General features: G+C 39.4%; 1 protein-coding gene across 1 annotated transcript; it reads left to right on the top strand.

The window, feature by feature from the left end:
• The first annotated feature begins 34,754 nt into the window (after window positions 1–34,754).
• On the top strand, window positions 34,755–70,096 carry MMP2 (matrix metallopeptidase 2). The gene is made up of 13 exons (XM_042821792.1): window positions 34,755–35,087; window positions 39,260–39,486; window positions 41,438–41,586; window positions 43,732–43,860; window positions 45,389–45,562; window positions 51,660–51,833; window positions 53,656–53,829; window positions 54,963–55,118; window positions 56,809–56,962; window positions 62,177–62,313; window positions 64,142–64,301; window positions 67,915–68,024; window positions 69,278–70,096. Exons 1-13 carry the CDS (start codon window positions 34,944–34,946, stop codon window positions 69,379–69,381), a joined length of 1,992 nt encoding a protein of 663 aa, XP_042677726.1. The 5' UTR covers window positions 34,755–34,943; the 3' UTR covers window positions 69,382–70,096.
• Window positions 70,097–72,089: the final 1,993 nt, after the last annotated feature.

Below are 72,089 nucleotides of genomic sequence, written 5' to 3'. Positions count from 1 at the left end.
TGCAAGCTCCTCAGATCATTTTTTTACTGCAGTCAAGGAGGTAGACTGAGAAACTGCATAACCCAATCAGAAATCCCTTAGAGCGGGCACTGCAATATGGACAATGCAGTTATCCATTTCAACTGATTTCAGACACGGCAGAAAAGAGAAGAGAATTTCACCGGGCAGAAGCAAAAAAAAAAAAAAAAACCAAACCAACAAAACAGCCCTTGGTACAGCAGCACACGCTGCTTGGTGCCTCCCCTCCCAGCGCACAGCTGCCTTCACCCACACACCAAGGGCTGCCCGTGGGGCACCACATGTGAGGCTGCAAGGCTCTGGAGTAGAACCGCATGTGAAGCTGCTTCTGCAACGCAAGGGTTTGCAGAAATGTTTTCCTTCAGTTCCAATGCATTCAATATGGGCTTGACATCCTGACATTTCATGCTGTAATGAATCTAGACACCCAAAGCTGAGCCTTTGAGAGAAGAGCTCAGCCCAGAGTCACGCAAAGCAGGAACTCACGTAATGTTTTCTGTTAGACAACGAGGTACGCCCAACAGGTATCACTAGCTCACTGTTCAGACAGCATGCTGCACGTGGTTCTCAGAGAACTCTGAACTCAGTTGGCCAGATTCAGCAGACTTGGAGCCACAGCAAAAACGAAGAGCTGAACACACAGCTTAATCACCAAATACTCTCCTCAATGCTGTTACCATCTAATTGCTCAACAGCCACTACAGAAACTAAAAATAAAGAGAGTGCTTCAGGAACATTTCTGAAAGGGCCATTTGTGTTTGAAACAAAACCACTGCTATCATGGAAAATTTGAAGAAACGAGATTTTGTTCTTACCAGCCCACGACAAAGCCAGCCTGAGGACACCTCCCATCCACTGCCTCCTGTGAGCACTGGGCACCTCCAGACTCTTACAGCCCCAGGACAGTGCAGAGAGCCTTCTACTGACACAACATATCCAGCAATAGCTTTGATCAGACCTGCCCCATTCCCTCTTCCCACAAACCCATATAAAACCAGATCAGCAGCAATAATCAGCCCCCATCCTTGCAGAGCATGTGAAAAGACAAAGATCTTCATAAAACCATGAACAACAAAAAATGTAGGCCAGATAGACTGAACATTTTTTTTCATGAAATATTTTGTTTCAACACTTTCTTACTAATCTGAATTTCCAACTCAAAAGTTACTGTAAACCCAGAAAAAAAAAAACCAGGGAAATACTGGGTGTAGGTAGAAGGTTGGACTAGGTGATCTTGGAGGCCTTCTCCAACCTCGATGATTCTATTCTACAATTCTATCCATTCATTCCAATTTTATTTTTTCTCCAGAAATTACTAAGGTGAAGCACACTGCATTATGAGGTCTGAGATTCCTTCTGTTCCCAGAATCTTTATTAAAAAGACAACAAAACTGTGCTGAGCCAGAGTTCTCTGTCCCACTGCACCACGTGTGATGTGTTGTCAAAACGAAGGCCATCTTCTCCGTCTGCTTGTCCCTCTTTCTGCACAAGGCCAGGTACGCTACAGTGTACCTGCTTCTGATTGAAAGATCTTTTCAGGTGAGGTAGAACAGAGATTGAGCTTACAAAGATGTAAGTAGTATTCATTTGATGAAGCTTTTCCTTTTCTGAGGATAAATTTTATGATATCTACATTTCCTTAGCTATATCTTTCAAAGGCAAGTGCTGGAAAGAGTAGTGCACAGTGTGTGGGACAAGTAGCAGCATGCTGGCTAAAATTTGGTCATTGCTTTTCCTGAAGAGGAATAAAATCCTTTACACAATCAAGTTTCAACCACAACGTTTGACTCGTTACCCAGACTGGCTCTAAGATACTCTCCACTGTGGTAACAGAAATACTTTACAACGTTTGTCATTTTAGTAGCAGGCACAGAAACTTTGTTTGAGCTTCTTCCAAACTGAATTCAAGACAAAAATTTACTCTGATATTAAACCAATCACTTATGTTTGTTTTTTTGGCTTTTTTTTAAACTAAAAGATACACTGAATGTTCAATGCTACTTCTCTAGGAAAGATGCAGACATCACAATTAAGATAAGGCAGCATAATTTCAGAAATTACAGTAACTGCTTCATTTGAAAAGCATCTGATAATCCCTAGAAGACAGACACCATTTTATATTGCAGCAAATCATAGAGAGCAACAATGGTTATAGAGCCTTGTTAAATGTAAATTAAGCCTAACCTTTGTTTAAGGAAGAAAAAAAAAGCCTGAGTTTCTTCCATAATTTCTACTTTTATATGCTAAAATAGGTCAGTATTGGTATCTGTATTTCAACAGGTTCACTAACCTAAGTGAAATACACGACCGCATTACGTTCATTCTTATCTGTCTGCATATCAACAATAGCAAATCACCACATCGCATCAGGAAGCCCAGCTATCATCATAAATTGGCTGATATAGTTAAGATGTTTTTCTACCACTGTCTCATACAAAATCCCATTCCAAAGGGAGAATCTGTTCACCATACTGGTAAACAGGATACCGTACAGGTATACAGGATGCTGGTGTCTGAGATCTCACCATTCCCACAGTCAACATTTGGAGGAAACAATTTATGAATTTCTATTGATCTATTTGAATTCCCTCAGGTTCCTGGCAAACAAGCAGTGATATGTCAGTTAGTGCAGGTGATTTGCACTTCCAATATGTGCGCGCATTCGGCCACTAGATGGTGCAATGAAATAAAAATAAGGGCTTAAAACTCCACTGCTCAGTGTTTCATGGCATGGAAAAGCTGTTGTACTAATTTCAGCTGATAAACATCATAAATATTGCATAATTATGCATTCCCATACTGTAATTACTGAGTTATTTTCAAAGTCCTGCAGCTGAAATAAGCGCAATTCTAATACTCCTTCAGCATGGATACTACAAAGGCTTCTTTTGCCTGCACTGAGGATCCCACACAGTGAGCATTTGTGGCCGAAGTTTTCTGTATGAAAAGGCAGTTCTCTAACAGCAGACATACCAGAAGTTCTTAAGGCACTGTGTTACCACGATGAGCAGCACACCAGAGAGTTTCCATCACTGAAGCCTGGCACGCGTACTGCCTGCCCCTCTCATGTATGACAACATTCAAGCATGGCTCAAGGCAGAACACCAGCAATGAGAGAAACGTCAATAGCTCTGTTACCAGCACATAGCTCACACTGCACAACATTTCTTTATCTGCCTCTCTGAACAGAAAATCAGCCACCGTACACAGCAATATATCTGGATGTGTCTTTGGCTTTGTAAAGTATCCCAGCCATCATCAGTTTTTACCGTGCTAACAACTAGTAAGTGAGAAAACCAGGCTCTTCAATGAAAAGTGAGAATACACTTTATTTTACTGCTCAGAATGTTTTCTTATCTGTCCGCTCATCAGTTAGAAGCACAGGACCCACATAAGCAACCACTTGAACGCCACACCTCGGAGAAGTTATTTAAAAGGCAGTACAAACTTGAGAAGGGATAACTGGAGGCCTTTTTCTAGCAATATTGTCCACAGTGAGAAATCCAACTCTTCCCACATGATCCATTCAATGTACTGGTGACATTTCTTTACAAAATACCTTCACTATATTGCTCTGAAGCCATATTTCTCTTAAGCTGATGGAGTAATGAGATCTGCTCTCAGAACTGGTCTTGTAACTATGACCCATAAAAATATGCTCTGGTTTTATGCTTTCCAGGGGCACGACTCCCAACAGCAGCGTGTGGCTTTACAAGAGGCTGGGAGCCATTCTCCTCTAAGCATAGTGCCACACTGCAGTACCTGCCCCACTCTGACACCAAGCTTCATGTGCAGAACGATGTGCTATCTTTCTAAACCACACCAGCTGAGCAAGTGACAGATGCAACTCTCACTTCCAAACTCCTCCCTTGATTCAGAATACACGCATGAGAAGTGAAGCTTTAGCACCTCTAGTTGCTAAGTTTTTCTTTGGATTGGATCTAATCATACAAATTACTTTAACTGCACCTTTTCAGATTATTTCCTTCTATTCTCAAAATTCACTGGAAAAATACCCAGTAAATATCCTGACATATCCGTGCTACAATGCAGCAGGGCAAGAGACCTCAGTCATTCTCAGAGAGCAACCAAGCTTTGCAGCCGATTTTAAGATACTTCAACCAAAATGCTGTGTGTCACTAGAGGGCACTCAAACCAAGCTGTCCTTCCAGATTAATACAATTCATAAATATGGAGGGTTATACTAGGCGTAGAAAATAGTTGCTTTGGTACCCAGTAAACATGTACTGCATATCTAATATAATTTTTCTCTCATAGGACAAATGACAGTTTTTACTTAAAAGTTTTGTATATTTGGAGATTCAGTCTGTGTCCATAGTATTTTCTTGCAAGTCTAGAAGAGGCTGAGGTAGTAGTAAACAATTTAAAATAATTTTCAGGAAAGCAAAAACCAAACCTTTCTAATCACTGTTACCTAAGAGACCTGGTCTTACCTACAGTAGATAGGCAATGCTTTGCCCTACCCAGGGGCTGTCACAGTCAAAAGCTAAAACATGGGGAAAGCAAAGATTCCTTTCAGAGTCTGGTTGACATTCGACTTTTTAATACATAAACAAGCAGTTTATTAGTAAGATGGTGTAGACAGATTACCTGCCAGTCCTGTAGAAGTGGGAGTGACCTGCTCCCTGTGGCTTAGTAACATAAACAGTAGTAGTTGCCCAGTGGGCTGAAAACATTAAGTAGGCTGGCTCTTACTTCTTAAGGAGAATTTTAAAAAAAGGAAGAAAACGTTTTTTTCCTGAAACTTATTGTCAGAAAGTAGCTTTGGAATTTCAACTTGAGTAAAATGGAGAACACTGCATGATACACTTACATAAAACTCTAGTACAAGCACAGTTGAGAAGCTAGCAAACAGTACTGTTATCTAACGGCTTTCTCTTTATATTGTAGGAGAAACCACCACATTTTCTAAGATCTATACACAGAACTGGGAAGTGTTCAGTTACTACTGCTTCTCAATACTGCAAATTTTGACATGACACCTTCACAAAAACACGGGGCTGAAAAGGAAACCACTGAAATTGCAGTGACAATTTTTCTGAAGTGAATTACGGTGCCCTCGGGTGTCTGTGAAGTGGGTTATTTTGAAGAGGTGCCTTACCTTGGAGAAGCAGATTTGTTTCTCAACAGCAGATCTCTCAAATGCCGGTGCTGATCAAAATGTAGGTATACAGCAAAACTTGCACGTGACCTGGGAACATGCTGCGTCTTTTCAGGCCTTATCCAGAGAATCCTGTTCCCTGGAAAGAAGAACACAAAGCTTTTAGATATAAGAGGCGAAGCACATATGGCAGTTTTATCCATAGAAATATTTTATATGCACATCTAAATGGTTATTAACATTTACTAAATCAGTTTAATTTTAAAAAGCTCAATCAACACGAGTACAACTACAAAGCATTTGGCAAAGCACAAACTGTATTTCGAGAAGTTATTTGCATTTTAATAATCTGGAACGATAGGAATTTTATCTTGTTGTACTGTTCAACCTCAATGAATTCCAAAATTTGACTGGGGGCCAGTCGGTGAAGCTGACCAACACCAGCAAAACTGAGCTGAGCAAATGAATTATCTGAAAAAGAATAGTTAATTGAAACTGAAAATTAATTCAAATATTCATGGCTCAGTTTATTTGGCTCGCCATTTTGAAGGAAACCTGCTCATTTAATTGCCAACGTAAAATTTGATTGTCACTATCAAAACACTATCAGAATATTTTTTCTAAACTACGTGAGGCTCCTTTTTCAGCTGGTGTTGTTTTCAAGGCAATTAAAGGTTAATATTTCCAAAATGCATGAAAAACGCATTGTGAATGCTTACACCTGGAAACAACTTACAAGATGTAAACCTTTACTGCTCTCAAAACCCTGTAATTTTAGATGGCCATTTGTGAATCTTGTTTACCAGCAAGGGCATCATAACATACCCCACTTTTTCTATTTCAGCTACAGAGGAGGCAAGCGCTCTCACATCACCAAACAATGAACTTGTGGTATGAAGCAAGCTAAGGGAGGTGGCTTGCCAGGACTAACATGGACACAAAGGGCATTGCTTCAGCTTCATCACATGCAGATTTTACCACAGACACCATAACAACAGCACTGTGCAACCTTAAAGAGATTGGAACAGCCTTGCAGAAATCTTTACAACAGTAGAAGACAGTTAGGGCTGGGGGAAAAAAAAAAAAAAAAAAAAAAAAAAAAATCACTGCACACACCAGTTTCTTGGCCAAAGGCCACAAACAAGACAATTGTTAAGCACGGAGAAAATAATAGTTCTAGGAAAGACCCAAGCCAGTCTCTGCTCAGTTTAGGTCTGTCCAGCTCTGAAACATGAGTAACAAATAGCAGGAATTAGAAGACTTCTATCATCTTCATGAGCACAGCATTTTACAAAGGTTTCCTGGGCAGCACTAGTTCTCTTCCTTTATTCTCTTTGCTTCTGCAATTACATACCCATGCAGAGTCTTATTCTATCCTGCAACCCAAAACAGTGTGATAATAGCTAACTGCAGCATGTTTACAGACCCTAATTAAGACAACTGCAATGCAATTGCAATGTGTCATCCTGGAATTGTTGACTACCACAAGATGGAAGGTACTCACAAAGACTGAGTCCAACTCCCAGCTTCACAAAACACCACTCAAAAATGAAACTATTTTTGAGAGCACTGTCCTAACACTTCTTGAACTCTGGCAGCCCAGAGCCACGACCACTGCCCTGGGGAGCCTTTCCATGCCCACCACCCCCTGGTGCAGAATCATTTCCCACTCAGCTCTACTAATCGGTTCTACTGTGCCCAAGTTTCTTCTTATTTTCCTAAATTTAGAGGAACATCGTATCAGATACTATATAAAACTATGTGATCAGTTTACCAGACAGACCTCACTCTGTGCAAAGCACTACCTTTAAGCTTAAAAATAGCACTTCAAAGGGGGAAATTAAGATCAGGAAGAAACTTCCATCCTGCAGTTCAGTGGAACGCAGCGTGTGAATTCTGAAGCAAGCTGGACATCCACCTAGGTCTCCTGGACTACCAGATCCCTTTACAAGCCTGCTATGGAACACGTTTTCTATGCACATACAGATGGCAACACTCCATCAGGATGAATTTCTGGATAGAAAATTCCCCATAGCCCATTGAGAGCAGCATTCAGGCCAAACAACTTCCTCCGTCTCGGGTTATTTTGATTTCTACCTATTTCAGCATTTTCTGCATAAAGATCTTATGCGTTCTGTTCCCCCAACTCCATTTAAGAGCCAAATTCCAATTTATTTCAACAAGATCTCTCAAAAGAAAATGCAATTTACCCAAATTAGAAGCAGCAGAAACAATCCTAAAAATATCCCTTAAAGATCCCCAAATATTTTCTTCTCTTCTGAAGGTCATACAATAAAACTAGAGCAATAGCTTATAAATTACTCTCTAAAGGCTGACTATAGCTGTCAGTTTGAGACCGTGTATTCTGGGGTTTGTGAACTCCTACAGCACATGCAAAGAAGGAAATGGATTAATTAACAAGAAGTGAAACTTGTGCAATTAACCTTTGATGAAATGCTGAAGAAGCTCAATTTCGTGATGCTGTCTGAGGAATTGCTGCACTTGACACGTGCACACATCAAATTTTATTCCTTAAGTTGAATGATATTAATATTGAGTTTTACAAATGTCGGAAAGATAAAGCTATGCCATGCTTTGATGTATCTCTTTGTTATAATAAATTCCCCGGATTCATTTAGATAACCTTGATTTCTTTCATCTATTAAAAGGGCAAAACATCATCCCCAATTCCATCCCTCACAGCACATCACAGTGTTACATGATGTCATTTCAGTTGAGAATCCTCAGAAAGCCAAAAATTTTAGTAAAAAAAAAATAAATCAGAATGCCCTGCCCAATTGACCTGCTCCTTCGTGGCAGGATTTAATTAGACAACGCTCCTCCAGAAGAGGAACTCAGTAAGTATTTTAGAGAAGAGTTTTCTCCCTTTTCTTTGTAACGTCTGGACAAGTGTACTTGAGAATGGATAGGAACCCACATCCTGCTTGCTTTATTTCATTCAGGATAAAGCAGATTTTGTCAAATTGCAATGAAGCTTTCAACACAGCTCAGTTAATTAAGTCTAAAGCATAAACCTAAGAAAGAGGAAGGTAAGACCAGTCCTAACATTCTCCTTGTGTTTATAAGCAGCTTTTGGACTTTTTCCCACAGTACCCAGTAACTTAATGGGAGCCCTCCAACAGCTCTTTTAGGGGTGACAAGTGCCAGCCAGCACCAACCCATGACACAGCAAAATGTCTCAACACATCTGCCCAAACACATAAGCCATGAGTGCTCTTTGGGCACAAGCTCTGCCCCATGCTAACAGAGCCACATGGAGTTACTGACTACCACAGTAAGCACACAGGAAGAAAAGATTTTGCTGCTACCTGACCTCACTGATATCTCACATAGAGGTGATGTGAAGAATGTGAAACACTCAAACCCTAAGTCTGTTAAGAGGTGAAATATCACAGACATTTTTGAGACAGGCAAATGTTTATACACTCTTACACCAAAATACATTGGATCACATTCATACTTGAGATCAAAAGTTCTCTTAGAACTCTGCTGGTCTTCTAGTCAAGCTGTTCTCTTTTTGCATGTGCTTATTGGTGAAGTCTAAAGAATGGCCAAGGAAGAACAGTCATCCACAGGGAAGCTTCCCTGTCATTCTGGGACTGCTCCATCCTGCTGCCACCCAGCCATACACAGGAGTATCCATCTCAGTGAGCCCACTCATTACAGCCACCTGCTAATTGCAGAAGTGATCAAACACCACTTCAAATGCAACATCCAAACCAGGACGTATGTAAGATTCATGGACACCTCCATCAGCTGTAGCCAACTGGCAGCCTGAAAGCCATGAGAGCTCATACTGAGCTAATACAGTCCCAGTGCAGTACCACATCACCATCACTGGGACTGGGGATGAACTGGAGTTACCAAGCTCTCTCATAATCAGCCTTTGTTTTCCATGCTCGTTCTGTGTCAGAGTGTTTGTGAAATGTTACCACAGAATTTACTGCGGGTATCTGACCTTGGAAAGGGCATTTTAAAGTGTTTATGATGTGTTAAATAACACCGTACAGACCTCACAAGCCATAGTTTTGCTGTGCTATGCTAGAAGGGAACTCCAAGTCAAACAGCAAAGCAAAAGAAGCAAAAGCTTCTTCCTCTCCCACCTGCCTGCAATTCTTATTAAGAGGCTTGTGAAGCAGAAAGCAACCATCATGACAAGAACAAGGGAGAAACTGCAGCATTTCAACATTTCCAATATGGTGGGGGTTATTTTTTTTTTTTTTTTTTACTTTTAAACTGAGACCAAATATGCACTGAGGCTCTTTGCTTTTAAAACAAAATAAACACACACAAAGGCTCTTTGAAGGTCTCAGGAAAAGACCCAAACAGCAAACAACTTAGAGTCATAAATATTTACTGAAACAACTCTGTGGCTCTATAATATCCTTAAGCCTGGAATTTGAAAGCACTGGTTCCAGTAGCAAGCGTATCTACTGAGCTTTTTCTTGCCTAACAGCATCCTGTTTTGAGGTTCCCAGCTTGTACCAAAAAGTACCTTCAGTTTAAAATTACCTCATACCTGCTTTTACATTGTTTAGTTTTGTTGTTTTTTTTTTTTTTGTTTTTTTTTTAAATGGAAGTTACCACAACTGCCCCAAGCAGCAAGGGAACACTCAGGTACACATCCCCTTACATTTTTATTTTCATCGCAACTTCTTGACATTATCATGCCAAAGCTTTTCCTCTGCACCGTAATAAAATATTTAAGGATGGCCAGTGTTTCAAGTCAAGGAAGAGAAGTGCTTACAATAATCCTGGAGAAGAACTAAATGCCTGTAACCCATGATAGCTTTACAGCAGAAAAAGCTGCATCTGACTTGAGTTGTCCGAAAGACAGAAACGACACAACTCCAGAAGCCTAAAGACAGGCCTAAATCACACAGTTCAGAATGATGCTAAACACAGGTTTCCGTGTCTGTTATGGGACCCCAAACTGCCAGGCACTGACCTATAGCTCAGAGAGAAAAGAGCTGTGGTTGTACTGGCCAATTACTGAAAATATACAAGTATCCTAAGACAACTCAATTTCTCTGTCTCTTTCACGTGTGAACAGTGAAGAAAAAGTGCCATTTAATTTCCTTCACACTTTCTTTTGTTGCTCTTGATAATACTAATTTTTAAACGCTTTCTCAGCTTTGACGAGGTGCATTACATTGCATTCCAATTTTGGCAAGCATGCTGCAATCTACTGAGCTAGACATCTGTCACACAGCGCTTAAAGCAGATCACAACAGGACATTCCTTCCCAATGAAATGCAGTCTTATGCCTCTCACCCCAAAAGGCAGAGTGTGACAGCAGCTGGGTAGCACCCAGAGCTGCTCCACAGGCTTTGCCACAGCTGCCACTCACACTGACCCAACACCAGGTGACATCCCCATGGCCTGAACTCACCAGGGTTTACATTTCTGCTGAACTGTTTGGGTCAAATAAATGCAGTTCCTCCATTCTCATTGCGTATGTGAGCAACCATATAACCTAGATATAACTGTGAGGAAATATTCACACATTCCTAATAGACATGGCTGCTTGTCAAATTAGTATTTTTTCACCTTTTTATTTTGTTTTGAATACAGATTTGCCTTTTTAAAAATAAATTTACAAGACTTGTCACTGCACATCATGGCTACAAACTCATCTAACGTCAAATCAATAGTAAGGTACTCTGTAATGTGCAGGTCAGTGTGGCCTCACACAGAAAAAAGACTAACAAAAAATGGTAAGGCACAATACACACGACAGAAATCTCACATAAATCTCACAGCATAATAGCTAGAACAACAACTGTCATTCACTTCAGCAACAGCAATATAAGATGATAAAGAAAATCACAATGGGCTTGTATCAAATGCATCAATGGACTAACTGCTTAACTTCCCAAACTGTACTGACACTCATCTATAGCCCAAAAAGCTACAGAATCGCTTAAAACAAATAGAAAAGTATTGAAGAAGAGCTGGGATTTTTTTGTTTTTTTTTTTATTTTTCCCCCTTCTCAGGTGAAAAAATGAGTTACAGCATTATTAAATTGTCTTGTTTAGCTTGGAGAAGGCTCTGGGGAGACCTCATTATGGTTTTTCCAATACTTGAATGGAGGGGGAACGGCTGTTTATGAGGGTGGATAGTGATAGGACAAGGGGGAATGGCTTGAAACTGAGACAGGGGAGGTTTAGGTTGGATATTAGGAGGAAGTTTTTCACACAGAGGGTGGTGAGGCACTGGCACAGGTTGCCCAAGGAGGCTGTGGATGCCCCATCCCTGCAGGCATTCAAGGCCAGGCTGGATGTGGCTCTGGGCAGCCTGGGCTGCTGGTTGGTGACCCTGCACATAGCAGGGGGTTGAAACCAGATGAGCATTGTGCTCCTTTTCAAGCCAGGCTGTTCTATGATTCTATGATTCTCATGTGGTTCCACTGGATTTCTGATGAACACTTTCAGAAAATTAATGCAGGGTTTTGATATATTTATGCTTCTGAGCACAACCATTGTGTTCAAAGAATTGCATCATAACCTATTTCTAGCATGCAAATGAGTACTGGTGTATGCTAGAGAATGTATGTTTTTCTAATTGAAATCAAATGTCCACACAACAAAGCAACAAATAACAGACAGTAGGAAAGGTGATCATCAGCAGTTAGTGAATTTGACGTTAAGGTATAATTCCTCTCCCTATGCTGGAATGTATCAGATTTGTTAGGTGTAAGACACAGGTGACCACACGCACATAGTTCCTATTGAGACCTGAGTGATCGCATAGCACCAAATAAATCAAGTAAAAACAACAATGAAACCTATCTATTGATTGACTCCATTGCTATAATGCTGGATCACTTACTGCTTTGAAAGACACCCCACCCCCCCCCCCAACAAAAATTTCTTCAGGCTCAGTAAACTCAGTTCGCAACTATCAGCTTTCATTGCTCGGAAAACTCCAATTGCCAAATTCTCTCCCTCTCCATCAACCTACTTTCATAACTTCTAATTTAAGGGAAAGCCATTTTAAATGGTAGATGAGCTGTGCATCACCTTCCAGTGCTCCTAATGCATTTTGCATCCACTATAAAGTCACACACAAAATACTCTTCAATTCATTCAGATAAACGAAGCAATGTTCTACCCTCGCATAGAAGTCTGCTCCCCAAATTGAGCAAGATTATCACTTATACACTGTAAACAGCAAGGGTAGAAGTAACACAGCTTCCAAGAAAGTTCCCAAGGCCAGAAGTACTCAAAGAACTTTGTTTTACAAACAAAGCCAACACCAAAACATTTTTTTCAGCACTATAAGGTAGATGCACATTTACTGACAGTGGAGTAGGTGAAGCCACCTTCATGCATGTCTCCCACTACAAGGTTATAAAAAAAGAAAAAAAAAAAAACCAACACCTGAAAATACAGTCAGAAATTCTCTCAGCTTTGCTCACCCAGCAACATCCATTTCACTTTGAGAATTTATGTACTTCATACCATTAAGAAACCCACATTAAATTTATGCTTCTCAAAATCCTGCAGTAATTTATTACAGGTTTCTCTCAACAGAAATGCAATCCCAGAAAGCAAAGCAGGTTCCTAAAGACCCAATGGGCTGAAGGCAAAGGATAAACTAAGGCTGGTAACAGTAGGGAAAAACGTTAATCACACTTCAGTGGCATTTACGTTGCCCACGTAACCAACCTAATTAAAGGTAACCCAAATAAACTCATGAAAAGGCAACAGGACCAGTCTCAGATATGTGCAATGAGAAGGCGTTACAAAAAAGGATGTTCACCTGTAGCTGAAGAGCTAGGCTCACAGGAAGACTCCACAAAGAAGGAATCTCTAGCAGGAGATCCTTCCCCAGTGGCAGTCAGCCATTAAGTGAGGTCTAGGAGAGGTGCAGCCAGGCTCCATCCCTTCAAGTCACACAGCTGAATTGCCTTCACCTGTGCTCCCAGGGCTGACCGGGTCCTTTCCCCAGGTGCTCCATCAGTGGTTCAGGCCGTGACTCAACAGTTCCTATACAACTCTATTGAAGAAACGAATGATAATTGCTATTCAAAACACATGGGTTTAGAATCAGCTGCTTTGACTAAAGTCTGAATTTAGCACTAAGACTGATTACACCAATCCTTGATGGAAGATACAATTTTTAAACAGTAAAAAAAAAACCAACACTTGAGACATAATATTTTGTTGGGAAACATTCCATTCCACACATTTGTTTTCTTTTCAGATACTGAGAAGCCCAGCTAGTGTCTGCAGAACCTCCAGGGTCTCCTGGCAGAAGTGCAGTCTGTGATAATCATCAGCCCACACTCAACTGTATTTACAAAAAGAAAAAAGAAAGATTGCAAGATTTCAATTTTCAAAATCACCATATCAGAATTTTTTCTTATTTCCTGAGGTTTGTTTCAGGTCGCCCAATGATCTGCTACCTGCCTCTTGTCTCACAGTTTTGTGTGAGACCTGCTAGGTAAAAGAAAGATGCAAGATACCGACAAACCCAGCAACCCACAAACAAGTGCTTCTTTTTGAAAGAGTGACAATTGCTACCAGTTCCCTAAAGTCACTAACATGGCTTAAGAGTCAACAACCCTAAATTAGTTACTGTACGCATTAATTTATGTCCTTTATCCATCAGATGTATTACATCTCGTTTAAAGAAATATGTATTTATTTCATTTCTGTATCTGTGGCACTTGTTTGAAACTGGAATTTTAACTGGTATAAACTAGGCACTGCCATTAATGAAGGCATGCTAGATGGCTTCAATTTCATAATGGTTTTGATTAAACAATCCCAAATATAAAGAAAGCACTTTGCCAAAAGATTTTCTAACTGAAAAACTAGTTTCTATTTAAAACCAGAGATGAAGATTACTTCTGGTTAAAATGAAATTTTACTTCAGAGATGTACAGAAGTTTTTTGTTCCCTAATGGGAGAAACTTAGAGGAAAACCACTCTGAAAAGTTCTACATTAATCATGTCTTTGAAATACATAGGAAAAGTCACACTAAAAATAGCTATTATTGAGTTAAACTCCATAGCAGGCTTTTTTTTCTTTTTTTTTTTTTCCAACAAAGACTCCAAGGCACCACTACAGCATTCATGAGAACGAGCTCCACCCAAGAGAAAGCAATCTTTCTGGAGTAAAGGAAATCTTAGCTCTGGTAAGCTTATTATCTGCTAAAACTACCCCTTAGATTTTCGGCTGCTTCAAATGTAGGTAGCTCAAGTCATTTCAATCTCCTTTCGCTTTAACGGAGCTCATTTCGAGCTATGTCAAATGAGGCCATCGCTGTCTATGTCCTTACTCATGAAGACCTAGTGCGACAGATCATTTAGGGAACGATGCTCTTGTCTCATCAGTTTTGAGTCAGCACTGCACCGCTGTAAGTCAGAACCTATCAGCTGCCATAGGGATGCTCAGGATCTGAAATCATGTGTGCAGTTCAGTTCTTGGTCATGTTTGGTTTATGAGCTGTCTTAGCTTTCTATGATAGACGTGACTCCAAAAGTGTTTGGGTTGCTTTATCAAACAGCTCTGCTGTCCTTTCTGTGGAAAACAGATCTAATGTTTCCTTAAGATACTTGAATAATATCTAAAACATCTAGATGGACTTAACAACTATTTGAAAACTATAGTAATAAAGCTATCAGAGAAGGCATTTTGTTACATTTTGATGAATAAGAGTCATCCAAGGCTCAGCAATAAATTCTGCCTACAATTACCCTGATGTAAATGGAGGAGTGAGGATGATTGTATGATATGACTAAAAGCTAGCCTTGATCTCATCAGATGTAACTGAGAATGTAATTTAGCCTAAAGCTACAAAATGTCCAAGTTAAAAAAAAAATAACTTTAGCCTCAGAAGCAGTCTGCACTGCACAGACAAATGCAATAACATGTAGATTTGGCAAACAGTGTACTGTTAGAGAGGGAAATGTCCCAGAGCAGCCCACAACAACAAACTGTCGCTGTTCAGGCTAATAAGAACAAGCACTTAGCAAAGTTGATGTGGAGTACTGGAGTGATCTTTACATGGTAGCAAGTGACTGCAGCGACAGAGGCGTTTATGAAATTTGGAACAGCACACAGAACAAGGGGACCGCCGTCCTCCCACTGTGAGTGCCTTAGGCTGTACACAGAAGCATCAGGCTTTAATCTCCTCTGCGTTGCTCAGAACTGAGACCATCAACAGTATTAGATAAAGAGGCATTTTCATATTTATGTATGTTTTGGATGGCATAGAAATGTATGTCATTATTTGAAGCCTTAGAAATCAGATGTACTGGGGGTTTGTGCATGTGTCACCAAGCATTAAAGAAAAGGATTGCACCTAGTTTACTAAAAGCTATGCGAGGCAGTTATAAAACAATTCATCATCATCTGTTTCTGGTGACTGCTTTTTTTCCTTTTGATGTTGCAGCCCAGACGGTACCCGACAGCTGAATACCTACTGGGATCATTCTGCTCCTTACCAGAGCTTGTTTGCTTGCTTTACTCCTGCAGTTATTTATAAGCTGCAAGGCAAGCCTTTGTTTCATTCATTTCTTGCCCGGTTGATGCAAAATGCCCCTCTCCTTCTAATGTACTATTAGATCTAACCTCTCATGCCTGCTTCCAATTTACTGACTGATAGAACAGAAAATGATCTCAATCTGAAAAGATGAGAGTGGTGGATTTCTGCTAAGTTTGAGAAACTGAATCTCCCTCCAAAGCAATGTCACTCCCAATGAATTCACCAGGATATATGCAAAAATGTTCCTAAGCTCATGCCAAGAGACATTTCCAGTTTCCCAATCCTTGTATTCACACCCCTTCTTGGGCCTAAAGTTAAGTTTAGTGGGTGCCTTTAGCTTAACAATATAAGAAAGGCTATGATAGTTCAAAGAAAAAAAGCCCATTTATCTCTATTGTGATTCTCTCTTGTGGTCAAAAATACATGTTTAGAAAATAATAGACGACATGAGAAATGTATAGACTGATTTTTCCTTGTATAAAACGTACAAGCTTCTTAAAGACAGAGCTTCAGGGGCTGCCTGAAGAATAAATACCTATAGAATGCATTTAGACTACTTTGATAGCAACTGATTGATCTGTTTTATATGAATTCAATAAGTTCAGTACTGGAGTTATGATCATATCTGGCATTATTCATCTTGGCTTTATGTATGCTAATTAACATAAACATTCCTTACCTTATCTGTGGGCTGTGAACACCAACCACAGAGGTTGTATTTCACTGCTCAGTGCAACTGAATGATATACATTTAGCCAGCTCACCTTGACAGCCTGATATAACCATAATCTTGCTCATAAGGGCTAGTGCATAAGAACTGCAGTATGAGCTTTCATCATCACATACACTCCTAATGAGTGACTCTAGCACCTGAGAAAACAGCCTACTTGGTAGTCCTCTACAGGCATCACTTTTGCATTTTTTTCCCATAGTTCAGTGAAGCATTATTTGCATACTCACCAGAATACAATCAAAGGAAACAGAATTTTCAATGCAGTCTTTGGGTCACAAGAGAGCTTGCAAAGCTGAGGGGCTGTACTAAGCCACTAGCTGCTCTCTAAATGTGTTCCCTTTGCCATGCACAGCCTACATACGAGACTGTCGTAAGTACTTTTGCTGCCAGTGTAAGTGGAATACAGGTCTTGTTTGTTTTGGACTCAATGGGAGTTTTTAACAAGGAGAAAAAGTTGCAATTTCCTTCTTTTACCCCACTCAGTTGTGTCACCATCTAATGTATGTTTGTTTACCCAGTCTGATAGCACTACCATGGTTCCTTTCTCCTGACACTTCAGCAAAGAACCTTTTCAGAAGAAAACCAGACTCAGATACCTCCTAAGAGTGAAAGCATTCATGTTTTTCCCTTAGAGTTCCAGCTGATGTGCGGTACACAAGAGTTGGCAGAAGAGGTGGTGGATGCCTGAAAGTGACCCGGATTGGGCTGTAACAAACTGTGAGAGATGGTAGCATCTGTCACTTCAGACATTTGTGACTCCTTCATTAATTGCTGTCTGCAGAGTAACAACTAAGTTGCACTGCTCAATATGGAGGACACAAAGTAGATCACAACGCCAAATCTTTAGAATGACTTTTTTTCTTTTTTTAATAAATGATCCTTGAATAAATAAATACAAAATTCAAAATACATATTAACAGTAACTTCAGCAAATTTTGGTAAGAGAATGAAGAAATTTGCTTTTACCATTTTTACTTGCCAACTAACTTCACCCATGTGTTGGAAGTATTTAGATGAACTTAGCATTCTTGAATGATTTGGGCTCCATATTCTTATAAATATTTATACTCAGTATGAGTCCAAGACAGCGTCTCCATCTAAAAATAGTGCTCTGATTTGTGGTTTTGCAAACATGAGATGAGAAGTCAGAGCATTACAAACTACATACAGTAAGTGTATGTAGTTGTTATGCTCATTAAAAAACTTTAAGTGGAAAACTTTTCATTACCCTGGGATACAAGAGAAGCAGGGCAGACACCCCCCTGGATACTAGTAGCAAGCAATCTTTGCCAAGATCATGTAATCCCTGTTTGCTTGGACTGTCAGGGACCTGCTTCAAGCCCTGAAGCTAGAGCCTGGCTACACAAAGCTGGGGCAGATGCAGTGCCATTTCCTGACTAAATCCCTGTAAAGTTATTCAGTGGGTTTCAGGAAAGCTGATGGGGGAATTCTGGTCTGAACTTGTTAGAGTTTGAAAAATGCTATGGAAAAAGCTCTAAGCAGGACATTCTGAGTCCCATTCTTTCAAGTCTTCATTATTTGCAAAGCAATTTGCTTGGCTGTAGATGGAGGATTAGTGTCTGAGCTTTCAGTGTCACCGCTCCAGATATTCTATCTACAAGAGCTTCTAGAAGCAGAAGTATAAACAAAAACTTCAACATCTGATAATTGCTATCTGTCTGATATTCTACAACTGTCTTCATTAGAACAGACATTTTGTTTTCATTCTACTGGTGCCTGGTTTAATTTTAAAGCACATCATTTCAATATACATCTCCTCTCCCATGCATCTAGACTTTCTCTTTTGCTCCTCCAAACACCTTCATGATCACCCAGTGATCCCAGTATGATTCTGCTCTACAGAACAAGGGGCACCATGAGCCTTTATATTTCTCTAAAGCGTAGCAGGAAGAACTCCTGCAGTAGTGTTTACTCAGCTGTGAAACAGGCTTCCAAAGGAAGTAGCAGAATTGCTAACACCTGAGTCACTTTTATCACAGGGTGATTCAAAGTATTGCAGAATGCATGTTCTCTACTAGCAGGGGCACAGCTGATCTTGTACAGTCAAAAACACTTTGTGAAACCTGTAACCCCAAGCTCGCTTACCTGGAGAATGCAAAATAAGGTACAAATCAATTAAAAAAAAGGTTGTGCATCAATTTTTCTTAGTGGGTAACAAATATTTTGTCAAGCTTTTGAGTCTTGCTCTTTTCCAACTTGCATTGCATGGAAATGCATTCAGTTTAATGTTTTCTCTCTTAATAGGTGCATAGCTAGCAGAAAGTGACACTCCGTAGAACACATACTTACAGAATGTCTTAGAATAATGAAGTGATTAGAATTTAACACTAAATTTAATCCCCCAACTTACACTCCCTTTAAGTGCCTAGTTAAAAGCTTATTACTCATGGTAAACTATTCTCTCCTATTTCTCATTTTCAATATCTACTCATTGCATAGGCACAGGCATGCATCTAGAGCAAACTTGACATCTACAATGAAAGTACTCGTAGTCCTAGTGCACATGTTAACTATAGTGCTTCTGCTGTATCAAAAGTATAATTCTTGGCCTGGAGCAGAAGCAGAGAGAAAAGATGGCAAATAAGGAACCAGATGGCTCCGTAAGGCCCCTTGGCAATGCATTTCCCAAGGTCTCACTCTTTGCTGCACATACGTGACAGAGCAGTGTGCATTTACTGACTGGTCAACCCATAGAATATGATCCGATTTGCATTACTGGATTGCATTACCATACAATATTTTAATGACCAAAATCTTTTTTTTTTTTTTAATGCATTTCATAAGTGCAAAAACTTTAGATGATGCCTGATTTTTCCAGTCTGAATCTTCAGAGTGAGAAACATCACCCACACTTGCAGAACCAATTCAGGCTCCAAATAGTTAACCTCTTCCAATAGGGGAAAAAAAAAAAAAGAAAAAAAAAAAAAACCCACAAAAAAAGAAAAACAAAAAACAACCCTTTGGGCTTCCTCACTACAGCAGAAACTGAAAACAGAAGTGCCAGAGTACCACAATAAAGGCTGATCTTACTGTATTTTTTAACTGACTAAAGGAGACGGGAAAAAAAAAATAATCAAGGAACCCTGTGAAAGATAATGAAAGACAAGTACTTGAAAACTGAATTGTGATGTGGCCACCAGAAATACCACTCTCAGAAGCAAAATTACTTGAAAGTGCATCCCCAGAGAATAGACTGGCAAGCCCTGGCTCAGCGGCTCTGCTCTTTTTTTGAGCTAGATTATGCAAGAATCTTCTGCGAGAGCCAGGAAGGAGAAAAGCAGCAGTGGCTTTTGTCAAGCAGCAAGCTATCATGAAAATCTAGGAATTGCCATATTAGATTAGGCTATGCCCCCTATCAAGTTCCTCTTAGCAGTCATCAACACCAGATGCTCCAGAGGAAGCCGGGACAGCTCTGGTATATCGTATTCCCCAGCAGACATTCCCCTCCTGTTTTCTGTAGTCAGCATTTGGATAAAGCACTGAAGCATCAGGGAAGGACTGCTTCCCTCAGTACTCAAAAGAGCTCAGAGGAAATGCATATAACTTGGCCCCTGGCTGGTAGGTCTCTGGATCCTTTCAGAGTAATTCAGGGTTAGCTCTAGTCCAAAGAACGTTTCATTTGTAAATGTTTTTCATAAAGCCAGGGAAACCACCCACATTTTGCTGGGACAGTAGGGTTTGTGTTTCTGAGCTTTTGAAGGATCTCATTCCAGTGAGGTGCTTGTCTTGCAAAAAATGGGCACACACTAGCATCCTTTTAAATGTTGTAACAAGCAGTAAGGGATATCTTGCATGGCAAGCTAATACATTTTTTATAAAAAGGAGCTAAGTTTTTGCTACAGAAACACACAACAGTAGCCCTAGCTCAAATGTTTATGCAGGATGAGTACACAGCCCACTTCTTTCCCTATTACCTTTTGAGAGACAGCAAGACAGCCTCAGGCAGACCACTGTCTCCTTGGGAACGTCACTGGGGAGCTGTACCACTTCAGACTTCTTCAAAATAAGAAAACATTTCAAAACCAACCACAATCTTTAATTACTGGCAATTAGAAATTCCTGTTTTGTGTGTTTACAGCTCAAAAATGTTAATGTGTGCCAGTTGTGTCAAAAAGTTTGATTAAGCTTTTTAAATTGAGCTAGAAAAACTTAAAACACTCCAACAACTCTGTGATCAGAGTATCTTGGGGGCCTTTCCAAAGTGACTTGTGGAAGTCAGAATCCCTTTAATAGTCTCTTCGCTGTTCCCAGAGGACACAGCTTGTGTTACAAAGACACACACCCAACATATTTCACAGGAGACATTTCTGTCTGACAGCTTTACAAAGACTGGTCAAAAACTTAAACATGCTTAAGGCACTTCTGAATGGCAAACTGGAGTTACAACTGGGGTTTAATTGAATATACCTGGTATGTAACAGGAGACAAGCTGCGAGCAAATAAGATAAAGGTAGGCTGTAAGTGTTAGTTTCTTCTTTTACTAATCCTAGAAAATCAAAGTTTGAGAGAAACAGCATTGATAAGAAATTGTTGCTACATAAGTTCATAAACAAAATACAAAGAGAACACAAGGTGCTCTTGCTGGCCTAACAGAGATGCTATTTCTATAGATAGATAAAGGTTGATGATGAATGCTTGCTAAGGAGCTCTCCATGTGTCATAAAATATGAGCAATAAGATTAAGACAAAGAATTGAAAATACAAATGACAAGCCTCTGTGCATCATTAATGAATGATGAGGGTAGAAAGACATAAGATAACTTTCCATGCATATAATAATGACGTCTTTGACTGGTGGTGCTTCTCTATGCTCGCACATTTAATAAGATGTGTTAGAATTAAAAATTTAAAAATCAAGTCCATGTGCTCCATAAAATATGAGGAAAGTAGCAACTCTACCCTAAGTTAAGATCTTTGCATTCCACATCTTATTAATGAGTGAGATGTGTTGATTTATGCAAATGCTCATAAGCGAAGCACGGCAGTATTCTATGCTGGCAACAAAACAAGTCACACAGTCAGTAACCTCACATCTCACTGCAGGAATAATTCTGATATGCAGCCAAGAGTTGAGAGTTCACAGGAGTCTATGCATTGTCCTGTCCACCGACATTCTGCCAGCTGCTTTATACCTAAAGCTGCTGCAGACACCAGGCGAGCTACCAGGTGCCTTTTCCTGAATATCATGCGTTATAGAAAGGACACTAAGAGTTTGTATTTTCATTGTGGCACTATCCATTGCAAAGGAACTGAACACACTTGATTTTACAAGCAAAACCAAATGGCACAACTCTTTCGGTATCACACATACTTCCTAGAGGACAAAGGAAAGCAATGAGTGACGGCTGACTTTTATCACAACTTTAGGAAGTGTTTTAATGCTGTGCTCTATACCAAATCAAATTACAACATAATGCTATCCAACCCAACATTTCTCAACTCGGAGTCAGTCCTGCTTTCTCCAAGCTTTCTCCAGGATTAATGACATATTCACTACGTTCCCACTGGCACCCTCAGACAGATGCACAACAAATAGCTTTCCACTTGTCAATGCTTTGGAGACTTCTGAAAAGTAAGCCCCAGAATGGAAATGCCAACAAACTGGCAGAGCAACAGGTGGACCCATCAGCACTGAGCCTTAAAAAGCAAATGGATATCAGCCGTGGGAGATGTGCCAGGGCTCCTGGTAAGAGCCACAGCTAAGTGCAGCTCTGAGCTGCTGGCTGCAGGGGATCCAAAGACAGAGTCAAGATGCATCTGGATCAGATCACAGCTTGGTAAAAGGGATAAAGACCTGCCCACTTGCCTGCATTTTGTCTAGCACAGGGAGGAAACAGCAGTATGTTTGAGTCATAGAGCCTATAAAATTGTGGTTTTGGGGAGATAATTGTACCTCTGTAACATCCAGTTTGAGAGCGGTCACGGGTAGTCACTGTTCCATGCCACAATACTGGAGCTGTTAGCTCTACAGCTCACAAAGGGAGTGAAACAATCTCCGGCACATCAAACACACCACACAGGTGCAAAAATATTTTATCAACCAATTAACCACATATTTAGATTACCCAAATTTTGTCTGTTAGACCAAACCAAACTATACTTGATATTATCCCAATCACATCCGGACTGTGCCGCGTTGTTTCTGAAAAATCCAGCACCATTGTATGTGGGTTTTTTCTATGTTATTATTATGATGGGTCTGTTCACAGATGTCGGGTTCCACTCTGCCTTGTTCATTTCCGCACAGTGCTGGAGAGCTATCTCCTAACTTTGCCTTTGCTGTCTGTCATATTACTATCCTCCCCGTGCCTTGTTCATTCAACTACTGAAAGTCCAGGAAGGAACAGGCAGCAATCTCCAGTAAAAAAATGTAGTGCTTCCTGTACTGTAGATACAGGGACACAAATAAGGGTGTCAGTATTGCTCTCTGGGACAGACGCCGCCTGCCTTGGCTGCTCCGTCACCATAACCTCAGCTGAACTGGCTGACTAAACAGCGCTGACAATTGTTTTGCATTATAAGGCAGGAAAAAAAACAAAAACTTTCCGGCTCTAGCTCTGTATATTTAAAGTCGTGCTGAACAGCAAAGACACGGCAGATACTTAGTGTTCAGAATCTCAGAGTGGCTCAGCTCCCCTCAAGGTCCATTTGATGCTGTGTTTTCAGACATAACAAGGTTATTTTGCAAAGCAGTGTTGGCTACCTGCAGACTGGGTCCTCCAAGTAACATACATTTGAGGAAGAAGATAGGGATGTGGCTAACCCATGCAGCAGAAGGCTCCTGACTCACCTTAATAACCATTTACCAAGCATCTTTGACTTGAATCACCAACAACCCAGTGGTTAAACCACAACAGCTTGGGTTTATTACAGCTGGTGCAAAGCATTCTTACCAAACTCTCTGAAACAAGCAATCACTTTCTGAAAAGTGCTGCTAATAGAAGTCTCCTATATCAATGTAACCAGAAGTAGGCACTGCATGACCATGGTGGTGCTCAGAGATATCACTGCATTGAGTTTTCCACTGAATGCCAACCGTGAGCTGTGCCTCTATATAGTATGCTGGAGGGGTAAAAGGAAAAGCTTCTTTATGCAGCAAGATGAATGGATGAGGCTGAAGTCCTAGAACAAAACAGGTCAAAGAGTAAGAGCATGTCAGACTTATTTAAAAAGAATGGCTCACAATTCATCATGGTTTCTCTCATACCTTGATATATTTTTTTACAATCACCATAAGCAGATCTTTTTTCCCCCCCCTCCCTTCAAACTCTGAACTTCAAAATAATGAAAATGTGATTTAATGAACCATTATTCATCCACAGTGTCTTCCAAGCTATGTCTACTCAATTTCCAAAGCAAGTAGTTTTCTTCTTTCTTCTGTACTCTGCCAGCACTTCAGACATAACCTAGAACCTGAAGTCTTATCCAAAGAGCTCAAATATTATCCTCTAATAAAAATCTGCTGAAATTTACCTGACAGTGATGCTGTTAACGTGCCAGACAGAGTAGAAAACCAAGCTACCAGAGTAGAAGACCTTCCCACTATACTGTCTCTTAATTGTTAGCAACAACAAAAACTCATCTCTTTCAGGTAAGTAGATATGTCAGACATATGAGGTACAGGTCTGTGGGATATATGGCATTGTTTTACAGTCGTTTCCTTCACTGTTACAGCATTTGAGAAAGTTACATGCAGCATGTCTACTAGAAGTGGGATATGCATGCACAGCTCACGTGAGAGACAGCTGGGCTAAGAGAAGCATCTGGCTTCTGTACGATAGAAATCTTAAACCTTAAAATAATGAAAAGTCTTTAAAGTAAGAAACCCTGTCCTCCTCTCCAGAGAAATGAATGGCTGACTTTCCAAGGTCTGCAAAGAGTCCACCATCAGAACTGTGAAAAGCAAACAAGCAGCTCTGTATTGTACCACATTTGGAAAGTTCTTGACCAAAATACAAAGATTTGTATTGTAAAGAACTCATAACATCGTGGTTCTTAGTTATGCAATTTTCCATGATGAGAAGAGTATTTCTATCAGTATATTCTACATGTGAAGAACTGTTAAAAATCCATTCTCAGTCTTAGAGAGGAGAGAAAGGACAGCTAGCATCTTTAGCACACAGGGTCTGGGAAAGAGAGGAGTGTCCCTGATCTGTATGACAGAAGGTCCTGCCCACGCTTCACGGGAGAACTGTATATCCATTAAAGAAACATGGCATAACTCTCAAAGTGGGAAGCAAGTAACATAATTCACAGCTATTATTATATACCAGTAAGAAAGAAATGACTTTCCCAAGTCACATATTTATTTTAGCAGCGCACCATCACCAAACAAGTTGACTTAGCTTGTCCTGTTCAATCAAAGTTAAGACCAGAATTAATGCAGTAAAAATTAAATCCACAGCTTGGTGTCATAGGAGAGGAAAAGGCAAACCTCTTGTGAAACAAACAAAAGACAACGATCAAAACTGCAGAATGATGAGAATTGTACAGAAATCATACATAAAAATTATCTTTCTCCAGCTGAATGACAGAACTTGTCACTTCCATATAGTACAAATGACTGAGTAGTTGGGATGAGCAATAATACCACAGCAGGTTGAGCCAAGCCACTATTTGATTCTTAGCTCTGCTACCAATTCATGCAGATAAATCATTCAAAGTCTTTGTGCTTTGACTTTCCCATCTGAGAAAGAAGATATTCAGCTTAGTTCACAGAGCTGTTGAAACGTTGATCATTGTTATTCATACAGCAGTGTGAACTCACTGGGTGAAAGGTGCTTTGAAGGCATTAAGCATTCGTTTTGCTATTATGCCTGCTTTCCTCTTCACACTGTTTATGAGTAGTACTGTTCTTTTGACTGAACTTCAACCCATTAGAAGTTGATAGTATAGGATTTACATTATTTGCAATGATAAATACATTTAATTTTCTTCCCCCAAATGCATTCTAATCCACCATTTAAGCATATGAATAATCTCTTTAGTTTCATGTCATTTTTGAGTAAAAGCAAGTGCTTAAGCACTTTGTCAAACTGAGGCCATAAGAATAAACTGCCTTTGCCAGTTGATCCCTAAGATTTGAAAAAAAATTCTCTTTCCTTGAGTAAATCATTAATAATTTGGTTACCATTCCATAGGAAGGGCCATGTTGTACTATCTCACTCATACAGGTTAAAAAATAAATAATAAAAAGATACTTCCAGTCAATCACAGTCTTATTCTTCCCCTAGGACTGCAATATTCCCTGTTACAGATTGCTCCAACTTCGGAAGTAAGAGAAGCACTGACTGCACTAACAGTGTAAGAAAGTTTGAGGCAACAGACAGACTCTTCCCTTCATGACCCTTACAATGACTGGGTTTCCTTTCATAGTTATCTGAGGTGTAGTGCATTTTATGAAACTAGGAGAATCAAATACACCAACAGTTCGTTTTGCCAGCTCTGCTGTCTTTATGTAAGAAAGCTAAATACTACTTCTGGGTAAAGCAATCAAAGAGTTGATCAACGGTAGAAGGTTTGTGCAAGCACTGAGGTGAAAACCTGTGAAGTCTTCTGGAGCACGTGCAATAAGCTGTATCCATACATGTTTCATGGGTTCATATTATTCAAATTAGTAACAAAAAATTGCTATGAATCAGTTCTAATTATATCTGTAATAAACCAGGAAGCAACGGAAACAATGGTGAGACTTTTTCCTGAAACACTGTATTAGGTCAGAGATGCACTGTGATGAGGTCAGGATCTTGTAATCTGCAACACTTTGGGTTATTGGGATTTCATCTGACCCAATGAAAATATATTTCCTTGATTAGAATTAAAACCAGAAGGGTAGGAATGATTTTCTTTGTTCTTTCTTCCTTTTTTTTTTTTTTTCCTCCATGTCAAAACTTTGAAATCCTGAGATATGACAAACCAGGTAAATACAGCTCCAGCTCCAAACCCTGTGCTGGGAGCCTTAAAGATCATCTTGGAATCATCTCCTCGGTCTTATTGAAAAGACAAATGTGATGAACTTAAGTTAAACAAATGTAAATGGAAGTTTCCATAGATACAAGCTAATGTACCTATGATATAGCTTAGCACAGAACAGCATAGAAGTAAAATATTGCAAGATTGAATTAATGACCAACATCCATGCAAATATTCCTTAAAATGGCAAATTCTGTGAAAAATTTGGGTCTGTTCTCTTAGGAGCTGAAAATTGGAAAAGCTACTATGTAAAAATATCTAATGGACACACAATGCAAAAGCTAATATAGCATTTGAGCCATATCATCCTCCAAACTCAAGTATTATAAATTTGCACAAAAGATTAATTCTATCTGCACAAAAGGTATTGGATACGTTCTTTAAGGAATATGTTAAAGATAACTTTGCTGGCAGTAGCAAATGTCAAGTATATCTATACTCAGAAGGAGATAGTGGATAGGAAGGCTTGGGTCTCGGACCGAGAGTATAAAAAGAACACCCAGAAACAGAAACAAAGTAAACTTCCATTTAGATTTCAGAGTAAAACCTTAAGTACTTTACACCTATCAAACAGAAAACAATGTGATCTAGATTTTGTATGGAGCAGTAGCAGTAGTTTTTAAAGCTGCCTTAAAATAAGGAATAAAACCTGTGCAAATGGCCCAGGAATCAGTCTCTCTGATAGGAAAATGTAGACTACTCTATGGCCTATCAAGTTGCTCCTGGAAGTAGTTTAGCCATTTATTTGCCCCCTAATGATAATGGTCAAGCATGAAATAAATGAACACCCGATAAAGACCATAGGAAGAATAATACAAATGTTGAACAACAAATAGATGGAATTTAATCCCTTCATAGAAAGTCTCATTGACCATTCAAATGCTGCCTTTATTCTGTTATCCCCATTAAGAGCCAACGCAGACCACTGAGAGACAGGCACGTGGTGCTGCTGGTTCAGGCTTTTGCTCTAATGGAAACCTCCTTTGCACTCAATAGCTCCCTTGTAACTATGGAGAGCTGTTAGACTTTCCTCACTTCTCTCCTTTGAGATTCTCACTGTTCCCTTATATTTTCTCCTTTTTGGCATCTTTGAGGTTGTGGCTTTGTTCCTGAGAGCTCTGTGATGGACCAATGATCTAGCACATCTCTTTAAATGAAAGTAAGCTGACCTTGATATCTAGTAATACAAAGAAGGCAAGCTGCTAAATAAAAGCCATGAAACTGGTGTACTTAGCAGCCTTTTCAAACAGTTCCTGCAACACATACAGTGCCTGTAACCACCAGAACTACCTTGGTATAGACACTAAGCATACTCCCTGCTGATCTGATCTTGAAAGTAATCCAAAGGTTTTCTAATATGATGCCACAAACTGCTGCTCAATATGACTGTGTTGAAAAATAGCGTTACTGTGCTCTGTTGTAGTTTCCATGGAGATAAATAGGAGGCATTACTTTCAGAGCAACAATCACAGACTGTCCTTCACATGTGGGATGGGGAAATTCAGCAATTCCAAACAATCAACTATTGCTACAGACAGGAAGACCCAGCACTCAGAAGTTCAGACAGCAATCCTTAAAATACTGCACACAGCTGTAAAATCAAAGCCACAAGCATCTTCTAAACCTTTACCCTAAGAAGGCAGAGGGACCAGCAAGACAACAAAGTCCATTGAGAGGACTTATGGAAGTCGGTGCAATAACATGACAACATACAAGGCCACTAGATAAAAGCGTATTTGAGAAGAAATTTAAGTGGCTCATGGGATACAGTAAGACCAAACTGTAACAAATTGAATTGCCCTAATAAAACCACGTTCCCCTGTACTACCTGTTAATCTATGAGCAATGTACTGTTACATATTCGGTCAGGTTCAGCTAGCATAACATAGTTGAGAAAAAGATATAATTGATCACTGCACCTCTCTGAATTCATTAAAACTACATTAATTTCCCCTTCACTGCCTAAAAGCAGTGCATTGGACTCGATGATCTCCGGAGGTCCCTTCCAACCCTTACAATTCTGTGATTCTGTGATTAGTTTCCTTTTGTGTGAAATAAGAATTTGCCTACTGCTTTAACAAGTCCTTGAGTGAGTCCCTGATACATACACAGCATTTTCACACACTGTCTGTGTAAACATCAAGCAAATCTCTGTCCTTCTATCTTGTTTCTACTAATACAGACATGTAAAATATATGAGCATTTTAGAAGGAGAAAAGGGGAACTGGAGGATGAATCAAATGACTGCAGGCCTTTTGGCCTTACCGTTTTCCAGAGTCCATAACAACAGGGACCAATCTGTTTCAGAAAAAGCCCTTTCTGTTCTCTGACTCTGCTGTGATGAAATGGAATTTGCATTCAGCATACAGCACTGGTGGTCAGAGGGAATCACTTTCTCTATCAAAGATTGTGCACTTTAAATCCTTTGCTAGTTCAACTGCTGTATATTTGATTTTAATTAAAGTTCTGTCATGAATTATAAAAGACCAGATCTTCAAAGTCATTAATTAAAGCCCCTTGGTGTCTGAATACTAACATTATAACGACAGGCGAGATGTACAGTGCCTATCAACAAGCGGCTGCTCAGCAGCAGCAGCAAAGCAAGCAGAATTATTCTGACATGTTTGGGACTGCACTAACTGGTTGTTACAACAAAGGTATCTCTCATGAAGACAAACAGCAGAGCAGTGGGAATAGCCCAGCTTTGGCATGGCCCTGTTTGCAAGCACTATGCATCCTCCCAGTGCTTGATAAATGGGTCACTCAGCGAGGTACTCCTTTCGAAATCTGAAATGCTGAAGTTACGTAGCTCACTACCGTGTGCCTTTGGAGCCCATCCCAAAACAGCTCTCCTCTTATTAATGTGGGCAGTAATATTATGGCTACCTTACCAGCTATGGGCTGGGCAACATCATGCTTTCTCCCATCCTTCACGACAAGGTGCCTCATGAAGATCAAGAGGGTCACTGACAAAATATGATGCAAGCTAACATCAACACAGATTAGTGGCAGGATCCACCCCAGTGCTACTTACAACCATGCGGAGTTTACCAAGCTTAAGCAAATACATAACCATCAGGACCTCACTCTTCTGCCAAGCTCCCAGTGATGTGGAGTTTTAAAGGCAAGTTCATTCTGCATGCTTTATCCATAAGATCCAGCACATTTTCAAATAGAGAAGCTATTGGCCAAAGGTCCCCCTCTCTCCGTACAAGAAACCCCGTTTATTTTTGAGACACTCACAAAGTGAAATGCAACTGAACACACGATTACTAGCTGTTACAAATCATAAACTCACTTGTAAATTATTGTGTAATTAGATGCTTGAGAATAGGGGAAGAGCTAATAAGTAAAACTGGAGAAATAGAAGTATAACATCAGGTACTAATAGTCACTAAGTTTTTTCTTTGAAACACCCCAAACTGATGCAAGTGCTTGTAAGTACATTGGAAATAACGCAATTTTTCTCTGCACTTCACAGATGCACTGCCTTCAGAGAATCCTGATAACTCAAAACTAAACAAAAAAAATCCTTACACAAAATCAGTTTGACTCACTTTCCAAAATAAGGTTTCCTCATACTCCTCTGCAACTGAAAGCTTGACACTAAAACCTTGTTCTTGCCTCGCTGCTGAGGGCCAGTTGAACCCTGTTTTCCTTTTACACACCAGAGGGTGCAAGGACAGGCCAGGCCTGCAGGAGCTGGCAAACAAGGCTCTTGAGAAAACCAGAGACAACTTCACACTGGGTTTGGCTTTCCTTGAGCAGCTTATCTTGACCAATCTGATTTTCTTTACATTCAACATCTCTACAAGCTACAAGGGAATTACTTGAGCTTGTGCTAAAATCATATCAGCACACTATTTTACAATAAGCCAGTCTCTAAACAAACACACCTGAAATTCAGGGAGGATAAGCAGATAACAATGAACTTCTAGCAGAAGTGTTTGAAATTACACAGGTTCTAACCAAATTCATTCAAAATTCTGAACTAACTAGCTAGCAGAATGCTCAGCAACAAGTTTCTAGTGGGAACACATGCAAACTTGGGCTGGGGTTTGATTGAAGTTGTTCAGTGTATCTCTGCTGAACTAATTCACCCAACAGAAGCTTTGCAATGTCAATTAATACCAACTGAGGACACAAGCAGGAATTTCTGAGTTGGGCAGAAGCACAACAAACAGATGCAGTGAAAAATACCTTGTCTAGAGGTAACAGACTTACTAAAAATTCATTTCTAATTTAGTAGTGAGCTAACAAACGAAATCCATGTGCCAAAGGAACTTCACATCTTTGGAAGCTAACTTCCTAAAATGGAAGGCATGAGAAAAACAAAAGCAAGAATACAGCTATAGCTGTATTGTTACCTTATAAGGTACCTTATACTTAATAAAGTAGCACTAGCTATATTGCTACCTTAAATGCTGAAACTCATAACTCCTACCAACTGTTGGCCATTCATATATTTTTCATCCTTCTTTTCTCTCCACATGCACACACGTGTGCAGCGATTTCCAAAGTTTAAAGACTCCCTCATGTGGTGGTCAGATATGGTGACTGGGATCACAGGAGTCTGAGCAAGCTACTGAGAGCACATCCAGATAATAAATTACGTGAATATTTAAGGCGTATGCTATGTTAGGATCAACTCTTCACCACGTGTCTTAGACCAACTCAGTTGACTGCAGTGCAAATGACTTCTTGCTAAAGTTATTAAACCTTCTGTACCCAAATGAACACTGCTATGAGTAATCATTGTGTCCTGAAGACAAGTTTACTGAAACAGATAAAGTGCTAATATTTGCCTTTCTCTGTCCCTACAGAGGCATACACCTCTATCAGTCAACAGCAGCAAACTCCCACTTTTTCTCTTACAAGTGCAGAATAACACACCTGCAGCTTAGTGTCTTGCCAGCACAAAACACCAGAAAGAATCTGTTCCCGTAGTATATTAATACAATTACTTGCATAGACAGTCTATCTTCAGCAGAGGTGCCATTAGGAAGTGGTAGTGAGTAGCTAATCGAGTCATATGCCCTCAGGTTCAGTGGAGCTTCAGCCTGGAACTACTATGGGAGCTTTTCTACTCTTTACTGCAGCACCCTACAAGTCAGACATGTGGCAAAAAGCAATTTAAAACACGAAACCCCGCTATGATAATAAAAAACTTACTAAGAATAAATCCATCATCCTCCTATGGACTGTGTTCACTGACATTCTGCCTAATATATTTCTCTGGAACCTCCAGGAAATCATCAGTTTTTGATATCATTTTGGAATTGACAGTATGAATGACAGTAGGAATTGCTACAGTATATTTCTGGAGGGTTGACTACTGTGTCAACAAATTGCCCAGGACATCATCTGAAGTCTAATTCAGAAACCGTTGCGTGTTCCTGAATCATTTAAAAATAATTATCTGAAAACATAATAATCCTTTGATTAAAACAGCATGTTAGTACATACTCATGTGTCTCTTATCACAGTCAGATCTCCTAAGAAATGTAGCTTACAGCTCAATAACAGAAGACAACACGATTCCCTTTTTATTGTTATTACTGAAGTACGTCCCAAAAAGAGACATATGCCATCTTAGAATGTGTGGTTTCTGCCATACAGTTCTTATTAATGCATGAAAATATGCAATTGAAACGCAAATCTGGCATCATACTTCTTGAAATAGGTGGTTTTAAAGCCTCAGTATAGAGTGATTCTGACCTGAACCTAACAGAATAACCAGAGACCAACTTTTTATGATTCAAGAGAGATAATTTAATATGCATATTTCATACATATCCTAAGTTATATAGATTTTATGTGCAACATTGAAATATTTTTTCCACAAATAGATAAAGGATGTAGTTGTGGCTATAATTGCATTTACTTTACATAGCTAATCCAGAGGTAGCAACTGTTTGCAGAGACAAAAGTGTTTTGCTGAGTACGTACTAAGGTAAGAGGAAGGAGGTCTACATTATGCTTTCAGCTCTTCCATGAAGTAGGTAGATGGCCTTACGTTACCTTCTCAGGGAGCCTTGTTCCTCTTTCTCAATTTGCCTTTTTACTTTCTGCCTTCACTTTTAACTGATTTTGAACTCATCTAATCAGAGAACAAAACACATCACACCATGCTATTTCCAGTTCAGCCAGAAACTAGAAAGGACCATGATGTGATTCAGCCTAGCCGTGGGCTCAGAGCAAGGCTGGTCCTGAGGCTCAAGAACAGCAGCAGTTCCCAGCTCCCAGGATTTAGCATCACTGCAGTCCTGGCACCTGCACAGCAAGTTGAGTACAGGATGGTCCCATGGAACTCAAAGAGAAATCTATGGAAACAAGAAACGTTTTAAGCCAAATTTAATCATATTATGATGGTCTTCGACTCTCAGCTACAATCTGATAAACTGCTACTAACTGCAGCCAATGTATGAGTTCACCCAGTAACCACCAATCCAATATCCCTGTATGTTTCTTAACTGAATACAACTGCTCACTAGCTGAAGTAGCACCAGCAAAACTGCTGTCAAAAGCAAGAAACAATATTCCACTCTAGGTCTGTACGCTTCTGCTGCGGATTCTTTGAGGAAACGTATCTAAATTTACCTACAGGGACTCTCACTGCCAGCAAGGATAAGTAGTACTGTAATACAGAAATACAGTGAGATTCTCAAACTGCAGGGACCTCGCAGCCCACACACAGGCTTTCCTCATCCATTGCTGATGCTTTGTTCACAAACAGGAGCAATCATCACAAAGCAGGAGAGCCATTCTCCACAACCAAGTGCAGGTTGTAGAAAAACTTGATGAGATTTTCAGAACTGCCATTTATTAAAGCAACTACCGGAAAAGACGACGACAATCTCAAAGCTGAACCATGAGGGGAAAGTTGTTCACTTTAACTCAAGTGCCATTGGAATCACACAAGGAAGGATTGGAGAGTTACTTGCTTGCAGAGAAAGCCCTGCTCACAAAAATTACTGCAACTCTTTTTTTTCCCCTCAAACACTAAGGATTGCTTCCCATGGCTGTTCAGCCAGTGGCTGAGCATAGAACTGCTGTGCTTCTCAGTCAAACTGAACGAGCAGCAAAACCTCCTGTGAATGTTTTTTTTTCCTGAAGGTCTTGGCCCACGGTTTGCAACCCTTGTCTTCATATAAGGTTCTTCAGTTCACAGGCAATAGGCTTCAGCTAGCAAAACAACTCAATATTAGTGTAAGTCAATGAACTGTCAATACCAAATATTTCAATTAAATATCAAAGTACTTTGAATAAATACCAAACACCAGCAGAGTATTTACTTTTCATTAACAACACTACTTGGTAACAGGAGTTATACCGAGAAACCCTTAGTTTAGAAACATTCAGTGGAAAGCTGTCACAGCCTCACTGCTGACATACGGCTCAGAGGAACCCTGATGGCTGGACTCACCTTGAATAGAAACTGTTCTGTGACATTTGGCTGGCCAGAACACAGTTTGCATTCATGCAGAATTGCCAGTCTCCTGTCTTAAAAAGTCGTGAGCCAAGCCCCTAGATTAAGGCTATTCAGCTAAAATAATATTCAGCTTGTATTAACACCTCAAAGCTGGCAGTATTATGAAGGAGTAAAAAGGCCAGCCATGACGAAGGCAATATTTGCACCAGAATTTCAGATGTACAGCTGCACCAATGCACCAAACTCATGGTGCAAGCAGACCTGGAATTCTGTACAAAATTACCCTTCTAACTGGTGAGCATAGTTGCTACTTGCTGCATCTGCAAGATTCTCTCTAACTCCATAGAAAACCAAAAGTGACCCACCATACCTAGTGGTGGCAAAGCTTTAAGTTGTTACAAAAGCTGCACCAAGCCCCAGGAATCTTGTTCAGAGCTCTGGTTATTCTCTGCACAGAGCAGGGCTGGAATGGTGAGTCCCATACAGGGACACCAATGCATGCAGCCTGGGCAGGAGATGGACACAAAGCCTCTGCTGCTACATCAGCCCATTCAGGGTCTGCCTTTAACTATGTCATCAAAATGGTCACCAAGAGACACCATGAAGGACTGTAACCACATCTCGCTAAAGAAATACGTGGCAAGAAAACAGGCTAAAGAATAATACAAACACTTAGGAAGGAAAATAATGTTTAGGGGTAGTTCTTTTGTTCTAATTTAATTTGTTCTGTTCTGCTGTTTGTTCTAATTTAAAAAATACAAGAGATGCCCTTTGCTGCTTTCTGGCATAACTAAAAGATTTAATGTATGCAAATGAGAAGAAAATGTGGCTTCATTCAGCAGTAATAAGTATCTGCCTGTTGCTACCTTAAAATCACAGCAATCACATCTGGTAACTGCCCTTTTCTCATGTTTCCACTAGTTTTCAGACTTCCTCTTGTGGTAGCTTGAGACTGCGCATCTGGATGTTTTAAACATACAAAGGAATTGCTAGAGCAAGCAAAAGAGAAAACGGTGCAGAGAGTTAAGATGTGCAGATAAGCAACTAGTGCACTGTACAGCTAAAGTAACTGACAGCCAGTTAGAAAAATCTTTTTTCAAAGAGGATTGCAAAAATATAGGCAGAATGAAGACTCACAGTGTATTTGGCTTCGTTTTTAAAGTACTATTAATCCAAGTGTATCTTTTTAACAAAACTTTAGCTGCACCGTCACCAATCATTAAGTTCCCTGGGGACAGCACTCCAAAAACAGACAAAGAGCTAGCAGTGGTAAGTGTTGGTTTCATCTTTGCTTCAGATTTGTTTTTCTTTCATAAGCAGATGTTTCTTTCTTCTTTCAGCTGAGGCTAGGAAATGACTGTAGCGCTCTCTCTCTAGTCTCTGCTAGTGCTTGCTAGCTAGCAAAGGTATCAGCTTTCAGAAGTAAAAACTAGAGCCAAGTAATGTTTCTCCTCTCATAAAAAATTTAAAGGCAGCAAAATCTTTTTCTTTTTCCTTCAGTCTAAGTGTACAAAATAATTTCATTAAATCGTAGTAACTATAATCAACAGATTCCAGTGGTAAGAGAGGAAGAGGGCAAATGTCTAATTTTTTACTTATATCAAATAGAACTGTGGGCTATCAAGATTCACTTACAGAAATCAGGGCTTAATGCATGTATCACACAGCTTTCAGGATCTTGTTTTCCAGACTGTTTACTGTGCATTGCATAAACACAGCTTTAAGGGACAATTACAATTGAAAGCTGGCTCGAGTTTCAGAAGGCATCAGGACTGGTTCTGACTTCAAAAAAACCCTCAGAGGTTTAAAGAAATATTATTTTCCAGATTACAAAAAAAAAGTTTGGATTTCTGAATGTGACATTAGCAAATTATAGCTATAAATCTACAGTATTTTATTCTAACCTCATTTTAAGTCCTGCGGACCTTCATAAAAACAACGATCTATGGGGAAGTCCATTTAAGGGGAGATTGAGATGGATCCTAATTTTAGCATGTAAATTATAGACATTTCTCTTCTTCAGCAGTAACTCCATTTTAAGGAAGATTGAGATAAATTATTCTTATTTCAGAATACAGAGGGTTGGAAGTTTGTCACTGTTCTTTAGGAGCTGGTGTGCATCTTGGGAAAGCTTGCCAGGCTAATGGTCTGGGGGAGGGTAGAGAGAGAAATTCCAGATGGGAGCTGTGGTGGAAAGTTGAGGAAAAACAGATAAACTGACCCCAAAAGGGCACTCCCCAGCCTTTAACAAGACAAATTCACCAGAGCTTTTGTCTTGGCAGCACAGCAGCCAGGGGGTGGGGGCAGCACGTGTGGGAAAAGAAAGGGGAGTCATACATGTCTAATGGTAATTTAACCATCCTTAAATAATCTATTTTCCTTAGACACAGTTAGACTTTTACTACATAGCAGCAATCCACATCTCCCCTTGTCTCTGCTTCTTTAGAACAACCTATTTATTATGTGTACTCAGAGGAAAATTACAAGCTGGTTTAACACTGCAGCTCTGCTTTGTCTTTCTGGTAATATTCTTGGGCAAGGTTAACTGGCTCCTTTTCTCTCACACTGTCCATCTGTACAGCCCCAACACTCAGAATCAGAACACAAATTGCTATGTTGCAGCTGGACCCTGTTTCATTAATGGGCTGGATCAAAATTCCAGATCACCACAGCTCCCTGCTGACTCTGGGGAAACTGAATTTTGCAGTCTAGGCCAAGATGTGGTTTACACAGACACTGCATTTTCTTCAAGATTCTCTCCTCATAGAACAGCTGGTCATGTTCATTTCTCATCTTCAGTAAAATCTCCATTTTAGGAAAAACTGAGAGGGGGGTTAGCTTTTTATTCAGAAAAATAAATACAGTTCTTTATTGTGCCTCATTTTCTATTTTGTTCATTGTTTATCATACTTACAAACCGAAAATGGCAAGAGCAGCATCCTCTGTCCTCAGTAAAGTTCAGTTCTGATGGTATACCATCAGAATACATGGTATATCACTAGCAGATACCATGGTATATCACTGGCGGATACAAACAAAAGTGTAAGACAATAGATCAAGCTACATTAAAATTATCATTAGTATAAGAACAAAAGCTCCAAACTGGCTTGTTTATGTTCTTAGTGCATTTCACATTAGGCCCTAGGCCCATTTCCTCTGAGTAGACAGAAACTTGCTGGTAGCAAAGGTGAAACCATTGCGTATCCATTTCTTGCCAGTGTTGTACTCTCCTCAGGAGAAATACCATATCAGAATTTGATGTTATAAAAATTATTAAAACTAAGCAAAATCTGTGCTTAGTCAGTAGGTAGATGGAGGACCTCCTGAAGGAAATGGTGTAACATCCTAATTAAATTATTTTCTGATTCAACTATGAACTATTTCCTTTACAGGGTAAAATGAGGTACTCCTGGACTTAATGTTGATGAAATCCAGGTTCCGACAAACTGCAGTCATCAAATGACATTTCCTATGTTTTGTTGATGTAGATAATGATTAGATACATAAAGTAAGATTTCCCTCAGGAATATTTATGGCACAAAGACTGAAATGCACAGTCATTTTGTCAAGCTTCTTAGAATCTTTGGTAAAAAACAGTTCTGATACATTTACCTTGTTTCTTACCTTGGATTTGTACTTAATAATTTGGATACAGTACCTGTTGGTCTCTCCTTCCTATGCTAAAGAGTTTTACCAGAAAAATCAGTAACCCACAACCTTTCCATCTACCAGCATCACTGGGAATGGCTCAGCTTTGTGCCATGCTAAACACCGGTCCAGATGGCCTACACACCAGTTTGGGAACACTCGGTGTTTGATGTGGCTCTAGCACTTCTTTTAGAGCTAGATGTAGAATACTGTTAACCCAAACTGCAGTACGGAATTACTGAAAGCTCAAGTAGAGAGAAAGAACAAGAAGAAGAGAACTGCAAAGTTCACTGTATTGGATAAAGCCTGTAAGTCCTGACTGCACGATTGTTAGTCAAGCTGTGAATGAATGATAGGTAATTATCATTCAAGATGTTCCCAAATTAGCATATTCATCAATCACTTTATCTGCTCTTCATAGGAAATGTAAATTTAGCAATCTAAAACTTTACCTAGCCTAAACAGTACAACTGAACCTACCCTTGTAACAGTCCAAGCAAAGGCAGCAGCTTGAAAAAACAGGTTTTCTCAAATTTAGTTTGGATCCAAACACTGAATCCAAATCTTCAAAATAGCCATCTGTCTTTGTTTCGGATTTGTTAATTCCCAGATAGGAATAGAGTTGATTAAGATTTTACACAGTTGAAGATATAACTGAAAGTTTTATTGTCTGACTCTTATGAGAGGTCATGCTTTTCTTTTGACAACAATGTTGTCATGACAGGTTTCACCACATGTTATAGACTGCCAGACAACCAGGCATTCTCAGAGGGTGTCTGCCCAAAGACATTCAGTTATTCTGGCACTCAACGCTGAATTTAAGAGAAAAAAAAAAAAATACTAAATCCTAAACAGCTTACATGTGTTCTACACAGAAGGTGGAGACCATGAACAGATACTTAGGACCACAGCTATTAATCTACAGTTCAAAATAATTATAGAGCTTATTAACAGATTTGAAAGACAAGTTGCTTAACTGTAACAATTGCCAGGGAACAGGCAAACCCACTGGTCCTCTGGGACAAAGGGAGCAGATCACAGCAGGCTGATTTAATACATTAAAGTGGAACCACAATGGTGTGTCTGCAAATTTCATCCAGTAGGTCAAAGGTATGAACTGACAGTGTGTCACATGCTCTTTACCTCATTTATTCCTTTTTTCTCTTTTTTTCCCCCCCATGCATCCCGTGGAGCTTTTAAGTATGCACACTGTTCAGATACAGCGTTCAGCCAACTGAGATATACCAAAGACTCTTCCTCAGGTCTTTGCAATGGTTGACTCAAAAACAAACACACGTGACATTCAAAGAGCTGATTGTGGTATGAATTAATGATTTTTTTGTGTGCGTGGTTGCTTTGATACCTTAACTTGACAAGTTGCTCAATAATTCACAGAGTCTTCCAGGAAAAAAGTACATGTGATCTAAGACTGTAAGCAGATTTACACATCATAAAGAAACCAAAAGAGATAAACTCATTTTCACTTTGTAGTTCAACATTAAAGGTCTTTGCTCGACTTATTAATAAAGCAATTCCTCAAGCGAAGGTGATGGCTAATAGTGGACTAATAGTGGAAATTATTGTTTAATTAGTAATGTTGTGTAATCAAGGATGGTTTGTGTCAATTGAGGAGATTCTGCTGGCCTCCGAGCTACTAATAATTGTAATTTTGAAAAGAAAATTTGCAAATTTCAGATGGAAAGCTAACATGGAATTACAGTATTTATTTGTAATGATTACTTATCTCTTTTATGAATTTTAAAGTCTTTGTTCTGTGCTTTATTATTCCCAAGCAATACCTGAATAAATATTATGGATGCCCAAAAGACAACTGCAACTTATTTGTACTGAAAGATACTTTGAAGAAAATGCAGAAGTTTTTTGGGCTGCCTGAAACAGGAGATTTGGATCAAAACACAATTGAGACAATGAAGAAACCCCGCTGTGGTAACCCAGATGTGGCCAATTACAACTTCTTTCCAAGAAAGCCAAAATGGGAAAAGAACCATATAACATACAGGTACTGTCTGGGTTTTGCTCATACATAACCTGAACAGTTTTAAGGACCAACCAAACAAGGCACTTCAAAGTGGAGAAGGTGCTCAGTGTTTCTTGAATTACAGCCTCGTGTTTGGATGACTACTTTACACAAACCTTTAAACAAAGATCAGAAATTTCCATTTAAAAGTTTCAGGAATAATTACCGAAAGCTCAGTTTTAGGGTTTTGGTTGGGCCCAAAGAGATTTTGGTTTTGTTCTTTCTCTGCTGCAAGCATCCTATGGGATCTGGAGCAGGAGCGCATTACTTGCCCATCTCCTTGATGGAAACCAAAGGACTTACTGACTGCACAGAAGACAGAGCCCTCTGCAGTCAGCAGTCATAAAAACATTGCTCATCAAATAAGTTATAAAGTAAAACAAATAAACATATTTATTATTTATCAGCTGATAATCTTCAACAATCAGGAACCCAATGAAATAAAATTCAGCTTCAGTAGCCAGTCAGTGAGGAAAAAGTTGTAGGTAATAAAGGGAGTAAACTACTAAATAAGGCATGGGATGAGCATCTATCCACATTAAACAGATGATCTATCAACATAAGGAATACAAAAAGTTAAATATATTAAATATGCCCATTTGTGTACTGCTTCTGAAAGTTTAACACTTATTTATGACCACAGAACTTTCTGATGACTAAGATGCAATCAAGTTACCACAGTTTGGTAAAGCACCAAACTTGTTTTGTGTTTCCATACATTGGTCAGTAGCAAACACAAGAGATTCCAGCCCTTACGAAAGAAGGCCACAGTATCATACAGTTGTTTGGGCACCTAAGCTGCTCCAAAGTTACCCTACATTTGTCACAGACCAAGCACATACATGCAACCAGCAGCTACTGTCAGGAGAAATCATTTAAAGCAAGCCTGTTTCAATAGGTTTGACATATTTTCATTTTTCAGTCTTACTTTACGGAGTCATGAACCAATACAGTTAAATTCAATAATAAAAACATTCCTGTGGATCAGATGGTCTGAAACAAAAGATTTAGCAGCAGCAAGAAAAAACAGCAGATTTGTCTTAAGTGCTTGACTTGGTCTGCTGCTCCCTTACTAGTTACAATTCTACATAGTACTCATTTTATGACTGTCTGATGAATGCTGGAAAAATGTGTGGCAGTGAACAAAGCCCTGTATTGCTGATATGCTTCCTCTGACAATGTTATTCTTAGGCATAGAGTCGTTTCACCTGTTATGTACAGCAACAGCAGCAAAAAAAAAAAAAAAAAAAAAGAAATTTTCTTTATGAAGAAGTTAGATGGCTGTAATGCAAGGCACTGAGAAATTCAATTAGAATATACAAACGAAAACATAAGAAGCCACATTCGAGGTCTAGGACCTTATCCTACCAACACACTGCTGAAGATCTAACAATCAATTGGCATAAAACAATATATAGCTAACTACCAAAGTGAGAGAGAAGGGCTGCTTTTTTTAATCAAAAACAATCCAGTCTTGAGACTGTCGGAATTTTAGTGAGCTCTTTATCTGGCAAATCTCAGAAAACAGGGATGCATTGGCACGTTCAGGTCTAAAGTGACAGTGTGACTTGCAAGCTTGTTAAGTAGTTTACAAGAACACAAATCTCAAGTATAATGGAGAGAAAGAATGTAAGGTGTTGTCTTGACAGCAAACCAGCACTGATGCAAAACTGAGTATCTTATGCAAGGCCCACCACCATGCAAGCCTTACAGCCCCTGACTAGATAGTTAATGATGCTGTGTCAATTCCAAACAAAAACTGAGTAGCAACTGCCACCTCTGAACGCACTTGGATCAGCATAAAGTCTGTACCTCATGTGGAGCAGCATTACTTCTTTAACCGGTTTCAAAGTCTTTTCAGCATTTTGATCAGTAAGCAACATATACTGGGAGGGAAGGTATGTGTTTCTTAATTCTCCTTTTTATGTCTAAGGATTATAGGCTATACCCCGGATTTGGATCCCGAGACAGTAGATGATGCCTTTGCCCGAGCCTTTAAAGTCTGGAGTGATGTCACACCACTGAGATTTAACCGAATAAACGATGGAGAAGCAGACATTATGATTAATTTTGGCCGATGGGGTATATTTTCTATTTTTACATGTGTTTTTGGTTTTGTTCCTTTCATTAATCCTTCACATTGGAATGACTTACCCTCAATAAGGAGACTCATGAGCCTTTCTGGCAAATCTTGTCCTGGCTTGCACTTGGCTCATGCTGGCTACGACCTAATTTCACTAAGACTTTTTTTCCTAAAATATATATACATATACACACGTTAGAGAGAAAAATATTTATAACATATCCTTATTCTATATTTATCTTTGCAAAAGAGGATTATTAGGAGTAACATTTTATTTTTAAATTTACAAACCAGAAATAGGCAATATAATAATTAATATTAACTTTATATAATATTAATATTAACTTTAATATATGGGCAATATTGATACAATTTTCAGATGCAAGATGGCTTTTCACAACAGAAGACTACGTAATGCCATCATCTTCATTTACACCTCCATGCTTGTTTTTCCAGTGGTAGTGGCAGAGGCCCTAACATATGGGGAGACCTTAAAAACAGATTTGAGACTTTCAATTTACCTCCATAACTGGTCTCTGTTCTTTAGCATAGCAGACTAGAGGCTTTCAACACATTCTTTGGTCTTGAAGAATTTCTAAGTATGGCTCTTAAGCTGAATCCTGGTTTTAGTCCTGCTGACGATAAGCAACTTGATTCATTTCAGTTGCGCATGCCTTCTCAATTAATTTTGGTTTCCTCTAACAGAACACGATTTTCAGTGTATACCTGGGCATTTCGATTTCTTACAGTCACAGAATTTTTAATACTAATGAAGACATTTCTGAAGCCAGTCACTTGGGAGGTAGACTTTGCAAGTGAAGCAAACAGTTTAAAGAATAACTGAGCTCTTTGTAAAAGCCTCCATTTCAAGTTGGTCTTCTTTGCTTTAGCTACTGATGAGTTGACTTCAAAAACTTCAGAGATTGTGCACAGAACCCAAAACTTCAGATCCTCATCCAGGCTGGCTTGGTTCACAGGGCAAGCCTTACAAAGGCAGAAGTGTTCCTGCTGATTTTAGCACTTGCAGATTACACTCAGCTCAGAAATAGTGGGAGAATTTTTCCCACAGTCATTCATTCTCTTCACCTTATTGCCTACAAATTCACAGGATTTGGGACATCCACAAAGTTGTTCATTTTTCAGCTTCTCTTAAGCAAAGAACAGGAGTAAAGATTCTAAATTCACATCAAAATCTTGCTCCCTGAACAACTGACACACTAGTCTACTGAAATGAATGAACTGAACTAGTATTAAGAGGCGGACAGCAGCATGAAATCAGTGCAACAGAGCAGAGATTCAGGCCTGTGTATTGAGGGTTTCTGTTAAATGGAAAGACATCAGACTGAAAAGCTTGAAATGATGCAACTGGAGATGCTGGCAGCCAGCTTTGCTGCACAGGTCAGTGTGGTGGGAAAGCTATGAATACCAGGGTTATGCCCTTGCCAGCCTGCCTTACCCACACACAGTGTACTTCCAAGAAAAGCCTACAGTGCAATAACAGGAGAGTTACTTAAAGTGCTGTTGCCTGTGAGCAGCCTGCATCTCAGAGTGGTTGATGTGGGGAAGGGACAGGCTCATTCACAGGACTCCAGGTGTTGAATAAGAGCTAGATTTCCAGAGATTCTCTACTGAGAAGCACTCAGATGATTTGCTTTCCCCAGTATACCATGCAAAGAAAATAACACAGCGATCAGAGGTGTAACAGACAAAAGAAACCACAAAAAAGAAAATCTACCTTTACTTTCAAATCGGTGTTTCAGACTGATGCAAACTCTCTGAAAAAAATACCTCTCATTTGCAATATTTTACAGCTCCTGCTAGTCTCCACTGAGAAATAACAGCACACGTGTTGTTGCACATCCAGTGTACAACATTTCACTGCTCTTCACAGTCTGATTCCCTTTCACAACACTTTTGTCATAAAAATAACATGCTGCCACAACTGCAAAACTGTCACTTGAAGTTCTTTGCAAGAATTGGCTTTCTCTTCTCTATTTCAGTCTCGCGAGCCCAGCCCGTACCACTCACTAGAATATCTGTTGCAGTCTTGGATGAGAAAATGCATATAATCATCATCATTCATGCATCCATTTTGACAGCTGAGGTCATTAGAAACTGCTTTTTTTGTCTGATTTCTCCTGCAGAGCATGGTGATGGCTATCCGTTTGATGGCAAAGATGGTCTCCTGGCTCACGCCTTTGCGCCGGGGCCAGGAATTGGAGGAGACTCCCATTTTGATGATGATGAACTGTGGACTCTTGGAGAAGGGCAAGGTACTAAACTTCTTCATGTTTCAGAATTTACGCCTGCTAACTGTTTCAGGATGTTGCTTCAGGAACTGCACTAAATGTTTTCACTGACACGTCAGAAAGTCTTAGGAGACAGTATCACTACAGATGAAAATAAGTTCATACAATTTAAATTGTTCTCAACAAAATGTTTATGTAATTCCTAAATGTTTTCTAGAATTCCCATTCCTGCTCCTCTGTCATTACCCCTTGAAAAACTGAACTAATAGACCTGATACCTCAAAGCCTTGCTGAAGGGTGAAAAAGTACAAAGCCATGACTGATTTCGAAAGCTTCAGTTCTCAGGTGCCCAAGATGCAATATTGCTATTAGGAGGCAGAATGCTGGGAACTTTTCTACTTGTATTCTCTTTTAACAGAACCTAAGCTATGATTCCAGTCTTTAAAAATTGAACCACCTGAATCAAAACTTATGTACTCATGGCATCTATCAGAAACAAATGAAACATAAACCCCTCGCGCACAGCGGGTTAAGAACAACTTCAAGAATATTTAGTAGGCAGTAATCTTTATAAGGAAGTAACCAAAGACTCTTGTGTGTCCTTCGACAAGTGAGACCAAGCAGTAGTAGCGTGGAACACGTTTTATCTGCTTAAGCTTCACCACAATCATATATTACTAACTGTAATTCTTTCACTGTAAAATGAATTGGGAAGCTAGGAATAAGAATACATACTCATGTCAGCTTTTCATTTCAAAATCTAGTTTTCTCAGCTGTCCTCTCACTCAAAGGAAATAATTGAACTTCAATACAAAATAGCCCAAACCCTTCACTTTGGCTTTATTTTATCTCTAGCACAAGCACTGATGGGTAGCTGTAAGTAACTGGTAAGCATCCCTACCTCAGAGCAACAACAGTGAACAGGAGGAAACTTTTTTCCACATGTGCAGATATCCTACACAAGCATCCAATTAGTCACTGCCATTAAAAGAAATACTACAGATATGCCAGTTGTTTGTACAGAACAGAGCACCAGTACTGTAGACTTAAGTGCTTAAGAAATAGAAATAAAACCCAGGATCTGCGTGTGCCTGCATTACCACCAATTCACTCAGTGTACCAGCAGATCTCATTCAAGTCAAACTGCAAATACCAAAGTCATTTATGAGGCACGAGGTATGTTGGATCTCATGCTCAACATGAACATGCTGCCTAGAAACTCTCAAAATATACTGAATATTCTAGACCACATTACCAAAGAAACTCAATTATTAAACATATTAACAGCACGTATATAAGTTTGCATTGCCAGAGTAACACCACCGCATTTATTTTTCTGGGCTGATTTTAAGGACTGTTCATTCTAACACTTCACCATGAGTAATATCTATGTAATTCTTTCAAAATTACCAGTTATTACTTCAGCTATGATCACCTTGCCAATAGAGAGACCAATAACATATAGAATTTCAAAGCAGAAATCCACGCTACATTTACACCAATATCCTCCAGTCAGTGACTCATTTCAGCATTGCATCTGTTCTCTTTGCAGTGGTTAGAGTAAAGTATGGAAATGCAGATGGTGAATACTGCAAGTTTCCCTTCTGGTTCAATGGTAAGGAATACAACAGTTGCACAGATGCAGGACGTAATGATGGATTCCTCTGGTGTTCTACAACTCAAGACTTTGATGCAGATGGAAAATACGGCTTTTGTCCCCATGAGTGTAAGTAAAAAGTCATTTCTAGTGTTCCTCATCCTCCTAGATTATTCCCTTACTTGACTGATCTATCCATTCTCCTTTTACTTTTCTCCCCATTTCCCTTCTGGTAGATTCAGATTTACTGGTCTTTAGTATCCCCACTGTAATTAAGCAGAATCAATTGGAGTAGAAGAGTATGTAATTGATAATGGCCCAGGCCAATTCCTTTTTCTAAACACAAGAAAATACTGAAAATACGCCTGAAGCAATGCAGGCTCCATTCATACAAAGATACAAAGGTTCAATTTCACAATCCAGGAACAAACTACATTAAGGATAAGGTCAAATTCAGGAGTGCACTGAAGGACAGAAATCTCTCCCCAAATTGCAGGCCAGTCCACTGATAATTGCACTCTTTCAAGAGCAGCAACTGCTAAAGTCTGGCAGTTAGGGATGAAATCCATTCAGGCAAGTTTCTAACCTCACATATCAATTTACTTATTTTAGTAACTGGCAGCCCAAGTCAGCCCAGTCTGGAAGCCCTTTTCACGCACCATGACATTATCATCACAAATCATCCTATAAATGCCATGTTGCTGCTTTTCAAAATAAAAACAATTGAATTTCAAGTGGTTATCCATGCTGGTAAGAAGGGATTTTTATGTTAGTACGTTACAAATTACTAGCCAAAACAGCATGCACTTTTGTAAAGTTTAGATTTTTATTTTAATGTATGCTTTAGGACCCTTCATTAATGAAGTAGTTCCAATTGCTCGTTTTACATATAGGATCAACACTATTTCAGAGATCATCACTGCATTATCATCTTGGCAAAAATGTTAGCGGGCCCAGGACAGCTAGGATCATACTTAATTTCTAGCTTTTTAGAGAATCCTTGCCTTTACAAGTAATTTATTTCATGTTTGGACTTTCAGGATACAATCATTAACAGACAGGACAATTTGTATTGTGCCGTCATGCTGCTATTACTTTGTCTACAATACACAAAGCATGATTATGACTTTAAAATGAAGTTATAAGCCAACTTGTCCCCCAGTAAACATTGGGAATTTATTCATGTTCTTGAAATTCTTGATTAATCTGAAATCTTGTGTCCAGTAGATAATTCATTACTGTACAAGTGTTAATTTGATCTCCTCTATATCACACAGTAGGGAGACTTCAGAGAAGCATTACATATAACTGGTTGTAGCCTTGATAAACCAATGCCAGAAGAGAAAAGGATAGAGAAAATAAGGAGCTTTTAACCATTAGCTTTGTTCCAGTACTGCAGTTTCCCATATTTATTTTTGCCCTTTGTACATAACCAATTGCTGTAAACTTCTGGGAGCAAGCAGTGTTTCATCATTCCTATTACCTGACAGCTGAGCAATGAGCACACAGCACCACTATAACTGCCGCTGCTATGACAGAGCAAATAATGGCAGTTATGAAAGAAAGCAAAACAGAAAATAATGGAACTTTCGCTGGACTCATCTTAATCATGCTTGGAACAACAGCACTAAGTTTATTTTCAGGACTGAACACGTCCCAAAAGAAGATAATATTTCTGTATAAGCAAGCTAACAACTGTCAGAGAAAATCTGTTGCAGAATATGAACAGTCTTTTAGCATTTATACGTGTACAATCAATGGATGTACAACTGTACAATCAGTAGGTGTACAGAGGTTAGGTTTAGTAAGATTATCGTGCTGGAAAGACAACCAAAATAAACAGAAACGCTCACCAGTGTCGTAGGGTCGCAGCAAACTCCACAAGGAGCGATCTCCAAAAGAGATCCTTCCCTACTGGCAGTCAGCTCTTAAATGGGATCTAGGAGAGTTGCAGCCAGGCTCCGTCCCTTCCAGTAGCACAGAGGAATTGCCTTCACCTGTGCTCCTGCAGCTGACTCATGGCTTGCCTCAGGTGGTCAATCAGAGGTTCAGGCCGTGATCAACAGATCCCATACAATATGTTAAAGAAAAGTATGCTTTTCTTTCCAAAAACCTAACTGCCCATTCTATACCACATCTAGAGCTGGGACCTACCATGGTGATGACTATTTCTATGGGCATAGCAGATGAAGAAGGAAGATCTTGAACTTCTACCAGATTTCAGTTAATGACAAGAGATTCTGCAATTACAATTAGCTACATTCCTTGCAGAACTTGCCTCTTCAGTCTAACGTTTACTTCAGTAAATGGCATGTGCACACATGCACAGAACTGCACATCATTCTTTCCTTTCCTCAAACTTTGCCTTCTCCTTTACTCATTCTCTCCCCACCCTTCCTCAGATCTCCCCTCTCATAGGTTAATCCTTCCAGCTGGAAAAGAGCAGAACTGGGTTTATTTTTTTAAGATAGCTGAAATGCTCAGAGGCTATATGAATTAGGCCTCTACTACAAGAAGCTGGACAAACAGACATCTGCATACCATGACTGATACTTTTGTAAAATGCTGAAACCATACAAGACAGAAAATATGAGCAGTGAAGCACTCTCAGTAGGAGTTGGTTCTGGAATTTGGTCTTCCTGGAAATGCTTGTATCAAGGTTTCTGAAACGGAACAGAACAATTTCAGCCTTTTGTTTCTGATGTAATTGTTTTGCAAGATCCTTGAACAGTTCTGCACAGATGTTTCTTATTAAATTCAGAGCAGCATTGTTCACTCATTATTCCAAGACTCCATTTGCTAAACCCTGTTAATAAATTCAGATAGGGAAGGATTTACATCATACAGCTTGTATTGGAGGCAACATTCCTAGTTGTCAGTGTTCGTTTCTGTCTTTTAATTCACGAAATTCAATTCACCTCAATATGCCACAGTGCTCATTTGGAAACATTTTTCTTAAAGCTGTGGTACTGCACTAGGCCTTTCTAAAGTTCATCTCAGATCTGTACCCTCATTTTGCAGGCTGACTCAGAAATCATTTTTTAAAGAAAAATGGGAAAGCAGAAAGTTGTCTATGTACTACCCAAATTTTATACAGCTGTGTAAAACCTCTCCTTTGCCATATGGGATCAAGGGATGTTGAATCACTCTCCCTACCAAAGTCCACTTACACTACAGGGAGTTAAGGTTCCAAATCTTGGCCCTCGAATACCTAACATTACTGCTATCTGTCTTACTCCAGAGCTTTCCACATCAACAAAAGACGTATAAGCTAACCAGCTGGTCGCACATAACAGTTTATTTAACCCAGTGGGGTTCTCCCTGCTATGCCATCTTTAATACCAAGATCTTGATTCAAGGCAGCAGGCTGGACAATGTCCTGAATAGGAGAAACAGAAAAAAATGGGTTTCCTCTGCAAGTCCCACAGGCCAGATACCTCTCCTTGCACCAGTCACCACCTCCTGTAGGCTGTCACTGCAGCTCGACTCACAGGTTGGTTACAGCCAGCCTAAATCTGCTGTTGCAACTGTAGAACTTCACAAATTTTGAAACTGTTGAATTTACTATGAAGCAGAACAAGAGACAGGCCCTTTTAAGATCTTACAATCCACTAAGCTCCTTGCTTATTTGTTTTGGGGAAATAGTCCCTTTAATTCTCATTTACATCAAAGCAAAGACTTTTCTAGTGACTGTTGGGGAAGGAATCCTTGAAAACTTAAACCTCTGATATTACCATCACATGATGTTACGTCAAACAAAATGAAAAACTGTCTTTTGACTGTGACTCAGAAGGACTCCATGAAAAGCTGTGCAAGACCGACTTTCTTTATGTTTTCTGCAACTAAGCCATGTTTTAACCTTTTCTTTTCTTTTTTTTTTTTTTTAATTAAAAAAAAGGCTGTTAAAATAGAATTTGCCAGATCCAGATTTGGAAGCAGCCCATGTGGTAAATGAGTCATCTCAAAAACTTAACTTCATTTCCAAATCTATCTTTTAAAAAATAAAAAGGTTTTCTCCAATCAGCACAGACACAGTCCTAGTAAATATGTTTCCTATTTTACTGCAGAATATTAAAAATACAAACATTTGCAGCTTGCTCTTTTGGGGAGGCACAGTGTGTGCTGCCGTTACATCAGTGAGCACCTTTTGCCTAGAGATAGGAACTCTGTGGCTGCCTCCATGTCAAAGATGCAGAAGGACCTAGAGAAAAGCTTGGCCAGATCTGAAGTTCAGAACACCCGCCCACGTGAGCCAGGCCTGCAAGATCCAAGTCCTCTCTGTACTGGGGTAGGAACTCACGTCAGTAATGTAGTGGTTCATATCCTTGATTCTGTGGCCAATTGCTGATTTAAGTGGAAAAGCAAAATGAATCATTTGTGTCACAATATCCCATCGTCAGAGCCCTTCTCAGCTACCCTTGGCCAGAAAAAAATCTTGGCTTATTTATTCCTACTCTAAAAGGTAAAGCTTGCTCATAAACATTGTCTCTTCCCAGCTGTGTATCAGACTAAGCAAAGACATAAACCCTCAAAACCTACACAAAGACACTGGGGCTACAAGAGCTATTTGGTCATCAGAAATGATAGCAGCAAAGTTATAAACAACTTGGTAAGCCTTCCTGCATAACATCTGGGTTTTAGCTTTGGATTTATAGTGGGGGAGGAGGAGAAAGATATCTTCCTGGTGATCTTAAAAAGGCCAAATCATGCATTCTTTACACTGGGAATTCACAAAGTTCATAGAATCATAGAATGGCTTGGGGTGAAAGGGATCTCAAGGATCGTCAAGCTCCAACCCCCTGCCACCAACCTCCATATCTGATACTAAACCAGGCTGCCCAGGGCCTCATCCAACCTGGCCTTGAACACCTTCAGGGACAGGGCATCCACAACTCTCCGTGCAGCTGTTCCAGCACCTCACCACTCTCATAGTAAAGAACTTCCCCCAGTAGCCAATCTAAATCTTCCCTCCTTCAACTTAAAACCATTTCCCCTTGTCCTACTATTATCTACCCTTGTAAAGAGTTGATTCCTCTCCTGTTTCTAGGCTCCCTTTAGCTACTGGAAGGATGCAATGAGTTCACCCAGCAGCATTCTCTTCTTCAGGCTGAACAAGCCCAACTCCCTCAGTCTGTCTTCATAGTTTCATTCTGACGTGCTGTGCTTAAATCTCAAGGAGAAATAGTATGTGGCAGCTTGGAGGATGTTTCTGTCTCAGTTTGGTGCAAGTCTGGCCTAGCCTTTTGCCCTGAGGTTTCCTCCGACCAGCACAGGGCATTCACATGGACAATTGTACCACTGAGGATTCCTGCCCATAGAGTGGCTCAGAGAAAAGACCGGCAGATTCAAATCTTTTGAATGCTCTGAACCATCTATATTTTCATGCAATTCACCTTGGATGCAATTCCAGAAATTTTACTCCAATCCTAGAACAGGTCCCAGGACTCTTGACTCAGTTTAACCTACTCCATCTATGTGAGAGACTTGCAGTTCTCACAGATGAGCCATGGGACCTGTTTGTGTATGTGCACGGACAACAATCAGCCCCAAGAAGATCAGCTTGGGAGCACTAACAAAGCAAAAGGCAGGAGGATCTCCCGGCGTTCAGCTCTGTTAGAGGAATCTTGCTTGTCTGGGGAGTGCTTGAGCACAGCTGTGTGGATGCTTGGAAATGAGAAGCAAAGCCTAAGGGAAATGCCTCCAGGATATAACATCTAACTAACTCTACCACAAGCTACTAGCATCTTAAAGAAGCATGAAACTTAAACAAAGAGCTATTAGGAAAACTGTCCAAGGCTCTAGAGAACATTTTTGATGAAAGGTAAACTAATTAGCAAAGCACTAAGGAACATGGATGATTTTATCAGAATGGTTTTCAGAAACCCTGATTTAAAGAAGATATATTAAATGTTTTATGTAATGGGACAGGCTACAGAGGATTCATACAGTCCATACCGCATTCCAACAGCTTAGTAGAGTTTTCTTCCTTCCCAGTTAATTTGTTGTTATTCCTTTCTGCTCTTCATTTCCCTCCTAGTGATACTATAACACATCCATCTCTCTTATCAAAATATTTTTGGTGTAAAATAGAGGCTTTAAGTGAACAGTGCAGACAGTGTGTACCTAATCACTGTCAAGACCTCAAACATCACCACTGGCACATTATGATTTCTCATGGATTCTGAGCGCTGTGTTTTAATATTTTCCTCTTCTGGTTTCCCAATAGCACTTTTTACAATGGGTGGCAATGGTGACGGACAGCCATGCAAGTTTCCCTTTAAATTTCAAGGCCAGTCCTACGACCAGTGTACAACAGAAGGCAGAACAGACGGATACCGATGGTGTGGAACCACCGAAGACTATGACAGAGATAAGAAATATGGATTCTGCCCAGAAACTGGTATGAGGAACACTGTTTGCATAACAGTATAATTTGTCATTGTTTTAAGTAACAAAAATACTTTTTACACCTTTACCAGAGCATACAGAAGTCAGTGAGCCAGGTACGACTTCAGTATTGGTGGCTATGAGCAATCTGTGTAAAAGATACTGAATGTGGCATGCAGTACTACACTACATCTATCCAAGATACACAAAAGTCATTGAACCATAGGACTAAATCCCTACCACTGCATGATAATTATGAGTAGATTACAATTTGTTAATGGCCCTAAAAGAGAAGACTTGTGACAGAATAAAGCATGAGCAATATATTAACTTGCAACTCTCAATAAGTAATATTTTAACGTCTTCACATGGGAAAAAATAAATCCTGTTTAGTATGGTAAACTTGACCTAATGGATCTTTTTAGCAGATCAGGGGAACTGAGGAAAATGTTTCATACAGGAAAATAAATCTCGGCTTTCTTTACAATTTTTTTAATGCATATATATTTTTAACTTGAATTACATGAATTTTATTACACAAAAGAACAAAAAAATAGCTTTTTGTAGCTTGGCATTTTTCAGTTTAAGGATACTGGCTACAGATACAATTATTTAGACTTAATGAGTTAGTAGTTGTGGTTCTAAAATCTCAGCCTTTTGCTGGAGGCAAGGTGAATCCATGCTCATGCACAACGGGCCATAAGCCTCTGTGCACAGCTGGCACAACCACCAGCTGAGAGCACACGGGTGTACCCTGCTTTTCCAGTCTTGTGAACATGCCCTACTCATTTGAAATAGGGATTTGCATCATTTGTTTGGTTTCCTGATACTTCTGATATTCAGGAGTAACCTTTCAATTTTACCTTACAAATGATTTAAAAAGGAAAAAAATAAAATTTAAATTGAAGAAAGGATCAAATTCTTTGTAACATGCTACATGGTTAAGAAGATGAAAATCTGAAGCATAGGTCAACAGGCAAAAGAAGCAATAGAATTCACAGCTCAACAAGAAACTAGAATCTATATATCAAAACTCCTGGATAAAGAGTCTCTATTACTGAAGCAATGAAATACATGCTGTTTAAGCTTTTTTCTTTTTCTTTTTCTTTCTTTCTTTTTTTTTTTTTTTTTAGTTTATTATACATTACCATATATTTTGGAGCTCTGAAAAGATTTAGGGGAAATTTTTGCAAGTTTCTGCATCAGTATTGTAAAAAAAACCAAATGTTCAATTAGAGAAAGTTTGAAACCATAGGTTTTCAGAATGCGTCTTGCTGTCAACATAAAGCAATTCCTCAATCTATTAGATATGACCTTTTGACTTCTCCACTGGACCTTTTTTCTTTGAAAGCTTATATTTCAGTGGGACAACTAACAACCACTTGATGCTCAGTGGCCCTTCAAGTTTTCTGACACTAAGGCTACTGCGAATCTTCCTGAGCTACATTAAGACATCAACTGGAAATTATCAACAGCATTATCAAAATGACAACATAAAGATATTTGTTATGCAATCTTCCTCCTCAAAACACTGCTACCCATTTCCTTCTCAAAGCTGTACATATCAGGCATTTCTTGGCCAGCACTTCTCCTTCCCACCAAAACAAATGACAAGTTCATAGCAATGGCTATGAACATAGCTAGACATTTCCCTCTTTTCTGTGTTAGAGGATTTTCTTCTTAAATAATGCTTTTAATCTTACTCTTGACATTGTTAAGAGTATTTCAGATTTTCTGCTCACTTTGCCTTTTAATATTTAGCTTCAGAAAAGAGACATCAGATTCAGCTTACACATGGGATTCCCTTCTCACTATTTCTCTACCATTTTTCACAGCCATGTCAACAGTTGGTGGAAATTCAGAAGGAGCTCCCTGTGTATTCCCCTTCATCTTCCTTGGGAATAAATACGACTCCTGTACAAGTGCAGGTCGCAATGATGGCAAGCTGTGGTGTGCTTCTACCAGCAGCTATGATGATGACCGCAAGTGGGGCTTTTGTCCAGATCAAGGTAACACAGAGCCATACAATGGTAACAACATTCTGAGCTGGTGACACTGTGAAGATTTCATTTTCATACATCATTCCTGTCTGTTTGACTACTTCCTCCCCACCCAGTATCTGAGCAAAACCCTTACTTTGGAATCTGAGAAAAATTTTAAGAAGTTCCAGAATTGGTCGGCCTGAAACACTGATTTTTTAAAATTGTGATGAGCAAGTATATGTCTAAAATACAATAACAAAAACATTATAAAAAACAAAACTCAAGTTTTTATTTCATGACCAAATTTCCCCTCAAATTTAATATCCACATGTACTGTAGTATAGCTCATTATATAGTATTTCTCTCATTATACAGGAATGAGACTCCAATGCCAGTCAAATCTGGACCAAACACTAAATGTAAAAAATGAATCCATTTGGAACAGATATTGCCAGAGATGAAAGGAAAAAAAAAAAGAGTACTGGGAATTGAAGAGCTCTGCTAAGTTTATATAGTGAATACAAGTATTGAAAGTTAATTGTGTTAATCCTTGCCCTTCTTTGTAACATTGATAAAATTAAATGATATAAACAGCATTTTACACATCTACAAACAAGTGCTAGATTCAGGTTTTTGATTATTTTCCTTTTTTCTTTTAGAAGGAAAACAAATGCCACATTTTAGAGACTGCTTGGACATAACTGACAAAAAATGTTCCAATGACAAAAGATTTTTTAAAACTTAGTCTTTGGTACAACAGGGCTGATTCAGGCTTCGTTTAGACACATGACCTGTTTGAGACTTTCATGATTTGGGATTTAGATTGCAAGTTTAATTCTTCTGTCTTTTAATTTCTTCTTAAAAAATACGATTTTATTTATTACACTTTCTTGTTTCAAGGAGGTATTAAGATTGACTGTGTTCAAAGATACATGCGAAATTCCAGCAACATCAGCTGTAGAAGAGGTTTTAGACTCTCCTGAAATACCATTCTGAATCTATGTATGACATATGTATTTGGAGGCTGTAAATGCTAACTATTTTGTTTAGGATTGGGAGACTTTTGACAAATGGCGAAGAAAACAAAACAGAGACTAACCTGCATGGTGCCTTTTTATTTAGATACAAGGCAGCTGATACTAACTTGCTGTGTTATCCAGGATACAGTCTCTTCTTGGTTGCTGCCCATGAATTTGGCCACGCTATGGGATTAGAGCACTCGGAGGATCCTGGAGCTCTGATGGCACCAATCTACACCTACACCAAGAACTTCCGACTTTCTCAGGATGACATTAAGGGGATCCAGGAGCTATATGGTAAGTTGTCCCTCATCAGCAGAATTCATCAGGAATGTATGGAGCACAGGTTGAGTTTTGGGTCTCAGAACTTGCAGTAGGTGACATAATGCACAATATCACAAATGCCAGAAACTTCCTCTGTTTCTTTCCCTGGTTGCTCCATATTACTACCAGGGGTCTTACTTTAAACAAATATCATAATTTAAGGATGAGGAGTCATTAAATTTATTGCAATAACAAGAGCCTCCAAACCCCCCTGACAAATGGCTTTCCAGGACAATGAAATGCTGTGTTTTCCTCTATCTTGAAATATCTGATGTGGGTGTTTTTGTCTACACAACCCTGATCTTCCCGGCTCACAACCCTTCCCCACAAGGGCAAGAGTTTGTTTCCTGTCCCAGCTGGAAAAGAGTTCACGTTGACTTCCCACTACTCAAGTTATGTAGTCACAATAACATTTGCAGATAATGTGTGGGAGATTACAGCTGTGTGTAAACAAATTTGGAAGGCTCACAGATAAGTACTTTTATGCTGGTATATCTTTAAAATTCATTACTTTTTTCACAGACACTTAGTAAAATGCATAGAAATAATTATGATTGAAGGCCCTTCTTTTATCCATCTTCCTCCCTGTGGAGGCAAAAATATCCTACAGTCAATTAAGCAGTCTAGAAAAATGCATTTCTTTTCTCTTTCTGCACTTCATACTTTTCTACCAGGATACCTTCCAATGACTACACGGCATAGCACTCAGGACCTCAGAAATTATTATAAGGATACATCAAAATTATTTCCACATGAGACCTTCTTTGTCAAAAAACAGATTTAACTCTTTTCTTGTTTTGTTCTTAGTTGCTTTAATTAACACTGAGAATTGAGACGTGGGCAAGGTTAAGTGAATTTTCTGAACTCACCCAGCATGTCATTGATAGAGCTCAGAATTTAACTCAGTGCTCTCCAGTAACATCAAAAGCCAAGACAAAACTATGATGGTTCTTTTAATATCACTGTGAAATAATACTTAGACAAACTGCACTCTATATAAAATAACTGTTTGGAAAAAAAATAGTTCTTCCATTACTATTACCTCAAATCAGCTACTCGCACATAGTGTTTAACAAAGTTGATCAGTCTGATGTCTAGGGTAAGCCTCATAACAACAGAAAGTAAAGAACAAACCAGGCAGCAAAGAGCATGTTCTGAAAAGCACATTTTCCTTAGTGTTAAAGACACAGGGACCATACACACATTACTCAAAATTCATCTTTATAATCTGCAAAATATTAGCACTTGTAAAAAGAAGAAAAATCCATTTTGATGCCTCTCTCAGCGGAGTTGCAGAGAATTCTGAATAGAAGGACTTCAAGGTGCATTTCTCTTCATTCTACAAGTCACTATAATAAAAAATGTAATGTTAACATTCAAACTCATAGTCAACCCTGGATCTTTCACTTAAACAGACAGACAAACAGCTAGGTGCAGTGTCTCAAATGGCATCACAGCACATTCAGGCAGGACTGGAAGCTAAGGCCTTCTCACCTGGACACAGCCACCCTTCTTTATAAGACCTCATTAGACTTTTTTGCTCTTCAAAATCTTTCTCAAAGCTATTCCCTTGTATTAATTATGATAATTCACGACCTCTGTTACGGATGCAGCACTGCATTACATAGTAGAACACCCAGCATCCCTCTGTTCACTCTTGCAGAAGTATCACCTGATGTGGAACCCGGACCAGGGCCAGGACCAGGGCCAGGACCACGTCCCACCCTTGGACCGGTCACTCCAGAGCTCTGCAAGCACGACATTGTATTTGATGGAGTCGCACAAATTAGAGGAGAAATATTTTTCTTCAAAGACAGGTAAGTGAGATAAATTGCTTACTGATGGCATCTGAAGTATCAGAGTTCACCAGAGTCTAGGAAGTTATAATTAAGTACAAATTTATTTCTTCTGTATGCTCAGAGATAGCAACATGTCCTCATCAACTCCTAGGAGAAAGAAATGGGACATTCTCTTGTTATGATTAGATGAGGCAGCCTCCTGCACACTGCTGGCTCACTGTGAGACCAGTGTTCACCAGGACCTTGCCTCACCAGTAAGTAGTGGTGCTTGGGGCTGTTACACCTTCCAGTGTGCAGGACTTCCCAGCCCATTGTGTAACTGCATGAGGACCTGTCAGCCTGCTTCTGCTGCTTGCTGAGGTTCCCCTGGATGGCAGCTCCAGGTGGCCCTCTCAGGTTTCTACCACCAGCACGCTTTCTGAGGACACGCTGTCCCTTCATCTAGGCCATTAATAAAGATGCTGAACAGTGCTAGATCCAGTATCGTCCCTTGAGGTACACCCATAGCGACTGACCTCCAAACAGACATCATACCACTGATCACAGCCTCCAGGGCCTGCTCTTCAGCCAGGCTTCAGTCCACCTCACTGACTGCTTACCTAGCTCGTGCTTCACCAGCTTCTTTATGAGAATCTTAATAGAGACAGTGCCAAAAACCTTTATGGAGTCCCTTCCCCTCATTCACCATGCCAGTCACTTCATCACAGAAGGTTGGTCCATGCTGACTACTCCCAGTCACCTTCATGTCCAAAAGGTTGTTTGTAATTACAGCCAAATGAGGTAGCTCACATGAGCAATGATTTTGAAATAAATTCATCTTCTCTTAGAGCTACTCTCAAAGAACTTTGAGATTCTGGAACTTTCAACCTCAATTGTTTTAATGATTTTGAAATGATTTTTAACTTATGGCTTCTGTCTGCACTGGGAATATTCGTGCCAAGATGTTATGACAGCTGGGGTGGTACTAGTCATAACCAAATCCTGAGCAAAATGCAAGTTACCTCAAGAAAAAAAGATCTTGTTCTTATGGTATCTTCAGCCCAATTTTACAGACTGGAGAGCTAAAATTAATCTTGGTGTCTCTGCAGGCTTCTACAGAGTTGCAACCAGGTCAAAAGTGTCAAGGAGCTGGGAAACATATCCCAACTTCTAAATGTTTACACAATATCTGACCCCCCTCCCACATCTTAAGAGATTTACCATTCTGTAATGTTAATCACAAAATTAGCAATGGAAGAGATGCATTATGCAGTCTATTACCTGCCAAAAAAGGATTCACTCCCTATAAAACATTTCTGAATGTTTCTACAAGGATAGCAACTCAGCACTGGAAATCCCATTACTTTCAGCTGAGTACAGTTGTGGAGGCACTATCCTTCCTTATTTCATTCCACATAATCTGCACTCCAGAGAAAAGATTCAAATCTGATTCCGGGAACATTTCCAATCTGAACACATCTCAACAGAAGTACTCTGTCCAGAACTGGTGACAATAATCTGCAATGCCTCCTCTCTCACAGAGACAATGTTTAAGCAAAACTTGAGTGTAGGCATTACAATGGTCTGGTCTAAAGAGGGTCTGTTTTTCTCCCATGTGCACATAGACACAGTTATGGAAATCTGCCAGCAAAACTGTCCTTGGATGGTTTAGTCCAAAGTCATTAAATAATAGTGTTATGTGGCACACAGCTGCCATAATTACACATCAAAGACACTGATGATTAGAACAGGCTCCATGAGTGCAAAGGCTCCACAGCAGAAGACACAAGAGGCCTTTTTGGTCCAAAAGAACAAATTCCTGATATGTGGAAGGAAAACGAGGCAGCTGCACAGCTGCAGCTTCCACTGCCTTTGCCAGGCCCTGTATTACCCAGCTGCTCAGCAATGAAGAGCATCTCCTAAAGACTATGAGACTTGGCATCACCGCGCTTGAAATACTCTAAAGCTCTACTTTCCCTTCCGTAAATCAATGCCTGCTTGATTCATTCATCCTCAGTTGCTGAGAACATTCTTCCAAAGCAACCAAAGATCTAGGACCGTGTATTTTCAGTGTGTATGCTCAAATCAAACATCATTTCCTTGCACATATAAACATACAAGTATCTCAGACCAACACACTGAAACTCACATTTTCTTTGCTCCTTGACAGATTGTCAACAAATCAAAAATAACCTTTACTGAATGCTTTCAGTTTCAGCAATGCAGAGGCTGTGATTATGTTATTATAACTGGGAATTATTAATGTTCCCCATTTGTATTACAACTACTATAAGCAAAAAGGATTTGTTCATTACATCCAGGGGGCTGAGTGCAATACCTTCTGTACTGAGCAGACTCTTGCAGCTGCAGGCTCCTTACAAGCCAGTCATCTGTAATGGCTAGAAATAGCCCCTGCTTGGCCAAGAAATGGTCCCACTCTAACAACAGGCCGGCTTCACAGAAAGCCAGCTCTGGACCCTTCCTCCAGTAAGCTGCAGAGCTGGCCTCAGCACCATAGCCTAACAAGTTTGCAAAAAAAAAGTGTTCCCTTCTGTTAGCATACTGAGAGAGCTAAAGTATTCACCTCAGCTCAGTGCTTTCAAAAACAAAAACACATTCTCAGAGCAGTAACAATCCTTACAAGTTCCACAGCATCCTTTGGCTCACCTGTGGGCTTTGGCTTTCAGCCAGGACCTCCACCTCACTTCTGCTGTTGTGAAGCAGTAACCACACAAGGCTTGATTCAGCAAACAACAATTTTAAATCAATTTCTAAATGAGCAGAGCAATTCACTACTCTTTGTAATCTGAACAAAATAGAAGCATTTTGCATTCAGATCCAGTTGGTCAAAGAACTATGCAAATACAAGACAGTCTGTTCATCTGCCTCACTCCTGATCTGACATTCAGCAAAAGCAGACAATTGTTTAATTGTTTTGCGCTGGAACAGATTTGCCTGTCAGTCTTACGGCTTTCAAAATATCGGGCAAGCAACATTATGATTCACTTTTGGAATTCAAAAAACAAAATGTCTCTTTTGTCATGTGACTTCTATGATTCCCGAAAATGATCCCAGCTCTCACATTACAAAGCCGTAAGGGGCAAGTAGCAAAAAAGGAGATCAGATCAGATGAATTCTCTCAAAAAATAATTTTTCGTTTTCCTTCAAATCGCATCTCAAACCAAATAAACAAATGGGAATACACAGAGAACCACTGAGCCTTTCACTGGGACAGTATTTTCAAAGCAACCAGAATGTTTGACTACAACCCACCAGTTTGGTCCCTCTATATAACTGCATATAATAGTAACAGTACAAGTAATAATGGCAAATATTGTGTTACAGTAGAATGTAAAATACCGACCATAAAGAAGTGCGAAATGTCTATATATCTAATATTAAAATTTAACATGAATGAATTTAAACATTTCACAATTTTCAAAGAGAAATGAGAAAGCCAAAGAAGTATTTCCACCATTTCCTCAATAAGAGGAGTAGAAATAAAAACACTTCTTACTCAATCCAAAAACAAAAGGCAATACAACTTCGACCAAGTTTCCCTTTCCAAGAGAAAACCTCACCATTTCAACGAGTCCCTCAAAATGTGTGCTTTAAGAAAAGCTCCTGTGTTCAAGTCTCCATTGGCTCTAAAAAGTTTGGAACTCGTGCAGATAGCAATTATTAGTGCTGACTCAGCCATAAATCAGAATTAGACTAAGAATCCTATAACCTGCATTCTTAAAGGAGCTACTTTTATGAATGCAGTGTTGGAAAGATTTGTTATGTGGATTTCCATTTTATATCATATTAAATCTAATCTTCTGTCTAAAACAAGATGCACAAAATACATTTTATCATCACCTTTTACAGTATTTCACATGCACTTTAAAACTGTCCTAAGAGTAATTAACTAAACACCTTGTTTTTCTCCTCTTTTCTAAACAGAAGATTATGAGATATGCTGATATATTTTTGTATACACTAAAAATACATCTGTGCTTGCAAAATGAGAGTGAATTGACTTATTACTACATTAATTATTAGTACCATACGTCTGATTTAATTAATATATATTTTTAATGGAGAGAGAAAAAACAATGCACTTTGCCAGCTGCACTGTTCCTCATTTCAAACATTATCTTAATTCAGTACACAGCAACTAATTATACTTGCAGATGCATTTCAAAATGATTTATTTGTCCTAGCTAATACTGTTTGTTCACAGTCAAATGTCTGTTAATAAAAACACAGGAATTTATCACACGAATTTAGGAGTGATTCTCCAAGTTTTGGATTAAAATATATAAATAAATCACTTTCAGCTCCTAGGGTTCTGAAAGGTTTAATTATTCTGGTTAGGAATGGGTAATTATAACTTATTCTCTGCAAAAAAAATCGTATGCCAGTAGCACCTTGATCTTTGGCAACAAAATAATAGTGAAAGCTGCTTGACCTGAGAATTTCATAGCGACAGGCTTGGGGCAAGAATGATTCCACAAGCCTGCTGATTCTTCATTTTATGACAATGGCAAAACTTCTATTTTGCTGAGGAAAAAAGCTGCTTGTTCTGTGGAGGAGGAAATGGCAGTGCCATTTTGAGTACCGAAGGCCCTCAGCATAAAGCATTGCCATTTGAAGATAATTACAGCTTTTTAAAGTTTAACTCAAACGGTGATCCTACTTACACAGAAAATATCCAATAAATTATCCTCTGTATTTCTCTATTGAGCATTTTTAGAGCTAGCAGTTTCTTTTACTGCCAAGCTCACTTCCAAGCAGACTGATATACCGCTGTTAAATTTGAACCTCTAGTAACTACAATAGTAATTGCAAGAGCAATCCATGGAACGCCGATCTCTGCTTCTGTCAAATGCTCATCCATCTGCTCCACACACAACAGCAGGAGAGCTCTAATAGTTTAAATGCTCTGTAAATGAGTTTATTTGTATAATCAAAGCACAGAATACATTTTGCTCTGATGCAAAAAGCAACATGTACTCCAAAGCAATCAGCATAAGCAATGTAGTCTGCAGTCCAGCTTGCAACTTATTATGCAACTGTTTTAGCAATACATTTCTAAATGATTTGGTTTTGCAGCCACTGCAGGAAAGCAATTATAAGTGTGTGCTGCTGCTAACGTGTGTGCATGTACGTGTATACATGCACATGTGGCCTTTGCCAGAAATGATGAGAAACAGATGTGCTGGTGAATTAGTTCATTGTAAACCTCGTACTATTCTGTGTTCTGCTCAGATTCATGTGGAGGACTGTAAACCCTCTAGGAAAACCCACAGGTCCTCTTCTTGTTGCTACGTTCTGGCCTGATCTACCAGAGAAAATCGATGCTGTCTACGAGTCCCCTCAGGATGAGAAGGCTATATTTTTTGCAGGTACTGCTTTTAGTTTTAAAATATAATTATGCATTTGCATAAATGCTGCACTGAAGTTCAGGTTCCTCTGAGTTGTAACTGGGCCAGGGAACAGCCTGCTGAGAGTAAGCATAGCCAGCGGGTATGGATGGCAGATATCAAATATCCTATGCTGAGGACATTGCAACAAAAGCTGCATCTGAAAGGCTCCGAACAGCATACAGCCCCCATTACAGCAAAAGGGAGCCAGCAGCACCCAGAAAGAAGCATTCAACAATAAGCAGGACTAAACCACAGTTATTGCTTCATACACAAAGCCACCCAACAACCATTCCTATGTTTTCTTTCTGTTTCCTCTCATGATAAGCATGTCTTAACATGCACATAAAACTGTGCATGTTGCTTGGGAATATTACATCTTTTGTTCCCATGCTTCTCCTCCTCTTCTTTGCCAAACACTGACTTCTACTCTGGCATCCAAGGATCTGCCTTGGTGGCTCACCAGGAGAGGACAAAGGGGCCGTGCTCACTGCCTGCACCAGAGGAGGAGATCAGGCAGCACTGCAGCACTGCTCTGGCCATCTGGAGTCACACGTATGGTTCAGCTGTACCAGCCAACTTAGCAGAGCTGGGAGGCTCTATGAAAAACTGAGCCAGCAAAAACTAGGCTCCAGTATCTACCAAAAACATGACTAAACATCTCCAAACATATAAAAACCACATGGCCCAAGCTCCTGTACATTTTCTGTACGGGACGGAAAAGAGTAATGGTAATCTATTCCATATATCTCAAAGGCTATTTCCTTTAGTTTACATGAGAGAAAAAAAGCTTTAAGATGTTTTATTTCAGCCAAGTCAAAACGCTTTAAAAGTTGGGTATACTACACATAACCCTATTACATGTGCATCTCTCTCCCTTTCACTATATTTTCCAGGAAAAGAAATATAACTAACCTGCTTTAAATAAGAACTCTTCAGACCATCAAAGACTGGTTTGAAAGTGGCCTGTAACTTAACTATCTCAAAATGCTTGTGAGTGAGAACTCTCCTTTGCTTCTGAAGTGGCAACTGCTCGGGAGCTCAAGTGCTACACTTTATAGTTTTCTTATATTAAATACTTTCCTTCCCACTATCTGTATCATAGAATCCAGGAAATCTCCTGTCATGAACCAGTCTTTCCATGGCTTCCAGTGAATCTTATTAGGTATTTACTAAGTTACAAATCTATGTAAGGAATGTAGAAATAGACCTCTTCCACCACAATGTATTTGGAGAGAAATTAGAAAGTGTCATATGACAAAAAAGACAACACAAATATGAATTCTGGGCAAAAACATCCTGGTAACAGCTCAATAAAGTTGCTGAAGAAAACAAACCAAGGAGACAAATTGCTGAATAAAACAAATAGGATAAGCATGAGTTTCTGCATTTGATCCATGTTGATCCAAGTCTGGTTAACAGTGTGTGATAACACAGATTACCAAATAGTAACTATTTGTTTTATAACACTCGAACTACACTTTTTTTTTCTTTCTTTCTTTTTAAGGACTGTACATCTGGCAATCTCTTTGGCTCAGAGCTCAGAAAAATGGAACAGACAAGAAATAGGAAGCAAAAGCACACTGAAATGATACATTTTACTGAGAGGCAAAAACAGAACTTGTGATCTCAGTACATCTGCACTCTAATTTAGCACTCTAATTTACTTTAATTTTTTCTGTCGCAGACAGAAAAATACTACAAAGACTAGTAGTACAATTAGCACAATGAAAACTGCCATATCCAAGTATAAAGAAGAAATATTCCTATGTGCCTGATTAATAAGCAATTTGTTTTTTCCCTTTCTTAGGAAATGAGTACTGGGTTTATACAGCCAGCAATCTGGATAGGGGCTATCCAAAGAAACTCACCAGCCTGGGACTACCCCCCGACGTGCAACGCGTTGATGCAGTCTTCAACTGGGGCAGAAACAAGAAGACATATATTTTCTCTGGAGACAGATACTGGAAGTAAGAGACATGGAAGGGGTGGTATGCTGTTAGACAAAACTATATCTCCAGTGTTGAATGCACATTCAGGTTTGGGAGGCAAGAATTAAGCTGATCATTTTCATCCCTGGCCAACTCAAAATGAGGGCTGCTGGGACAGCACTGATAGTGGAGTTGAGCAAGGGTGGTGAGAGAGGATGCTGACCTGAGAGATATGGCCAAGAGAGAGCTTCCATATAGTAGCAGTAGGTTAGCATGTAATTGAGGTAACAGCTTCCAAGAGGAGATCTGAGTGTCCATATCAGTCTGTCCCCCACTAACAACTTATCCCCCTCAAGCCCTGTGTCTGAGCAGTCACTCCAGTCAGTCCCAGCTCTTAAGAGGGGCACAATGTCTCCACAGTCAGTCCAAATCTGGTGGGAGAAAGCTCTGAAAGGACTTCCTAAACACTGGGGTGATCATCAGTCACCTGAAACTAAAAACTGGATTGCCTTCGAAATTCTTGCACTAAGCCAAAAGGTTTGAAGGCGCTGCATGCGAAAGAAACAACAACCTGTGACTAATAAAACACAATGCAGATGACTGCAGGCCCATTGGCAGTTGATGTACCAGTCACTAATGCATCTGTCTACTAATAGAATTGGCACTGAGGAGATCTGAACAAACCACGAAAAGTCTGTTAGTACTTTGGGAAAAATCTAGGCTTCTATTTGTTTCGACCATCTTTGCCATGTTTTTCATGTTTCCAGTACATCTCAGGAAAGCTTTGTTGCAAGTCCACAAATATTCACAAAAGTCTTTACATGTATATTTGGGGTAGGTCTCCTGTTCAAAAGACTGTCTAAGATGCAAAATATGATGTAACTATCAACTAAGCTCTTATGCCACTTTATTATCAAAAGAATTCTTGGATTGCGATGGAGACTAAACACCCTAATCAGTATGGGATCTAATTGTGTTAGTATAACCATCAACAATTTCACCAGAGGCTTCATGTTGTAGGTAAATAAGGCTAGCAATGGCCTATTTCTAAGGAAGGAAATAAGATGCATGGACTTGCCTAAGGTTATACAGCAACCTGGGTATTGAACTACATTTATATAAGTATTAAGTATTTCAGGGCGCCCAGACTGCAATCAAGCTGGCCAGTAACCTGCTGCAAAAACACACTGTGCAGGAAAGATATCAGACACAGATGAGGAAAGAAATGTCTTCAAAATGTGCAAAGATTAATGTGTTTGAAATAGACATCCTAGATTGTGCCTGACAAAGTGTGTACTAAATGTATTCAACAGAATGTCAGTATCTTAATCACTAGGAAGATGTGGCACAAAAGATCATTTTAAAAAGCAGACAGTTTGTTGCTTTGAGGAACCAGGTGCTGCCCATCAGAACAGGGTGATACCTGAACAGAAACACTAACTTCAACATTCACTATCAGAGATCTCTTCCTGAAACAGGACTTCACTCTAGGAATGCAGCCATTAAGCAAAGGGCAGAACGTTGAGCCACTCATAAACTGACAAAATAGAGAAAAGTTACAAAACAGAAACGTTAACCATGAAAAGATGCACAAGATAGGAGTCCTTTCTGAGACACAGTCTATATAAAAATATAAAAGTATAACTGAGTCCATTTTCCATAAACATTAATTTCATATTATCATCAAATTGGATTACTGTCTTTTTATAGCCTATTGGCTGGGGATTCCCATAAGTAAATAACATATCATTTCACAACTGCCCATTAATCATAACATTATGACAGAGCACTGGAACAGGTTGCCCAGAGAGGCTGTGGAATCTCTTTCTACAGAGATTCAAAACCTGTCTGGATGTCTACCTGTGCAACCTACTGTAAGGAACTGCTTTAGAAGAGAGACTGGACTCAATGATCTCTTGAGATCCCTTCCAACCCCTGCAATTCCATGCCTCTGGGATTACTTTGAAGATTCTTATCCATTACCTCTAGGAAAAATGAAAATTTAAAAGCTAAAGATCTTACTCACTTTATAATGTTGCAGAGATCATCTTGTTAAATGAATTCAGGCAGTTTTAATACAGTCATTTGCAGTACTTGCAATTCCTAAAAAGAGCTACAGACTATGAGTTAGCAAAACTGCTGGTCTGTATCAAACATTGTTTTGATTAACTGTACTCCAGGGCCCCCAGGTAATTCATCATTCTAGCCACAGACTGTATTCCTCTCCAAGTACCTTATCAACTGCAGTCACTGCAAAATGCATAATTTATTAAGAAATAAGAATAATCTGAGATGATCTGCATCTGTTTAAAGATGAAATCAAAATATTTGAGGAAAAAATACATCTAACAGATTCAATAACATTTGAATCTTTTTTATTTTATACAAGGACTCTGCCACAGAATCGAAATAGTGACATACCATAATACCCTCCTTGCTATTATCACGCTTGCTTTAAATGGATTTTCCTCCAGCCCCAAGCTGTTTGAGTGTTATTATAACAATATTATTAAGCAAAGTGAAGTTATATGAGGCAGAGGAAGAGAAGCTGGCTCAGGTTCCACACCTGAAGTTTTAAAGCTATGTAGCAAGTAACTGGATTTTCTTTAAATATCCAAAGAAAACACAGGAAGTAATTTAAATTAATTACACAAATCATTTTTAACCAAGATGCTGCTCATTTGTACCAGCGTACCATGGGATACAAACCAAGAACCTCCAGGTGGGAATGAGGGAAAGGTGACCAAAAACAGAAAGATCATACACACCATGCACACTTTCCTCCCTCCAGCGTTAGCCACAGACAACCTCTCTGAAATCTGCTGGGTTTGAAGAGATGCTGCTAGAGTGACTGAGGCTTCGTATGCATTGGAAGCCAAACTACATCTTGTGTCATTGCTCCCTGGGGCAACTCCACCTTTCAAACTCAGCACCGACTCCAAACTTTAAGTCAGAAAAAGGGGGAAGCACCTTCTGCAGAACCCCTGATCATCTGCAGCTGCAGATATATGCAGGCCCACTCACTTATGCAGGACTTCAGCTACAAGATTTATTGAAGTTGTGTGGATTTCCTTCAGATGAGGTTTTATCTTCAAAGCACAGTGTGAAAACCATTGTGTTTTTCAAAGAGATGAATATATTTTTTAACATGGCTTTTATCTATTGACTGTCACAAAGAGAAAAAGAACTGTGTGAAAATAATAGAGTTTTTAAATGAAAAGTTAAGGAAAGTAATTTGTAATTTAGTAACAATCCATCAATCAAGTGGTGTACAAGCATAAAATTTCAAGTAGGATTGTTTTTAAACCCACATTAAACCTTCACATATTGGTTGCTGCTTGAAAAACCGCCTTCCCTGGAATTTGGCATTTTGAAGCTACGCTTGTGAAAAATGTTTTGCTAAGCAAAGTCTCAGTTCAGTGAGAGCTGCGTTTCCAGAAGAAGAGATTTCACAGGGTGTAACGTTAGTCAGGAGTAAGGACAATGAAATGGAAGCAGTGTTACAATCTCAGCTATCATTCCCATTTGATTGCTTTGCACAATCACAGGAGGACTCCCTGCAAAATTAAGTTACATTTCTACATTAAGTACAGATCTGTAAAATTTCTACATTAAGTACAGATTTGTAATGTATGAATATAATTCACTTCAGGTACAATGAAGAAAAGAAAAAAATGGAGCTTGCATCCCCAAAATTCATTGCGGATTCTTGGAACGGAGTTCCAGATAACCTCGATGCTGTCCTGGGTCTCACTGACAGCGGTAAGCTATCGTCTTATTTAAGTCACTAACTCTTTTATTGGCCTCCTGTGACATTACTGGATACTTCAATTTCTTGTGGTCCATAAATAAGAGCCAAATTGCCATTCAGATTTGCAGGCTTCTAATTCAAACTTTATATTTTTCCACTGAACATCAATTGATAACTACATCCTACTGATCACAGCTTAAGCTTTTTGAAATGAAACATTTATAGAACACAACTTCCCCTGGATTTTTTTTATCCAAACAAGTAATAATAGTTTCCCTAATATCTCTTTTAACAAAGCTTATTTAATTTCAATTTAATCAATTTCTATCAGTTACTTCCATTACACTGAACACTGTGCAAATAATAACAAGGCAAGAAACAGTCTTTAGTAGAATTTTACCCCTATTCTTTCCTTCTATTTTCTTAACAATAGTAACAGCCATAATAAGGCCATATATGACTTGTTAAGGTGCTTTCCATCCATATGCTGTTTTGACCTAGAAACCTCCTACACAAATGTCAGGCTGTTACATAAATGAAGAGCTACCCATAATGGAGTCACTTTGAAAAACTAAAGAAAACCTGCATTTGAAGCTGTGACAATTTGACATCAATTTTGGCATGGGGAAAATCAGCTTGCAGGAGAACTCTTTATCTCTTATAGCTTGAGAGAACAAATAAGTGGCTTCTGCCTTCCAGCACCTAAGGCACAGGATGTCTTAATGCCAAAGGCCACGATCAGGCCAGGCCCAGCTGCTTGAAAGTTTCCCAACTTCTTGACTACCCTTCAAGCATGCAGACCCAGCACCATTTCTGCATCATCCTCTTGTGGCACAGACAGAACTAGAGCATGATACTCCCTTGATCACAGACACAAACAGGTGGCATTTTCCTTCCCCCACTTCCCAATCTTCATTTATTTATTTATTTTATCCTATCAATTGCAGCCGAGAGCTTGGCCCAAGGTTCCACATGGCCTCTTACGTTGCTCAGATAAGTGTCAATATCTGGAAGCATTGCAAACCTCACGAGTCCCAACTTGATTACAGTTTCAACATCAATTTTGCCAGCAAATATTTCTGCCTGGGAAGTTCTGGCCTACAGAGTGGTTTTGAAAAAACAAAATACATTTTTAATGTGTGTAAATATTTCAGGAAATAGCTCCCATAGTTCATTAAGATTTGTGAAATTAAACAAAAAAGCTTTGATCAAAGATTTTGTGCTCTGAAGTTGATTGAGTGTATCATTCTGTTTACCTTCACAGGGTACACCTACTTTTTCAAAGACCAGTACTATCTACAAATGGAAGATAAGAGTTTGAAGATTGTTAAAATTGGCAAGATAAGTTCTGACTGGTTGGGTTGCTGAACTGTAGAATATATTAATAACCAAATATTTACTTTCTTGTTATATACCTTATCTGTAATTAGAAATAGATCTGAATGTCAATTACTGGACCAGTCTGGTACTGGCACCAAAACATTAAGTACCAGTACTGTACACATCTGATAATTTAAAAGTGTTTGCCTCCTCAACATACAAAAGATGTTTACGTATGTATTCTGGTACAGTTTTTCAGTTTTTGTGCTAGTCATAGCAATGCTAGTAACAGAACATGCACGGTTCTTTCTTTCCCTGGTGCTTGAAGAAAGCATTGAAATCATTGGAGACTGGATCAGGCCCCTGTGTTAGATACATCTCAAATAGCCTCAAGTAAGATGTACCAGCAGTGCACTTTGATTTTTTTAATTTTTTTTTTAATACAACTCTTTTATAAATAGATGGTTTGTCTTAATGTTTTTAACCCTCTTGCGAGTTTGATCATTACTTCCATTTATTTACATAATGATTCAGAAAGACTGTCAAAGGCACAGGTTGCCTCGGGATTTGATTTGTATTGATGCATGATGGAATCATGGCAAGAAACTGTATTAAAGTATTGTTTTAAAGTACTTTCTATTTTAAAACCTTAGTTCAACTTAGCAATTTGCTTCCTGCACTTTGTTACTACTCTATAACTTGTCTATACAGACAGAATGACTCAGATTTTTTAAGTCAATGCATTATACACAGAAGTCAAGTATTACTGTTTACCTTGTTTTATTTTTCTGTTCTTTATAATATTGAGGTTTTGTTTGGTTAGGCTTTCTGCTTATGCATTGGGAACAGAAGGAGTTCTTTTCACATTTGATGGAATGTTTCTCATTTAAAAAAAAAGTAAAAATAAATTCAGAAAACAATGTCCCAAACATGAAATGCCAATGATACAAATAAAATTAAATTACACTGCCAACACTTCTCATGGCTGTGCTTCCTTGTATCATCTGGAATTAGAAATTCATAGAATCATAGAATCATAGAATCACCAAGGTTGGAAAAGACCTAAAAGATCACCCAGTCCAACCGTTCACCTATTCCCAATAGCTCCTACTAAACCATGTCCCTCAACACAACATCCAGTCTTTCCTTGAACACCCCCAGGGTCGGTGATTCCACCACCTCCCTGGGCAGTCCGTTCCAGTGCCTGACCACCCTTTCTGAAAAGTAATACTTCCTAATGTCCAGCCTGAATCTCCCCTGCTGTAGCTTGAAGCCATTCCCCCTGGTCCTATCACTAATGACACGAGAGAAGAGGCCGACCCCCAGCTCACTACAACCTCCCTTCAGGAAGTTATAGAGAGCAATGAGGTCTCCCCTGAGCCTCCTCTTCTCCAGGCTGAACATTCCCAGCTCCTTCAGCCTCTCCTCATATGGCCTGTGTTCCAGACCCCTCACCAGCTTTGTTGCCCTCCTTTGAACACGTTCCAGGGCCTCAATATCTTTCTTGCAGTGAGGGGCCCAAAACTGGACACAGTACTCGAGGTGCGGCCTCACCAGTGCTGAATACAAGGGAACAATCACCTCTCTGCTCCTGCTTGCAACACTGTTTCTGATGCAAGCCAGGATGCCATTGGCCTTCTTGGCCACCTGGGCACACTGTCGGCTCATATTCAGCCGAGCATCAATCAATACCCCCAGGTCCATTTCCTCTATGCAGTCCTCCAGCCACACCGCCCCAAGCCTGTAGCGTCGCCTGGGGTTGTTGTGGCCGAAGTGCAGGACCCGGCATTTGGCCTTGTTGAAACTCATCCCATTGGCTTCAGCCCAGCTCTCCAGCCTGTCCAGATCCCTCTGTAATAAAAATTACATAAAAATAAATTCAAAAAAATAAATTCAGAAATACATTATAGTGAAATAGCTGTCGAGGGATGGGCAATATAGGATATAACTGTGTAATGGATTTATTTAGAAATCTAGGTTAGCTTTTCTATCACTACAAAGCCCTCTGCCTTTTCAGAACAGTTTACAGCCTATTATCCACGCTTTTCCTTCTTTATCAGCAGGCTACCCCACCACAACATAGAAAGATACAATCAGAATACAAATTGTATGCATATCTTACAGTGAACATAAATTGGAGAAACAGAGACTTAAACCTCTACTCTGCACATGGAACCAACACTGTTTGGAGCTTAATTAGCTTCATGAACACGAAGCACTTCACGCAGATACAGGTTGCATCATGCACATGGTCAACCCAGCTCCACGGGGTTCTCTCAGTGAGAGACATTCTCAACATGTCTCTGAGTTCACTGAGGTCATAAAACTGGCTAGTAATCAGCTAATACTTGATCATACAATACAATAATCAGTTCATAGCTGATGTCCTCTTCACACTCAGTGCTTCCCTTTTATAACTAAAGGAATGTTTTTACTGTTGTTTTGTGGGTGGGTTTTATTGTGTTTTTCTGTTTGTTGTTTTTTCCAACCATATTCTGAGAAGATACTGCTTCTAAACTGGCTGCATTTGCCAAATAATCTGCACTGCATACTATCCAGACATAAATCTACTTACAGAGAACTATCATGCGAATGAGCCATTACTATTTTCACCAATGCCAAAAGCAAAGATAGCTGTCTCCTGAGAATCCTTCTTCTCTGTAGCCTTCCCAATTAGTCCTGCACCACAGTCAACAGCTGTTGTTCCTTGAGCTGAAGGAAATTTTCCTCCAGTTACTCCCAGGACAGGTCCAGTG

Source organism: Centrocercus urophasianus, unplaced genomic scaffold (genome assembly GCF_019232065.1).
Source record: "Centrocercus urophasianus isolate 14NV4802_14NV808 unplaced genomic scaffold, USGS_Curo_1.0 seq_2, whole genome shotgun sequence".
Classification (NCBI taxonomy): domain Eukaryota; kingdom Metazoa; phylum Chordata; class Aves; order Galliformes; family Phasianidae; genus Centrocercus; species Centrocercus urophasianus.
The sequence above is the reverse complement of the archived record's forward strand: the minus strand, read 5'-3'. Positions and strand labels throughout refer to the sequence as shown.

Coding starts and splice junctions, on each gene's coding strand:
- MMP2 (XM_042821792.1), top strand. CDS start 34,944: ATGAAGACTCACAGTGTATTTGGCTTCGTTTTTAAAGTACTATTAATC. Junction 39,487..41,437: donor AAGAACCATATAACATACAG/GTACTGTCTGGG, acceptor TTTATGTCTAAG/GATTATAGGCTATACCCCGG. Junction 62,314..64,141: donor GAAGGCTATATTTTTTGCAG/GTACTGCTTTTA, acceptor TCCCTTTCTTAG/GAAATGAGTACTGGGTTTAT.